General features: G+C 43.0%; 1 protein-coding gene and 1 long non-coding RNA gene across 2 annotated transcripts; one reads left to right on the top strand and one right to left on the bottom strand.

Annotated features, from left to right (window-relative positions):
• The first annotated feature begins 32,098 nt into the window (after positions 1 to 32,098).
• LOC110502553 (uncharacterized) lies at positions 32,099 to 44,600 on the top strand. The gene is made up of 3 exons (XR_002470346.3): positions 32,099 to 32,394; positions 39,986 to 40,085; positions 43,012 to 44,600. It is a non-coding gene; the product is annotated as an uncharacterized LOC110502553 (long non-coding RNA).
• Positions 44,601 to 47,348: 2,748 nt separating this feature from the next.
• LOC110502552 (tetraspanin-14) lies at positions 47,349 to 63,185 on the bottom strand. The gene is made up of 9 exons (XM_021580672.3): positions 62,908 to 63,185; positions 62,027 to 62,115; positions 56,912 to 56,962; positions 56,206 to 56,352; positions 53,465 to 53,635; positions 52,937 to 53,062; positions 52,695 to 52,745; positions 49,697 to 49,810; positions 47,349 to 49,599 (listed from the first exon to the last, which is right to left on the bottom strand). The coding sequence occupies exons 2-9, from the start codon at positions 62,105 to 62,107 to the stop codon at positions 49,534 to 49,536; spliced, it is 807 nt and encodes a 268-aa protein (XP_021436347.1). The 5' UTR covers positions 62,108 to 62,115; positions 62,908 to 63,185; the 3' UTR covers positions 47,349 to 49,533.
• Positions 63,186 to 72,089: the final 8,904 nt, after the last annotated feature.

Here is a 72,089-nt window from a genome sequence, read left to right as displayed (position 1 = left end):
CTCTTACCCCCAAGTGCCATCCTCCCTTGGACTCTCCCCTCTGCATCTTCTAGCTAGGGACGAAACTCAGCATGTGCGCTCTCCCTCCGGTCTCTTATGTCATATGGAGCAGGATGACAGATTGCCATTTGCCATCATCCTTCATGGCCCCTTTTGATTGTCTCTGTCTAATGTGCAAGCAAGTCAGTAGAACAGGATCACAAGTGCGCCTCCTCTGAACTACCACCAGGAGGGGCCATAACTCTAGGTCCGTGTTTCCCAACTCCAGCCCACTATAGCACACATTTTTTTCCGTTGCCCCTGACAAACTCACCTGACTCAACTCATTGATGGCTTGATAATTAGTTGACAAGTTGAATCAGTTGTGCTTGTCCAGGGCTACAACAAAAATGTGGGCAGTTCGGGATCCTCAAGGATTGGAGTTGGGAAACACTTATCTAGGTGAGAGAGGCAGGAAAAAGACCTGACACAATTCCCCGTTCATAAACGATAAACTGGGAAACAGCTTTTTTTGTAATCTCATGGCAACTCTGAAAACCTTTTCTATTGAGCTAGAGGACAGTCAGTACGATGTTTCTTTACTATTACTTTTTGGTCAGTTGAAGCCCCAGACAGCTATCTGGTACACGCAAGATTTGGATGATGATTTCTACTTCAACAAGTCATACTGCTCACCCCGGACCAGGCCCTAAACCCAGAGATTCTAAAGAGAAAAATGTGGCGTAAGAGAGGCCCACGCGCGGGCACCCTGACAACTACGTCGGTGAGTACATAAACCGCCTTTACCCTCTATTCTATTGGCAAATGTACAATCAGTGGAGAACAAACTGAATAAGCTCTGTTTGAGACTATCCTATCAACGGGACATGAAGGACTCTAATATTCTATGTTTCTTGGAGTCGTGGCAGAACAAGGACATGGATAATATACATCTAGCTGGTTTTTCTATGCGTCAGCAGGACAGAGCGACAGCATCGGGTAAGCTCAAAGGGGGAGGTGTGTGTCCCTTTCTTAACAACAGCTGGTGAGCGATATATAATATTAAGGAAGTCTTGAGGTTCTTTTCACCTGAGTTAGAATACCTCATGATAAGCTGTGTAGACCTTACTATTTAGCAATAGCTTTCATTTATGTTGTTCGTAGCTGTCTATTTACCACCATAAATCAATGTTCGCACTAAGACCTCATTCAACAAGCTGTATAGGGCCATAATTAAATAACAAAATGCTCATCCAGAAATGTCGCTTATAGTGGCCATTGGATTATAATGCAGGAAAGCTTAAATCAGTTTTATCTCATTTCAACAAGCATGTCACCTGTGCAACTAGAGACAAAAAAACTATAGATCAACTTTACTCAACACACAGAACCGCATACAAAGCTAACCTTCCCCTTTCATTTGGCAAATCTGACCATAACTCTATCCTCCTGATTCCTGCTTAAAAGCAAAATACCAGTGACGTGCTCAATACGGAAGTAGTCCGATGAAGCGGATGCTAAGCTACAGGACTGTTTCGCTCATACAGACTGAAATATGTTCCGGGATTCATCCGTTGGCATTAAGGAGCTTACTACATCAGTCACCAGCTTCAATAATAGGTGCATCAACAACATCGTCTCGAGAGTAACCATACGTATATATCCCAACCAGAAGCCATGGATTACAGGCAACATCCGCACTGATCAAAAGGTTAGAGCTATCACTTTCATGGAGCAGGAAACTAATTGGGATGCTTATAAGAAATCCCACTACGCCCTCTGATGAACCATCAAAGAGGCAAAAATCCTACTACAACGGCTCTGACACTCGTCGGATTACAAAGTTAAACTCAGCCAGCGGCTGCCCAGTGACACGCGCCTACCAGATTAACTAAATGCCTCCTATGCTCGTTTTGAGGCAAGCAACACTGAACCATGCATGAGAGCACCAGCTGTTCTGGATGACTGTGATCATGCTCTCTGTAGCTGATGTGAGTAAGACCTTTTAAACAGGTTAACATTCACAAGGCTGTAGGGCCAGACGGATTACCAGGGTATGTGTCGTGCTGGCAAGTGTCGTCACTGACATTTTCAACCTCTCCCTACCCCGTTTGTTACACCTACATGTTTTAAACAGACCGCCATAGGTTACCTTCGCATTCTTGGGCACAGGGACTATCGCCCTGTAGCACTCACATATGTAGCCATGAAATGCTTTGAAAGGCTGAGCATGGCTCACATCATTACCATCATCCCACATCCTGGACCCACCCCAATTCGCATACCGCCCCAACTGATCCACAGATCTCTATTGCACTCCACACTGCCCTTTCCCACCTGGACAAGAGGAACACTTACATGAGAATGCTGTTCATTGACTACAACTCAGCATTCAAAACTATAGTGCCCTCCAAGCTCATCACTAAGCTAAGGACCCTGTTACTGAACACTTCCCTCAGCACCTGGATTCTGGACTTCCTGGCGGGCCGTCCCCAGGTGATGAGGGTAGGCAACATCACATTCGCCACACTGACCCTCAAAACAGGGGCCCCTCAGAGGTGTGTGCTTAGTTCCCTCCTGCACTCTCTGTTCACCCACGACCGCGTGGCCACGCATGACTCCAACATCTTTAAGTTTGCCGACGACACAATGGTGGTAGGCCTGATCACCGACGATGATGAGACAGTCTATAGGGAGGATGTCATAGACATGTAAGTGTGGTACCAGGACAACAAACTCTCCCTCAACATCAACAAGACAAAGGAGCTGATCTTGGAATACATTCAAATGTACAGGGCTGTAGTGGAGTAGGTCAATAGCTTCAAGTTACTCTGTGTCCACATCACTAAGGATCTATCATGGCTCACACACACCAACACAGTCATGAAGAGAGACCAACAACACCTCTTTCCCTTGAGGAGGCTGAAAAGATTTGGCATGGGCCCTCAGATCCTCAAAAAGCTCTACAGCTGTACCATTGAGAGCATGTTGACTGGCAGCATTATCGCTTGGTATGGCGACTGGTTGGCATCCGACCGTAAGGCTCTACAGAGGGTAGCGTGTATCACTGGGGCAGAGTTCCCTGCCATCCAGGGCCTCTATACCAGGAAGTGTCAGAGTAAGTCCCTAAAAACTGTAAAAGACTCCAGTCACCCAAGTCATAAACTGCTCTCTCTGCTACTGCACTGCAAGCGGTACCGATGCACCAAGTTTGAAACCAACAGGACCCTGAACTGCTTCTACCCCCATTCCATAATACTGCTAAATAGTTAACCAAATAGCTACCTGGACTATCTGCATTGACCCTTTTGCACTAACTTCTTTTACTCATCATGTACTCTGCTGCTACTGTTTATTATCTGTCACTTCATTCCAAGTTACATGAACATATCTACCTCCAGTTACCTCGTACCCCTCCACTTCGACTAGGTACTGGTACTGTGTATATACTGTATAGCTAAGTTATCGTTACTCGTGTATTTATTATTATACGTTTTACTTTTCTATTATTTTTCTATTTTCTTTCTCTCTGCATTGTTGGGAAGTAAGCATTTCACTGTTAGTCCAAACCTGTTGTTTACGAAGCATGTGACAAATACTATTTTATTTTATTTGCTTCACAACCAGTCCTTGTAGCCATCGTTACACAGGGATCTTCTGACCCAAGTGTAGCAGGAGATTTTCCACCCTCACCCCGTAACAATGACCCTCTGAATGTGACAAGCCTATCACTCAAGATCATTGACAATCTAGAGTGCCAGTGAGCCTTCTACATGCTCACAGTTTGGAAAAAATAGGCATTTTTGAAAAGTGGTGTGACCTACACAGATAATTCCTTAAATGCTCTGTATCGGAGGTTGCTATGCTTCATTTCAGTACCTTTTGGACAGGGGGAAGATCTCCACTGCAGGGTCCATTTAGCCACTATTATTGACCATTACTCAGTAGGGTAACACCCTCTGTTATGGCATTGCTGAAGGGTGTGCGTCACTCCAAGCCTCGTCATTGGGACCTGTCTATTGTGCTTGAGGCTTCCTCGCAGCAGTCTCTTGAGCTGCTGGAAAGCTAAGGAGATATACTTCTCATTCTTTATCGCTTTACCATCTGCCCTTAAGCCTGCAAAGTGAGTGAGTGGGCTCCAAACAGTCAGTCCAATGTTTGTGCCTACAGTTTGCCCCAGGGTTGTCCTAGGTACCTTGTTAACCAAACCCTGCCTTTATGCCAATGCAACTGTGGTTGTTGCGCCCTTGTGGTTTCCACCCACCGCTCTTCCTGTTTACAGAAGAAGAGGCTCTCCGCCGATTGTGTCCAATATGCGTTTTTCAAATTTGCTTGGATGAATAGGCCTAAAGAGTATTAGGTTACAGACAAAAGTGAACTATTCGCTGCTCTCACTCTAGCACGCGATGATCATCACATGAAAAAAATCCTCCTACTGAAATATTTAGTTAACAGAAATAAGGGAAACATTTCTGAAAACCTCATAATGTTCTCCAACTAACGTATCTGGTCTACCTCGTATTTCATTTGGATTGGATATAGATTTTTTATTTTTATTAAAGGACCCTATCAGGGCCAGGTAGGAATTCAGATCTCAATTTTGGGATCTGATAAAACCTCTACCCAGTCTTAGGGATGATGTTGTTGTCACTACCTTGGCTTCGGAGAGCATGTCTGCGATACGGCAGTCAACTATTTGAAATATAACTTAGGGTTACTTTGGTAACTCCAGTTCAATGATAACATGACTGAGATGTCTCACCTTTTCTCCCTGCTCACAAGAGCTCAAGGAAAAGAGGCATGTTTGAGAATGACCAGGGCAAGTGGCACCTTATAATAAGGAGAAGGGCTCACCTCATTTGCCACTCGTCCTGTCTGTCTCCAACAGATGCTGTGTGATTTGGTTCTTCAAGTCCAGAGATCCGCCAAGAGAATCACAATGTGAGACATCTCACTCATATTATCATAGAACTGGGGTTACGCAAGTAGCCCTATATTTCCATTCACCCCTTGTTCTCCTTCTCAGATATGTCCATGCTAGGTATCTCTGTTCCCACAACAACAATACAATCAAAAGCAAATAGTTCAGATATTTGGAGTCAAATTCATATGATGAAACAAGTAAATGTGTTACAAAAATTTGAACACATCACATTACGTATACACGCAAATCTCACTTAGGGCCCCCAAAAGGCTAGAGGCGGCACTGCTCAGGCCTTACACAAGGGCTTCAGAGGTACCCTTACCCTCCTGTGTGGCCTTCATCATATCCACAGATCCTTATGGTTGTGGTGCTAGCTTTTAGCCATTAAATACAAGGAGGGCTGGAGGAGCAGAGAGGCAACAGAAGCAACCGAGCAGGGGATGTGTTTAGGAGAGTACCCCTCACTTCTTCCAAATGACTACAGGCTTTATGTTTGTATAGCTTCTTGCTTTCAGCTCTATCAAAGCAAGCACCCATTGTAATGCTGTGGTTTGGGAGGATTAATTAAGAAGTCGTAGTTGATACATTGGTTGTATGCTTGTCTTCTCTTCTCTTGGCTTTAGTCCTTTAGTACCAATGCAAATTGACTCTCATTGGATTATATTTGGCATAACCAGCAGACAAGTTTTTCAGGTCTGTAGGTGGTTGGCAGTGTAAGATCAGTAGCTTGCTGGTGTATAGATTTTTTTACAACAATGGTCCTTATGTGACATTTCCAAGGTCTCCCTCTCTAGTTATTTAAGATAATTCATGGCCACATGCATTGATGGAGAGCTATACAGAGGGTGAGAAGGAAGAGGAATAGAGAGAAGAGGAGAGGCAGAAGGAACACCGGCTTCCCAGTTCCTCAAAGTCTCAGCTGTTTTCTGCGTCTCTGTTCTTCCTTATTCTCCCAAGTGTTGAAAGATGTTCTTGCACACCGTTTTATTACACAACATTCAGCGCATTCGTGGTTCAGAGCCACAGTGATAGTTCTGTGTGAGCTTGATAAACAAGGGGTTTTCTGACTGCCCTGTTTTCTTGGTTAATTATTATGAGAGATCGAGATTTTTTCTTTTAAATTTAACAACAAATTCAAAATTATCAATAAAAAGCAAATCTACTACAAATCACCACTAGTTTCAAATCACAAACTTTTTACATTAAATCCAAACAGTTGCAATTCTCATTAAATTCATTCAACATTAAAGTCCTAAACTACCCTAGAGGCACTGGAAAGTCAAGATGTAAAGAGTTTTGTAGGCTACTCCAAAAATGTATTTACCTAGATCGGTACGTAGTACTGGAACCTCGTGCGTTAACCATCCCTATGAAAGGAAATGTTGTCTTGTAATTTTACATTTTAACAAAGACGTGAGGTAGGTCAGAAGCTTGTGTAATAGAGCTTTGTAAATAGGTAATGAAGTGATCTACGGAACTTTAATGAGGACCAGCAAACATTTTAATACGGGGGGGGGGGGGGGGGGGGGGGAATACCCACAATAGCAGAAAAAGAGTTCACCACAGTCTCTACAAACACTCCTTGAGCAGGGACTGACTGCAGAACCGACACTTATGGCCTTTAAAACAGCAGCTCCCAGCGGCCAACATGACTCACTGCAGCCACAGCCCATCTCCAGACTGAGATAACTTTATTCACTCAAAGCACAGCATTATTTAGATAAGGCTGCGATAGTCACAAACTAATCTGGGCAGGATTATGGCCAGTGGGTTTTAATTGAGCATTGTGAAGTCGTGTTTCCATGCAGCTTTTGGTTTTCCCCAGATGTGTGTAAAAGAGGGAAGGTTTAGTCCGGCTGAGTGTCTGTCTGACCACACAGAAACAACACAGCATCTACCCTACAATACAGAGCTAAGCTTGTTTGGGATGCAGCCACGATAACAGCCACACACTCCAGTGTGATGAACCAATTTGTTCCATGCCTATCTCAGGCCCTATTTTCCACTTCCAAAGCAGGAAACATAGAGGCCAGAAGAGTGTTTAGAGAACACAGCTGCAGGGTGGGAGACATGATGTTGGACAAGTCTGGATGATTTAGAGTCCTCTTCTGGAATCAAATCTTTCTAAGTACTCACCGTTGGTGTTACTACGGTATGCATGTCTTTGACATCTTTGACAATTCAACTGGATGAATAGTAACAACACCATGATGCATGAATTAATTAATTATTCACTATGGTAATTACATGATCATTCTTCTTCAGGTGTTCTCTGCATTATGCATCGCATAAAGAGTGAAAAAAATTGAAGGAAAAAATGAATACATAATAGTAAATAAGGTTGTCCAAAAATAATTATATCCATAGAGCAGTAAAATAATATACATGCATACATACACACTGTATATATTTACACATACACTACCGTTCAAAAGTTTGGGGTAGAAATGTCCTTGTTTTTGAAAGAAAAGCTCATTTTTGGTCTATTAAAATAACATGTTGTAAATGACTATTGTAGATGGAAACTGCTGATTTTTAATGGAATATCTACATACAGAAGCCCTGTCACGTACTGTCACGTTCTGACCTTTATTTCCTTTGTTTTGTCATTATTTGGTATGGTCAGGGCGTGAGTAAGGGTGGGCAGTCTGTTTGTTTTTCTATGATTTGGGGATTTCTATGTTTCGGCCTTGTATGGTTCTCAATCAGAGGCAGGTGTCATTAGTTGTCTCTGATTGAGAATCATACTTAGGTAGCCTGGGTTTCACTGTGTTTGTTTCCGTGTCTGTTTTTCACCACACGGTACTGTTTTGGGTTTCATTCATTCCACGTTTATTGTTTTTGTATTCAGTTGTTCATGTGTACTATTTCTTATTAAAAGAACCATGGACACTAACCATGCCGCATATTGGTCCTCCGATCCTTTTCGCCTCTCCTCTCCTGTTTCAGAGGCAATATCCCTGAATTTACCTGTGCACACAGTGATTTCTTGCGTTTTGGTAGGTTATACATAATATATCGCACACACAAATTCCCTCTTAATCAAACCAAAGGTTCTCAATTTGGGTTTATGATTAATCTCCTCCACCCATTTTTTTTTCATATTGCATTAAGTTGTTTTTAATCCTATCTACAGTATGTCCCACTTAATTAGGTTTTCCTACAGATGTTCACAGTCAGACTGTTGATAAAGATCAGACATTTTTGTTTCCCAGGCTCCCCCTATGGCTAGATATAATTTAAAACTTTACTAGCTATTCTGGCAGTTTACATATCCAACTGTCTATTCCAAAGTCTCACACTAAATGCCTTCCATCTCACCTCACAGGGTTCCCAGCCCATGTCCCCAGTTATTGCAAGTATAGGTGCAAACTTGTGGACACCTAAAAAGTAACGTACTGCTCTGTTATGGACATTTAAAATACCTCTTAGCACTCCACACTCCTGCTGAATAGTCCAGAACAGGACACACACGTCTGATACAGTTGGGAATACGCAGCATAACCAATATCTTTGAGTGTTTTTGTTTTTCCTATAACTCCCCCAACAGCCCTGCTTGCTGAGTCGGCCATGCATGTCGATTTGTTGAATGATAAAATGGCTGTCATTTGGAACCATCAAGAGACATGCTTCAATAACAGTAAAATATGCATTTCTGAACATCTCAAGGCCCCTCACATCACTTACCTCCATTGGTGAAATGTTTAACTTGTGTAATGATTTGGGAACACTTTTCCATCTAACGAGTCTAACATGTATAAGGTGATTTGGAGGCAATTTACAGTGCGAGGAGGAGAGGCCCTCACCTCTATACGCCCAGTGAACAGGAGCTCCGGGGTTCCTGTTTATGAAAATTATATGCATGGAGTAAGTGTTAAAAGGAGCATAGTAAGGTGCATTTGGGAGGGTTATTGTTACGGTAAATGAGGTAACAAATATGGTAAATTGATGTTCAATTATAGAGCAGTCTTCATAGAGGCCAACAGGTGGATGGTAGCTCCTTTAGCATACCCACCTTGTTGATGGTCAGCTATATAGTTTTGCAAGGAAATATTGTCTCATGACAAAATGTTCATTGCATAAATGCAATGAGTGCTGAACTTTTTCTCTATATCTACTGACACAAATAAGGGATTTCATTGTGTACAGGCTTTAGAAATCACATAGAGAACATGTGGCGTCAACATTATTCCTGAAGGGATTGACTGACGTGAGCCATCCCGGGGTTTCCAGTGGTGTTAAAACACTACCTTAGTGTTTGAGATGCCACTGCTACACTCATTCAGACAGTCTCCGCTAGCCTCAGAGAAATTATGGTAATTGAAGTTATACAGTAATTGCAACTGATATCCGTAAAAGGCACCCAAAACTGCAATTACCCAGGGATCCCTTTGTATGTCAGCCTCTCACAGCTATGTCCGAAGTCAACTAGGCGATATGCAGTGAATGAGAGCCTGTCACTGAGATGACAGAAATGAAATTCATGCTCCAGTCTTTTTGTAATGATGCAGTATGTCAAATAAACATAATGACGTGAGAAAGATATAAATTATTAAGTTACTGTAAGTGAATCATCTCAAATGGAAATAACAACAACAACAAGCCTTAAGGGAAGGCTGAGGAAGAAATCACAATATTGTGAAAGAGACGGACACTCTCAATCTATCTATATAAATTACCCAATGGGCTTACAGAAAGATGAAGTGTGCAGATAAGCTGGAAAAAGGCTCTGAACCTAAACCAAACACTATAATTCTCATGACGGCTCATTATACTTGTATACCTGTACTTCCCAGAATTGCATTGGATGCCCTAAGAGGGATAGATGAGGCCAGTCGGAGTGAGAAGAAAGTATATTTTCATGCTACAGCTGCACTTAATGTGCTATTATATTTTAAGGGTGTACTCCAACAAATGTGTCCCGGCATTTCCTTTCAGCCAACATTGACTATCTAGGGATGGGAAATTCTCAGGAGATGTCATATTTTTATTTTTTATTTTTATTTCACCTTTATTTAACCAGGTAAGCTAGTTGAGAACAAGTTCTCATTTACAACTGCGACCTGGCCTAGATAAAGCATAGCAGTGTGAACAGACTACAACACAGAGTTACACATGGAGTAAACAATAAACAAGTCAATAACACAGTAGAAAAAAATGAGTCTATATACATTGTGTGCAAAAGGCATGAGGAGGCAGGCGAATAATTACAATTTTGCAGATTAACACTGGAGTGATAAATGATCAGATGGTCATGTGCAGGTAGAGATACTGGTGTGCAAATGAGCAGAAAAGTAAATAAATAAAAACAGTATGGGGATGAGGTAGGTAAATTGGGTGGGCTATTTACCGATGGACTATGTACAGCTGCAGCGATCGGTTAGCTGCTCAGATAGCAGATGTTTAAAGTTGGTGAGGGAGATAAAAGTCTCCAACTTAAGCGATTTTTGCAATTAGTTCCAGTCACAAGCAGCAGAGAACTGGAAGGAAAGGCGGCCAAATTAGGTGTTGGCTTTAGGGATGATCAGTGCTGGAGCGCGTGCTACGGGTGGGTGTTGCCATCGTGACCAGTGAACTGAGGTAAGGCGGAGCTTTACCTAGCATGGACTTGTAGATGACCTGGAGCCAGTGGGTCTGGCGACGAATATGTAGCGAGGGCCAGCCGACTGGAGCATACAGGTCGCATTGGTGGGTGGTATAAGATGCTTTAGTAACAAAACGGATGGCACTGTGATAAACTGCATCCAGTTTGCTGAGTAGAGTATTGGAATCTATTTTGTAGATGACATCGCCGAAGTCGGGGATCGGTAGGATAGTCAGTTTTACTAGGGTAAGTTTGGCGGCGTGAGTGAAGGAGGCTTTGTTGCGGAATAAAAAGCTGACTCTAGATTTCATTTTAGATTGGAGATGTTTGATATGAGTCTGGAAGGAGAGTTTACAGTCTAGCCAGACACCTAGGTACTTATAGATGTCCACATATTCTAGGTCGGAACCATCCAGGGTGGTGATGCTAGTCGGGCGTGAGGGTACAGGCAACGAACAAAGTACCCTGCTGAAAAGCATGCATTTGCTTTTACTAGCGTTTAAGAGCAGTTGGAGGCCACGGAAGGAGTGTTGTATGGCATTGAAGCTCATTTGGAGGTTAAATAGCACAGTGTCCAAGGAAGGGCTAGAAGTATACAGAATGGTGTCGTCTGCGTAGAGGTGGATCAGGGAATCGCCCGCAGCAAGATCAACATCATTGATATATACAGAGAAAAGAGTCGGCCCGAGAATTGAACCCTGTGGCACCCCCATAGAGACTGCCAGAGGACCGGACAACATGCCCTCCGATTTGACACACTGGTGAACCAGGCAAGGCAGTTTTTAGAAAAACCGAGGCTACTGAGTCTGCCGATAAGAATATGGTGATTGACAGAGTCGAAAGCCTTGGCCAGGTCGATGAAGACTGCTGCACAGTACTGTCTTTTATCGATGGTGGTTATGATATCGTTTAGTACCTTGAGCGTGGCTGAGGTGCACCCGTGACCGGCTCGGAAACCAGATTGCACAGCGGAGAAGGTACGATAGGATTCGAGATGGTCAGTGATCTGTTTGTTGACTTGGCTTTTGAAGACCTTAGATAGGCAGGGCAGGATGGATATAGGTCTGTAACAGTGTGGGTCCAGGGTGTCTCCCCCTTAGCCTGTCTACGATACTGGTTCCCAATTGGGAATCACCCCTCCCACGTGCAGCTGAAACGGTGGCGCATGGAACGCAAAAATATTCTTAAAAATATTTAACCTCCACACATTAACAAGTCCAATAGCTCAAATGAAAGATAAACATCTTGTTCATTTAGCCAGCAAGTCAGATTTCTAAAATGTTTTACGGCGAAAACATAGCACATATATATGTAAAACCACCACCAGACACAGCTCATTTCAATAGCCAAAACATGCAATCAACAAACGCAGGATTAAAAAATAAATCGCTCACTAACCTTTTGAAAATCTTCATCAGATGACAGTAATATGACATATTACACAGTACATATTTTTTTTTTTCAATAATATGCCATTTATATCCATAAATGTCCATTTACAGTGAGTTCACCTTCAGAAATTACTCAAAAACGCCCGCAGGAAATCTATGTAGCGCGGCAAGATAACGTAAAATAGACATCATAAACTTTGACTAAATATACATGTTCTACATATAGTTAGAAAGATACACTGCTTCTTTATGCAACCGCTGTGTTAGATTTATTTTTAACGTTACAGAAATCGCACACTATTCCATATTGTGAGACAGCGCTCAGTTCCAAGCTACATTTCCACGTAATGTTGGAGTCAACAGAAACACAGATTTAAGCATAAATATTCCCTTACCTTCGATGGTCTTCGTTCAGAATGTTCTGGAAGGCTTCATACTTACCCAATACATCGTTTGGTTTCAAGTCTTGCGTCTTTGTATTAGCTACTGCTAATAACATCAGCTGAAATGCACCCAAAACGTCCTCTGGTCCGGATAAGTTGCGCATCAAAACTTCAAAATTACACATTATATGTCGACTAAACAGGTCAAACTAAGTGCAGAAGCAAGCTTTATGATGTTTTAGACGTGCAAAACAAACTTCAATTCAATCGCCCATCGTCTGCCCTTCTCTTCAGTGCTGGAAACAAAGGAATGACTGTGACCAATTCGCGCCCATACGCACAGCCTATTCTCTCGTGGCACGCACTAATTTCACTCCCATAGGGTCAATTCTCGCGCGATTTGAACGGTTTGAAGCTCTAATGAAAGAGGACATCTAGCGGAAGAGATAGAAAGTGTCCGCAGAATCATAGCTGGTTGGGAAGGGTGGGGGCCATGACGTCAAAGTTGCTCCAACTTTCATGGCCACAAAAACTAGTTTGGAAGAATGCCTGCCCTGTGAGTTCTGCTATACTTACAGACATAATTCCAACGGTTTTAGAATCTTTAGAGTGTTTTCTATCCAATAATAATTTTTATTTGCATATATTAACAATTTTTGACAGATTTTTTTTCCAGTTTACTAGGGGTACCCAATCTCTCCAAAGGGGGCGTATGTCTGCCATATCCTCAACAGGTTAGAAGAGGGGGATGACTGCGGCAGCTTTCCAATCCTTGGGGATCTCAGACGATATGAAAGAGAGGTTGAACAGGCTGGTAATAGGGGTTGCGACAATGGCGGCAGATAGTTTCAGAAATAGAGGGTCCAGATTGTCAAGCCCAGCTGATTTGTACGGGTCCAGGTTTTGCAGCTCTTTCAGAACATCTGCTATCTGGATTTGGGTAAAGGAGAAGCTGGGGAGCTGTTGGCCGAGGTTGGAGTAGCCAGGAGGAAGGCATGGCCAGCCATTGAGAAATGCTTGCTGAAGTTTTGATTATTATGGATTTATCGGTGGTGACCATGTTACCTAGCCTCAGTGCAGTGGGCAGCTGGGAGGAGGTGCTCTTGTTCTCCATGGACTTTACAGTGTCCAAGAACTTTTTGGAGTTAGAGCTACAAGATGCAAATTTCTGCTTGAAAAAGCTGGCCTTTGCTTTCCTGACTGACTGTGTGTATTGGTTCCTGACTTCCCTGAACAGTTGCATATCGCAGGGACTATTCAATGCTATTGCAGTCCGCCACAGGATGTTTTTGTGCTGGTCGAGGGCAGTCAGGTCTGGAGTGAACCACGGGCTATATCTGTTCTTAGTTATGCATTTTTTGAACGAAGCATGCTTATCTAAGATGATGAGGAAGTTACTTTTAAAGAATGACCTGTGAAGATCAGAAGTAGTGGTCCAGGGATTACGGCAGGAATCCGGCGTTGTTGTGTAGAGACAGTCCGATACTAGTAGACTGGCGAGTATTATCCAGGCTAAGAACAGGGCTGGTATCTGTGTATAAGGTAAAAGCCGCTAGCAGTGGCTAACAATGACTGAATAGCTAATTAGCTGGTTAGCTTCTGGAGGTTCTTGAATGCATTCTAAAATTAAAAATAATAGCGATACCGTATCACATTGGGTGAGGCAGGTTACCGAAGGTATAATCAAATAAAAAATCGAAAAGAGATTGAAAATAACATTGAAATATATTTACAAAAAATACAAAAAATACAAAAGTACACGAGACACAAACAAAACAGGTCTGAGCACTAAAACTTCTAAACTATTGCATGTCCTCCCCTAAATCTCTAAGCCATTAGTCTAACACATTCATAAATGGCAAAACAGTCAAAAAGTAAATCATAAGGAATACGTTTTTGAAGTGTCTGTCCTATATCTAGGAGATATAAGAATGCTCAGGAATATATATATCCATACTTCCATTAATTTTAACCAGTACAAGGTTACCATTAGACAAGGCCCGTGAGACTTGTGGGGGTCCTAGAACAAAACTGAGAACACCATCGTGCTTATGAGAGGCTCTCCTTTCTATGGTGGGTTAGTTTGTAGCCCAAATGGTTCGGACACTATTGGCAGAAGTTGGCACATCATTGGTACTGACTTTAGATGAGGCTTGTGGGGGTCGTAGAACAAAACGGAGAGCACCATATGTTCATGAAAGACTCCTCTTTCTATAGAGTAGTCCATAAAGTAGTCAGACGCTGCAGATCATTTCATGAGAAGACTCATTTTTGGTCTCCTGGTCTGACAAACAGCACTGTAGCTCTGCCGCTTTCCAGCGCATCGATGGATTGAGCCCATGCAAAAAAATGATATATCTAGCTTAAACAGACAGAATATTTTTTATATTATGTTAATTAGATTGATGAAAGGGTGCGTCAATCAACTCTAGTGGGTTAAAACTTCTATTGCATGTACACTTAATCACTGACCAAGCTATGATAGATATTTAATTAACCTTAACAAGCAGTGATATAATTGATATTTTGTGTGTGTGTGTGTGTGTGTTGTGTAAGCATGTGTAAGTGCATGCATGTGTGCTGGGGGTGAGAGAGGTTGAGATGTAGGATGGAGGCCCCCACAAGATACAGACACAGCTGGTAGTGTCGGCCATAATCTTAATTGAAATCTCCTAGTCACACTCTCCCTCTGTGTGTGTCGGTGTGCGTGTGTGTAGATAAAACATTTACTTCACTAAGCTCACAACAGATGTGTGTGTGTTTTTCACCTCAGTGTGTTTGTGTGTGCGCGCATACCTTCATGCGTTTAAAAATACATAAGGTTCTTCCATCACTATGTTGAAACAAAAATATATAGGCCTACATTTAAAAAACTAACAAAGATAAACAGAATCAAGTGTGACTTACAGTACGTCTTAGTAATGTGGACACCGAGGAACTTGAAGCTCTCGACCCGCTCTACTACAGTCCTGTCGATGTGAGAGGGGCGTTTTTGGCCCTCCGTTTTCGGTAGTCCACGATAAGCTCCGTTATCTTGCCCATGTTGAGGGACAGATTTTTGTCATGGCATCACACTGCCAGGTCTCTGACATCCTCCTCTTTGTATTTTTCATGATATCCAATTGTGATCTTGTCTCATTTCTGCAACTCCCCAACAGGCTCGGGAGTCATGCATCCTCCGAAAAACATGACCCGCAAAACCACGCTTCTTAACACCCGCCCACTTAACCCAGAAGACAGCCACAACAATGTGTCTTAGGAAACACTGTCGGCCAAAGTCAGCCTGCAGGCGCTCGGCCCGCAACAAGGAGTTGCTAGAGCGATGAGCCAAGTAAAGTCCCCACGGCCAAACTCTCCTCTTACCCGGACGACACTGGGCCAATTTTGCGCGACCCTATGGGACTCCCGGTAACAGCCGGTTGTGACACAGCCAGGGATTGAACCCGAGTCTGTAGTGACGCCTTAGACCGCTGCGACACTCACCTAACCAGGGCGACACTGGGCCAATTGTGCGCTGCCCTATGGGACTCCCAGCACGGCTGGTTGTGACAAAGCCAGGGATCAAACCCGGGTCTGTAGTGATGCCTCATGCACTGCGATGCAGTCCCTTTGACCACTCGGGAGGCCTGTCGATGCACTTATCAGTCATCACAGGATTCCTTAATGTGGTAAACTCCTCATATTCCAGTCTGTGCTAGCGAAACAGTCCTGTACCTTAGCATCCGCTTCATCTGACCACTTCCGTTTTGAGTGTCACTGGTACTTCCTATTTGAGTTTTTACTTGTAAGAAAGAATCAGGAGGACAGAGTTATGGTCCGCTTTTGCCAAATGGATGGCGGGGGAGAACTTGGTATACATTTCTGTGTGTGGAGTAAAGCTGATCTAGAGTTGTTATCCCTCTAGGTGCACAGGTGACACTTCTGGTAGAAATGAGGTAAAATGGATTCCAGTTTTCCTGCATTAAAATCACCGGCCACTAGAAGCGCCACCTCTGGATGAACATTTTCTAGTTTGTTTATTGCCCTATACAGCTAGTTGAGTGTGGTCTTAGTGTCAGCCTCAGTTTGTGGTGGTAAATAGACAGCTACAAAAAATACAGTTGAAAACTGTTAAATAGTATGGTCTACACTTTATCATGAGGTGTTCTAACTCAGGTGAGCAAAACCTCAAGACTTCCTTAATATTAAAGACACACCACCACCCCTAATCTTACCGAACTCTGCCGTTCTGTCCTGCCGATGCATAGAAAAACCAGTGAGATGTATATTATCCATTTCCATGTTCAGCCATGACTCCGAGAAGCAAAGTACAGTGCATTCGGAAAGTATTCAGACCCCTTGATTTTTTCTGAATTTTGTTACAGCCTTATTCTAAAATTGATTAAATAACATTTTACACACACTACCCCATAATGACGATACGAAAACAGATATTTACAAATCTATTCAAAATGAAAAAACATATTTACTCAGACGCTTTGCTATGAGACTCGATATTGAGCTCAGGTGCATACTGTTTCCATTGATCATCCTTGAGACGTTTATACAACTTCATTGGAGTCCACCAGTGGTAAATTCAATTGATCGGACATGATTTAGAAAGGCACATACTTGTCTATATACTGTAAGGTCCCACAGTTGACAGTGCATGTCAAAGCAAAAACCAAGCCATGACGTCAAAGGAATTCTCCGTGGAGCTCTTGGACAGGATTGTGTCGATGCACAGATCTGGGAAACGGTACCAAAAAATGTCTGCAGCATTGAAGGTCCCCAACAACACAGTGGCCTCCATCATTCTTAAATGGAAGTAGTTTGGAACCACCAAGACTCTTCCTAGAGCTGGCCGCCCGGCCAAACTGAGAAATCGGGGGGGAAAGGTCCTTGGCCAGGAAGGTGACCAAGAACCCAATGGTCACTCTGACAGAGCTCCAGAGTTCCTATATGGAGATGGGAGAACTTATCAGAAGGACAATCATCTCTGCAGCACTCCACTAATCAGGCCTTTATGGTAGAGTTGACAGATGGAAGCCACTACTCAGGAAAAGGCACATGACAACCTGCTTGGAGTTTGCAAAAAGGCACCTAAAGTGACTCTCAGACCATGAGAAACAAGATTCTCTGGTCTGATGAAACCAAGATGCCAAGCGTCACATCTGGAGGAAACATGGCACCATCCCTATGGTGAAGCATGTTGATGGCAGCATCATGCTGTGGGGATGTTTTTCAGAGGCAGGGACTGGGTGACTGGTCAGGATCAAGGGAAAGATGAACGGAAGAAAGTACAGAGAGATGCTTGATGAAAACCTGCTCCAGAGCGCTCAGGACATCAGACAGGGGTGAAGGTTCACCTTCCAACAGGACAATAACCCTAAGCACACAGCCAAGACAATGCAGCAGTGGCTTCGGGACAAATCTCTGAATGTCCTTGAGTGGCCGAGCCAGAGACGGGACTTGAACCCGATCAGACATCTCTGGAAAGACCTGAAAATAGCTGTGCAGCAACACTCCCCATCTGGCCTGATGGAGCTTGAGAGGATCTGCAAAGAAGAATGGGAGAAACTCCCCAAATACAGGTGTGCCAATATTGTAGCAACATACCCAAGAAAATTAGAGGATGTAATCCCTGCCAAAGGGGCTTCAACAAAGTACTGGTTTGTAAATTGTAAATAGTAAATGTTTTGAATATTTATGTAAATGTAATATTTCAGTTTTTTTTTAAATAAATTCATCAAAAGAAATCTAAAAACTTGTTTTTTATTTGTCATTATGAGGTATTTGTGTGTAGATTGACAAAAGGGGGAAATATATTTTAGAATAAGCCTGTAACGTAACAAAATACTTTCAAAATGCACTGTATATTACAGCTCTTAATTCTTTAGTCTAAGACCGATTTTCGGGATGTCTCATAGTCTGACTAACACTGCTCTAGCTCTGCCATCTGTCACTGCAGATGCAGAAGTGTGACACTGGCGGATGCGGCGGACTGAGATGCATCTGATGCGTCGATTCTAGCAGAGCCAGTCCTGGCCGTTATGCCGCCCTGGGTGAGACAAAAAATGGACACGCTACATGAATAGTCCCAGTAAACAAAATTACCTTGAAAAGATGTCTAAAATAGGTATTTTTCCAGACGTTGGTGATAGGTTCAATTTAGATTCTGAATGAAAAGTGAAAAGATGTATCTTCCGGACGTTGAAATGAGGTTGCTTTTCGGTTCTGAATGAAAGTTGAAAATAGGTGTTTTCCACAGTTGAAAATACGTATTTCACGAATGTTAAAATCAGGTTCATTTTCAGTTCTGAATGAAAGTGCTTACTGAGGAATGGCCTACAGCAGGGATGGGCAACTCCAGTCCTCGGGGCCGGAGTGGTATCATACCTTTTCCCCATTCCTAGTCAACACAGCTGATGAAACTAATTACATTCTAAACTGAAGATCATGATTAGTTGATTATTGGTGTCATGTGATAGCTGGGGCCCAGGGGATAAAAGTGTGACACCGATCAGGCCCCAGAGGACTGGAGTTGCCCATCTATGGCATACAGTGTCACCTGAAATGTAATAATAGGAATGCCAATCTATGTTTCCTGATTCCTGTGACTCATCAATTTGGCTATCTAAGCTCTGAATATCATCTACCCAACTTTAATAGGAGGTGTTATCCTGAGCCTATTTGCAATGTGTTTACAAAGCGGTAAATACAGAACTATGATCAGCTCGTGGAAAAATGACGGGTATAAACTTGAAACCACTGATCATGACAATTTAGACCATGGGATGAAACTTCTTGACAGCAGTTGTGAGTAGCCTGATTGTGCATTCCATATTGTCCATTTTACTTCGACCTGTCATGTTTTTAGGATATGTTGTTTGATAACATGTCAGCTCCTTTTTTATTAAACAAGCTAGCAGTTAGCAGGCCGAATTTGCAAGCAAGGAGATAGCAAGGGCTAGAGAGTTAGCCTTTGGGGACGTCGCGATGGGGGGAGTCTGTTTATTCCTCTTCATGCGGTGACATCGATGGACCGGTCGTGGGTCTGGATATTGTAGCCCAGGAGCTCAAAATGTTCCGTTTGCGATGGGAATCCGGGGATGAAAAATAAAAATAAAATAATAAATAGGTCCGTTATGCTCTGGTTAGAGTCGCGTTGTTCGAACTGGCGAGAGCTTTCCGAGCTAAAGGTTAGCTGATGACCGGTTAGCTGAAGACCGCTAGCAATGTTTTGCTGAAGCTGGTAGTTAGTTGGCTAGTTGGCTAGCTTCAGTTGAGGGGTTCCAGATCCGAAGTAAATATAAATACTTTAGGAAAAATAGCTACGTTGGGTGAGGCGGGTTGCAGGAGAGTATTTAGAAGAAGTTGAGGTTCAGCAAAAGGTTTTAAAGATATGTGAAGAAAAAAAAAACGAAAACAAACGATATATACAAGGGACACGACACGACAACACGTCCTACTGCTACGCCATCTTGGATTAGTTAAATAAAGTCCACCTGTGTGTAATCCAAGTGTCACATAATCTGTCACATGTGTATATATATACACCTGTCCTGAAAGGCCCCAGAGTCTGCAACACCACTAAGCAAGGGGCACCACCAGGCAAGTGATACTATGAAGACCAAGGAGCTCTCCAAACAGGTCAGGGACAAAGTTGTGGAGAAGTACAGATTGTGTTGGTTTATAAAAAAATATCAGAAACTTTGAACTTCTCACGGAGCACCATTACATCCATTATAAAAAAATGGAAAGAATAATAAACCTGACAAGAGAGGGCCGCCCACCAAAGCTCACGGACCAATAGTTATGCACTCTCAAGTTCTGTTTTTTTGTCTTATTTGTTGTTTGTTTCACAACAAATTTTTTTTTGCATTTTCAAAGTGGTTGTGTAAATCAAATTATACACACCCACAAAACATCCATTTTAATTCCAGGTTGTTAGGCAACAAAATAGGAAAAATACTTTCGCAAGCCAGTGTTTGTTGTGCCACTGGCCTGAGACAACTGAAGTTCAATATGTTTTATATGCTTTTAGGCTGACATTAACTAGCTAGCTAGCTAGCTAACTTAGCTGGTTCATTGTTGCCCATGCAAGGAAGTTAGACTAGGAAGCGTTTTAGCTAGGTAAAATCGTACTTACTGTATGACGGAGCCATAGACCGTTTTGCCAACATGAAAGCGAGAAGGATGGCATTGATGTTCAACTGGTCTACAAGTAGGGTTTGTCAACATTTTTTTTATTTAATTGCGCGCATGCACACACACAAATCGGTACCATGGACACCCACATGATATTTAGCAACGTTGATTGGACTAAATTGTTTTTGGTATCTTTAAGTTTGTTTTCAGTGTATTAAACCAAGTATATATAGTCATGTTGATTTGACGATGATTAAATGTTTAATTTTAAATAATGCTGGAATAGCGGAGGCAATGCTCCTGTTGTCTTTGTGCAGACTTGCGATAATTCTGTGGTTCTAAATCTGTAGTTGTTTAGTAAACTATCAAAAACAATAACTTTCTTGACCATGCTGCAGGTGGCGTATGGACCATGCTGCAGGTGTTTTGTGTAGTTGAATTTATTCCTCCACTGTGTGACTGTCTTTTTGTTGTCACGGTGGCGTATGAACGAATGGGTTATAGAGCAAACAACGTAATTATCACAACAGGTTGTAATATGGCTTTTTTACTGGCTTGGCTTGGCTTGGCTTCCTCAGTGATTTTACCCACACACCGCTACTGGCTGGGAATGGACAAGATAAATATTTTGCTTCCCTGCCTTCGACAAAGTGGCCACTACTTATCATAAGGCGGCATCAGCACTCACCTAAAAAGCCCATATGCCACTGGATGAGAGAAATCGTCACTGTTGTTGGGCAGAATTATGTGAGGTTTTATGTATTGTTGGAGGTGCGTCTTGGTCAGTGTAGCTTAGAAAATGCCGCCCTTGTCAGCCACCTAATTCTGCCGAACTCTTAGGGGTTAATGTCCCCTTGATATGATAGTCTCGAATGGAGCTTGTCCAGTTTATGAGAGAAACTTCTATGCCCGCTTCGAGGCAAGCAACACTGAGGCATGCATGAGCGTGTCAGCTGTTCCGGACGACTGTGTGATCACGCTCTCCGTAGCCGACGTGAGTAAGACCTTTAAACAAGTCAACATACACAATGCTGTAGGGCCAGACGGATTACCAGGACGTGTGCTCCGGGCATGTGCTGACCAACTGGCAGGTGTCTTCACTGGCATTTTCAACATGTCCCTGTTTGAGTCTATAATAAACATGTTTCAAGCAGACCACCATAGTCCCTGTGCCCAAGAACACAAAGGCAACCTGCCTTAATGACTACAGACCAGTAGCACTCACGTCCGTAGCCATCAACTGCTTGAAAGGTTTGTAATGGCTCACATCAACACAATTATCCAAGAAAACCTAGACCCACTCCAATTTGCATACCTCCCAAACAGATCCACAGATGATGCAATCTCTATTGCACTCCACACTGCCCTTTCCCACCTGGACAAAAGGAATGCTTACGTGAGAATGCTATTCATTGACTACAGCTCAGCGTTCAACACCATAGTACCCTCAAAGCTCATCACTAAGCTAAGGATCCTGGGACTAAACACCTCCCTCTGCAACTGGATCCTGGACTTCCTGACAGGCCGCCCCAGGTGGTGAGGGTAGGTAGCAACACATCTGCCACGCTGATCCTCAACATTGGAGCTCCACAGGGGTGTGTGTGCTCAGTCCCCTCCTGTACTCCCTGTTCACCCATGACTGCATGGCCAGGCACAACTCCAACATCATCATTAAGTGTCCACATCAACAACAAACTAGAATGGTCCAAACATACCAAGACAGTCGTGAAGAGGGCACGACAAAGCCTATTCCCCCTCAGGAAACTAAAAAGATTTGGCATGGGTCCTGAGATCCTCAAAAGGTTCTACAGCTGCAAATACACACCAGGCGGTGTCAGAGGCAGACCCTAAAAATTGTCAAAGACCCCAGCCACCCCAGTCATAGACTGTTCACTCTACTACCGCATGGCAAGCGGTACTGGAGTGCCAAGTTTAGGACAAAAAGGTTTCTCAAAAGTTGTTACTCTCAAGCCATAATACTCCTGAACAGGTAATCAAATGGCTACCTGGACTATTTGCATTGTGTGCCCCCTCCCAACCCCTCTTTTACGCTGCTGCTACTCTCTGTTTATCATATATGCATAGTCACTTTAACTATACATTCATGTACATACTGCCTCAATTGGGCCGACCAACCAGTTCTCCTGCACATTGGCTAACCGGGCTATCTGCATTGTGTCACGCCACCCACCACCCGCCAACCCCTCTTTTACGCTACTGCTACTCTCTGTTCATTATATATGCATAGTCACATTAACCATATCTACATGTAAATACTACCTCAATCAGCCTGACTAACCGGTGTCTGTATGTAGCCTCGCTACTTTTATAGCCTCGCTAACTTTTACTGTTGATTTATTTCTTTACTTACCTATTGTTCACCTAACACCTTTTTTTGCACTATTGGTTAGAGACTGTAAGTAAGCATTTCACTGTAAGGTGAAATGTAAGGTGAGGTGAATAATGTTATATTCTGCGCATGTGACAAATAAACTCTGATTTGATTTGATTATTCTCCAGAGATTACACATTCGCCAATAGAACAGAGGGCACCGTCTTCGCCTTTTATGAGTGTCTGGGATTAGGGCCTGGTCCAAGATAATCAATAGGTCTTTTGCCTCCGACTCATTGAAGTATAATTCCTCGTCCAAATCAATGTCCGTGATAGCTGTTTTCATGTTTTGTTCATAGGAAACGATGGCGGAAACATTATGTACAAAAAAAGTTATGATCAACGCAAAAAAATACACAAAATAGCACAATTGGCCAGGAACCCGTAAAACGTCCACCATTCCTTCCGACGCCATTCTCGTATTCAGCCAGGGTGTGTGGTAGCACACCAAAGGATCTTTTAAATCTGGCCCAGAGAAAGACAGAGGTCCTCTCACTAAATGAAAGTCTCTCTCCTGCTATCTGTTCCCTCCTTTCACTCGTTCAGCCGTAGAGCTCTCTCTCTATCTCGTATTCCATAAATCCCTTTTCATCTCTGCCACCTTGCCACTCCATTTCACAATTTTTCCTCATCCTTTGATCTTGTATTCCTTCCTTTGTGTTTTTGTTTCTTTCCTCTAGCCAGCAGTTCCATCTCTCTCTCTTTCTCCCCCTCTTTCTGCATACTCTTCTTGGTTTTCTCTATCACCTTAGTTCTCTCTGTTCTCTCTCCCTCTTTGTTTCTCTCTTCAACGGCACAATTTGTTTCCTCGGTATATCAGGCTCTTGAGGCTTATAACCATGTATCTTCCTAATTCTGGGTTGGCAGGGTGGTGTCATCTGCCAGATTCATCTCTCTCCTCAGCATTAGGAGTTGTTTAGTGAGGACTTCCCAGGGGACAAAATGTGGCACCGTCATAGGACGCCACCGTTCCAACATTTCAATTCAGCAAATTTGCTAGAACTGCCCCAGTCAACTGTAAGTGCTGTTACTGTGAATGGGAAACATCTAGGATCAACAATGTCTCAGCCGCAAGTGGGGTCAAAAAGCCAGGTCCATACAGAAATGGTTTATCAAGATTGGTGTGGACGAACTTGACTGGCCTGCACAGAGCCCTGACCTCAACTCCATCGAACACCTTTGGGATGAATTGGAACAGGCCTAATCCCAACATCAGTGCCCAACCACATTAATGCTCTTCTCGCTGAATGGACGCAAGTCCCTGCACTAATGTTCCAACATCTAGTGTAAAGCCTTGCCAGAAGAATGGAGGCTGTTATAGAAGCAAAGGGGGGACCAACTCCATATTAATGCCCATGAGATGTTTGACGAGCAGGTGTCCACATCCATAGTGTATAAAAGAAAATCAACCGTCTTTATTAATCAGGTTTACACAGAGAGCAGCTTTGATGTTCCCCCATAGAATAGACCAGCAAAATATTATATTGTGGCCCACGGCAGTTACAGTACTGTAGTTCAAGATGAAAGTATACTTACATCAGCCTGCCGTGACAGTTGCAGTGCATGATGTAACAGTGGAGACGTAGCCTATGATAGTCTTTTGCATGTAGCGTGCACACTGTTTCATTGTGTAGTGTAACATAATTGCAGTGTAACATAATCATATGTGATGCACTGTCACAAGTACACACGTATGTGATATGCTGTACATGGTATGCAAAATAGACTCATCCATGAAAGAAGAGTTTTGATGGTTGCCACTAAAACGAGGAGGACCCCAGCTGCTACTGTATTTAATTCTCAGCTGTTCATTTGAAGCACATGCTCTGCTATTGAACCGGAGTAGCCAACATGATTGAAAAACGCACCAGCGGGAAAGTGACCTCCATTCGCTATTCGAGTGCATATGGATGATGTCTTTTTTTCCCTTGCCCCGACCTAAACAAATGTTTACATATTACTAAAGATAAGCTTAAATTGAGAATAGTCTGACGGGTGAAAATATGGTCAAGTGATGAGAGAACAGCTGTGCAGCCAGGGGCCACGAATAGAGCACAAGCTTTTTATACTACTTTCTCAAATCAACAATAGCTATAGTCACATCAAACATTTTAAGTTTTATCATTCACAACTAAAGTTGCCAAATAGCTGTAAATCTAGTGTATATGACCTGTTTCAAATCATCACTAAAATGCTTAACATAGCCACTTTATATGCTCAGGAATTGGAAAATATCCTTTCTATTTCAGTTTGCTAAGTTCAATTATATTCTTCTTACTATAAAATCATATAAAATAATGGCACGGGACTTATAAACATTACTTGTCTACTAAATGAACAAGACTACAGCCTATGGCATGGCGCATAGCGAGATAACATACATTAGGCCAACTCATATTCTGTCTTCTGAAATACATTTTCTTCATTTCATAATGTTTCTTTAGACCTGCCTAAAATAAATAATGGCTTTATTGTGATGGTGTATATTAAATTGATTTTATTAGACTTGTTTAAATGTCGATGTGTAAAATGCACGCATCTGCGACTTGTTTGTGTGGAGGCCTGGAGATGCTAAACATGTTTATGTTAATTAGGTCAGTTACCATGAGACCGGCGGTCTTTTGCATGACAATAACCAGCTGAGAACATTTCCTGATCACCAATTCCCTTACTAAAGAGTAAATACACAGACTCTTCAGTTATCACAACCACTCAAGTTCAATGTGTTCCTAACACAGGAGCTGAAACCACAAGGCCTATAGTCTATGCTGGTATTGTTTGCATGCTTTACATTGTTTAAAATGTGTGCAATCACACAAAGGATGCTTTTCCATTCAGATTGAAAACCACTCTGCAGATACAGGTAACAACAGCAAGCAAAGCTTTATGGAAACAAAGGGTTAGGAAGGTTTATCGTCTGCCTGTGAATTGTTTTTGAGTGAAAACATTTTACAATAAATTGTGTGTGTGCGTGCATATGTGTGCATGCTTTACTACCCATGATGTATACCGTGTGTATGCTTGGATGAACCATGTTGTAAGTGTTTTTCTCCTTCTCTTTGTCTGAGGAGGAGAAGCGAGAAGGATCGGAGGACCAATGCTTAGCGTGGTAAGTGTCCATGGTTGTTTATTTAAAAAACATAAACTGAACACTATGAATACAAAAACAATAAACGTGAACAAACCGAAACAGTACCGTGTGGTGAAAAACACAGACACGGAAACAATCACCCACAAAACAACAGTGAAACCCAGGATACCTAAGTATGATTCTCAATCAGAGACAACTAACGACACCTGCCTCTGATTGAGAACCATACTAGGCCGAACACAGAAAACCAACCTAGAAACACAAAACATAGAATGCCCACCCAACTCAGGTCCTGACCAACTAAAACAAACAAATAACACAAGAACTAGGGTCAGAACATGACAGTACCCCCCCCCCCACCCCCCCAAGGTGCGGACTCCGGCCGCAAAACCTGAACCTATAGGGGAGGGTCTGGGTGGGCATCTGTCCGCGATGGCGGCTCTGGCGCTGGACGTGGACCCCACTTCACCATAGTCTTAGTCCGCCTCTGTGGCCTCCTAGGAACGGCGACCCTTGCCGCCGACCCTGACTTGGGAACCCTAATAAATAGGCCCACAGGACTGAGGGGCAGCTCAGGACTGAGGGGCAGCTCAGGACTGAGGGGTAGCTCAGGACTGAGAGGTAGCTCAGGCTGGTTGACGGCTCTGGCGGCTCCATGCTGGCTGGCAGGCTCTGGCGGCTCATGACAGACTGGGAGACTCTGGACAGACTGGGAGACTCTGGACAGACTGGGAGACTCTGGCGGCTCTGGACAGACTGGGAGACTCTGGACAGATTGGGAGACTCTGGCGGGTCTGGACAGACTGGGCGGCTCTGGACAGACTGGGAGGCTCTGGACAGACTGGGAGGCTCTGGCGGCTCTGGACAGACTGGGAGACTCTGGCGGCTCTGGACAGACTGGGAGACTCTGGCGGCTCTGGACAGACTGGGAGACTCTGGCGGCTCTGGACAGACTGGGAGACTCTGGCGGCTCTGGACAGACTGGGAGACTCTGGCGGCTCTGGACAGACTGGGAGACTCTGGCGGCTCTGGACAGACTGGGAGACTCTGGCGGCTCTGGACAGACTGGGAGACTCTGGCGGCTCTGGACAGACTGGGAGACTCTGGCGGCTCTGGACAGACTGGGAGACTCTGGCGGCTCTGGACAGACTGGGAGACTCTGGCGGCTCTGGACAGACTGGGAGACTCTGGCGGCTCTGGACAGACTGGGAGACTCTGGCGGCTCTGGACAGACTGGGAGACTCTGGCGGCTCTGGACAGACTGGGAGACTCTGGCGGCTCTGGACAGACTGGGAGACTCTGGCGGCTCTGGACAGACTGGGAGACTCTGGCGGCTCTGGACAGACTGGGAGACTCTGGCGGCTCTGGACAGGCGGGAGACTCTGGCGGCTCTGGACAGGCGGGAGACTCTGGCGGCTCTGGACAGGCGGGAGACTCTGGCGGCTCTGGACAGGCGGGAGACTCTGGCGGCTCTGGACAGGCGGGAGCACCTGTAGACAAAGGAGGGAGAGACAGCCTGGTGCCGGGGGCTGCCACCGGAGGGCTGGTGTGTGGAGGTGGCACTGGATGGACCGGACCGTGAAGGCGTACTGGAGATCTTGAAAGCAGGTATGGCACCATCCGCCCTGGCTGGATCTTCACTCTAGGCTGGCAGATGTGGGGAGCTGGGATGTAGCGCACCGGGCTAAGCACGCGTACTGGGGACACCGTGCGTTCCACCGCATAACACAGTGCCTGACCAATACAACGGCCGCCACGGTTAGCACCGCTAGGAGCACTGTAGCGCTGAGATGGCACAGGACGTGCAGGGCTGGGAAGGTGCACAGGAGGCCTGGTGCGTGGGGCTGGCACAGTCTTCACCAGACGACTAGCACGCACCTCAGGACGAGTGCCGTGCATACTGCGCCAAACCAACAGCTCTCTCCTCACTCTCCTCCAATTTCACCAACAACTCCTCGAATGTCTCATAATCTCCTCTCCGTTCACTCTCCTCCAATCTGTCCAACAACTCCTCGACAATCTCAGACTCACCCCTCAACTTCGCCGACTGCTCCATTACCGCCCTGACTGGCTCTGGTTTCCTCCTTGGCTTCTTACGGAAAACAGGGGGAGTTGGCTCAGGTCTGACTCCTGACTCTGCCACACTCTCCCTGTGCCACCCCCCCAAGACATTTTTGGTGCTGCCTCTCGGGCTTCCAGCCGCGCCAGCTCCTCATAGTGCCTCGATATTCCCCTGGCTCTGCCCAGGGTCCTTTTCCGTCCAACTCGTCCTCCCATGTCCATTCCTCCTTCTTGCGCTGCTCCTGCTGCCACTGCCTGTTACCACGACGCTTGGTCCTTGGTTGGTGGGTGATTCTGTAAGGGTTTTCCTCCTCCTCTTCGTCTGAGGAGGAGAAGCGAGAAGGATCGGCGGACCAATGCTTAGCGTGGTAAGTGTCCATGGTTGTTTATTTAAAAAACATAAGCTGAACACTATGAATACAAAAACAATAAACGTGAACAAACCGAAACAGTACCGTGTGGTGAAAAACACAGACACGGAAACAATCACCCACCAAACAACAGTGAAACCCAGGCTACCTAAGTATGATTCTCAATCAGAGACAACTAACAACACCTGCCTCTGATTGAGAACCATACTAGGCCGAACACAGAAAACCAACCTAGAAACACAAAACATAGAATGCCCACCCAACTCACGTCCTGACCAACTAAAACAAACAAATAACACAAGAACTAGGGTCAGAACATGACACATGTACTGTATATCTCAGTGTGTCTTTACACTTTCAAGTGTTTATGGATGCACACCAGCAGTGTCTTTCTCCACTAAAATGGCAGGTGAAATCCCAAGTTTGATTCACTATACAGCTGTGGAATTATGCTTCAGATGCTTGCCACTTGGGGAGGTGGCTCCGTATTCACAGCCCCCGATGCCTTCATAAATCAAGCTGCCTAATGTTCTGTGTGTTCGGGAGAGATCGAGAGAAAGAGAAATGCGCCTCATAGCAGTTTGTGGGTGGCAGTCCCCAGCAGAGCATATTATGTTGCGCTGTATGTTTTCTGAATACTAAGACCCTGACGCACACACACACACGCACACAGCTGACAGCCATGGCCACCTGGTGTTTGCTGCAGTATCCATTTTCATTGTTGGCCTATGAAGACAATACCGCCCTGTCCACCCCTGAACAGGGTCCCTATCCGCTTTGTGTGTGAGTGTTGTCTGAAATGACTAGGAGCAGGCAGGCAGACTAACAGCACAGGGAATGGTAGAGGAAGTCATTCTCATAATTACATCCCTATGAAACAGAGCAGAACTAGGGGAGCGGTAAACTTTATGTCTGCCCTATTTACAGTACTGTGGATGGTTTATTTAGCTGGTGGGAGGAGATGTTGTTGCTAAATCAAATCAAAGGAATTGTTATAAATCCAAGGCAGATTACAGTACACATGGATGGTATAATGACTTTCATGAATAAGGCATTTGACTGGCGTTAGGCTGTTTATATAATTCAATTATAATATTGAATAACCTGTTTTCTAGCTCTGAACATAAATAAAACATGCATACAGAAACTTAATTACAAGATATCAGGAAGGATGGAAAGAAAACAGCACTAATCTGATACTAAAAGCATGTGTTAAAATGTCCATTGGTTGTACATGGAAGATGGGCATGAGTTTCATTCTTTCCCTCTCCTGCAGTAAAGACTTATCATGTTACACATCAGGTAAAGGGATCTGTGTGCCCCCCCCCCCCCCCCCTCCCTCCCACCAGAGATCTGGTTAAAACCCCTCACTTCAAAGCACATAGAGCAGAGGGGAGGAAGATGGCACCTGTGTTTTTGTTCCGGTGCTGGATCCAGTATGATGGTGATAGAAGAGGAACAAGGATCTGAACTCTACAGCCCAGCAGGGTCTCTGAGGACTGTATGAACACAGTGACAGGAGTATCGGCGGAGTGAATGACAGAAGGGGGAGGCTGAAGAGCTGACTGTCAGACTCACTCAGATACCAATGTGCAATTCTGGATCACTCTGACACTCATCTGATATTAGGTGACGGGACAAAATAGAAGGAGAGAGGAAGATGAGAACTACATCTCCCAAACATGTAGTGAACTGATAAAAGGGGTTCATGGCCCCAAAACACTAACCTCAGGTTTACCCTGAGATATGTTGGGTGTTTGGAAGCTGTGTGTTGGCAAGATGATGCAGCAGATTTTGAGGGACATGTACATCGATCTGGAATTGCTAGCAGAGCTCAACGAGGAGGAGAAGCAGATCATGTTCTATAAGGAGCAGGAAAGGCACTGGGATGAGAGGGAGAACCAGAACCAGGACCAGGCCAAGTAGGGTGAGTCTGGGTGTACTGTACTGAAATCGAACAATGTAGATTTAGACATGATTTTAGCTGTGTCTAAATCATGATTTCACAGGGATGTTTGATATTGGTACTGGTAAGTATGGTTTAAAACAATATTCCCAAAAGAAACTGGAGAGGTTGTGTTTGCTGTGTTTTTTGGTTGTGATTTGGAAATGATTATTATTATTTGACCATGCTGGTGTCATGACGTTGGCCTGGGGGTAAGTTTATGACAGTCATAAATACCTCTTCCCCCCCTTTTCCTCTCTCTACCCTACTGATGTTACATTTGCAAAACCCTTGGTTAACATAGAGACTCTGGGAACATCAGAAGGTGGGGGGAAATTAACTATATTCTGGTAATCCGACAAATTGAACATATGCGGTGGTACTTAATGAATATGATGTCAGTTCGGTTGTCATCTGAGACATTCTCATCAATGATAAGATGACATAAGCTCTGCAGTGTAAAGTCTACACATCAGAGTTATCGGATTCACATGGAATTGTTGTTCAATTTAAATGTTTGAATATGACATTATTCGTGATGGGATGAAATGTGATTTTAGCTTCTAAAATGTGAGATTTGAGTTTTCATAAGTTAGGGCTCTGCTCAATCAGTGGCCCGCCCCTGTGAAGGGACATGGGCTATAAAACTTTTCAAACACACCACCCTCCTCTCCCTTCCTATATAAAGCCTTGACGACAATATAACCTCCTGTTCCGAGGATGTGAGGACGACGGTCCGATGTCAGAATGTTCAGATAATAACTACAGAATGAAGCCAACATCAGCGTGAGCTTTGGTTCCGAATGGTATGAACTTTGAACTCGTATTCACTACAGAAGTGATACCTCCTAGCCGTTGAGTTAGCAACAGCAGATGCAAACGAGAGTTAGGAAGGAACAGAGAGAGTATCCCGTCTATCACACAACGACGTTACTACAACGTATCCAATTGACCACCAGAGACATTCTTCAAAGGACAAAGGACTCAGTTTGGCAACACGGCCTTCCATCTACCACCAACCTACCGAAGCGCAGCTCAGAGAAAATATTTATTGCATTTTCCTTTTCCAAATGGGCGGTAATTTAGAAAGCATAAGATACTGTATTTACGATAGCACAGCTTTGCCCTTTGTTCCTCAGTCTTCCCGCTCTTTCACTCAAACCCAGCCCTTTTCTTTTGTGTAACAAGCTGTCATATCTTGTTCCGCCAGATAGGGATGTTTTCCTTTATGGCGTACTTTGTAATCAAGTTGATTAGTTATGTGTATATGTAATTCTGTGTGATTAGTTAGGTATTTAGTAAATAAATAATTAAACCCAATTTTGTATTGCTGATTCAACTTGTTAGCCAGGGTTCGTGCAGATAACCAAGAATTTACAACTTTCAGATGAGACTGAATTGAGGTGACGATTAATATTGACTGCTATTGATGTAAAATATTACTAGGTCTTTAAGAGTTTATTCGGAAGATAACAGCTCTATAAATATTATTTATAATTACATTTACATGATTAGCTCAATCAGGTGATATTAATTACAGAAAAAATATTTTATAGAATAGCATGTCATATCACTTAATCCGGCATAGCCAAAGACACGACACTGGTCATTTATGAACATTTGAACATCTTGGCCATGTTCTGTTATAATCTCCACCCGGCACAGCAAGAGGAGGACTGGCCACCCCTCATAGCCTGGTTCCTCTCTAGGTTTCTTCCTAGGTTTTGGCCTTTCTAGGGAGTTTTTCCTAGCCACCGTGCTTCTACACCTGCATTGCTTGCTGGGGTTTTAGGCTGGGTTTCTGTACAGCACTTTGAGATATCAGCTGATGTAAGAAGGGCTATATAAATACATTTGATTTGATTTTGTTGTTGTCATAGACCGTCAAAGGTGCTGCTGACATGCTTACCTCACTGTACCCACTCAGGCAGCAGGAGAAGTATCCAGTAGCTGCAGGGCAGTGATGGGGATGTGTGTGGGTGATGGGCGACTCCCCTGGAGATGAGCCTTATGATGACATCATTAAGGAGCTGATGGGGGGAGAAAGCCAGACGGCAGGCTCAGCAGGAGGCCAAGGAGCTCTGGTGACTGGGGAGGAGAAAAGATGCCCAGATAACCCAGTGCAGGGATTTGAATGCCAAAGGTAAACGATTGTGTTAAATGTTATGGAAGGGAAAATGTGCCAGTGAGAGATTATATTGTAAGAGGGATGAGAGGGGCAGATAAGGAGATGTCTGTTGTGTGTTATAGAGCCATAACTAGACAGAAACTCTCCAAACTTGTCTTATACATAACAGCATGCACCTTGATGCAAAAAGACCCATGTCAATTTGGGCTTTGGGTAGGTTTTTCACCCATTCCGTTCACGACAAAAGTATATTTCAACAACCCTCCTGCTCAGACAAATCAAAGAGGCTGAGATTGAGAAGAAGTTCTGGGATGATATGCCGAAGGAAAAGGCCCATTTTGTTGCAGGGAAGTGGAAGGAAAAAACAGGGGACAGGCGGGCTGCCAAGCAGGAAGTGGAACGCATCCAGGAGGAGCTCAAGGTTGGGCAAAGACAGTGTGTGTTTCTGTGGGAGGGATCTGTGGGGCAGGGGCAAAGTGATGGGGATCTTTGGTTGTGATTTGGAAATGTGAGTCAGATTACTTTCCCCATACAATCCAAGTGGTCAATGTCTTCTACAGAGATTGTGTTGATGCCCACCTTGAGGGCAAAGCATTTATTTGCTGGACTTGCTTGCCAGATCAGTCCCATTAAATATGTAAGTATTTAAGCTGCACGGTGCAACGCCACACTACTGTTAGAGAGGACGTCCCCTCAGTCTGCATCCCAGCTCCCCTGCTCTACAGGAGGGAGAAATTTGAGCGCAGGATTGGACAATCAATACTAAATCTGGGAAGCACACTAGCAGAGAGAATCATCCTTATTAGAGGGATCTGAGGGACAGGGGCAAAGTATTTGCCAGGGAGCGCACTGCACAGACCAACACTGTGTGTGTGTGTTTGTGCGTGGGTGTAGAGATGGCATATATGTATATGAGGATGGATCATGGAAAAGGATTTGTTCTCCATGAAAGGTAATAATCTTATACCTTCAAAGTAGAATGGGGGGATCTGAGGGGAGCTGGATGGGAATCTCTGGGGGGTGAGATCACTGTTGTACCATAGAGCCCTGTTGGAGCATCGAAAGTCCTGGATGATGTAGAACCCGGACGAATGAGACCTACTTAAGAAACTCAGCAGAGCTCGTTTATCATTGCCCTCCTCTGTTGAGCTCGCCTGAAGGAAAAGGGCTGAGTCATTAAACGTTTCCCCGTCTGAAACTCTGGAAAAAGGAAGACACAGACAAAAACTGAGACAAAAATATGAAAAATTAAAGAGGCCAAAGTTGCATCACTAGACTATCTGTATCAAAATTAGGTCATTACTCTTCCACCAATTCAGTTTTCAATACAGTCAATTCACAACCCTGGCTTCTACAACAAAATCTTAAAAGACAATTTAACTGTGTCACGTCCTGATATGTTTCACCTGTCCTTGTCTCCACCCCCCTCCAGTTGACACCCATCTTCCCCATTATCCCCTTGGTACTTACACCTGTGTTTTCCTGTCTGTCTGTGCGAGTTCGTTTTGTTCCTCAAACCTACCAGCGGGTTTCCCCTTGCTCCTGCCTTGGTTATTTTCTAGTTTTCCCAGTTTTGTCCTTTCTGCCTGCCGTCCACTACCTTTGCCCCACAACTCTAGATTACCGACCTCTGCTTGACCTGACCCTGAGCATGCCTGCCGCCCTGTACCTTTGCCTGCCCTTGTACAGCTGCAGACGGATGACTGCCCGCTGGCCCCTGGTCGTCTTCCACAACATCCTCGACGTGTCCTCCTACAATGCCTTTGTCATATGGCGAGAGATCAAGCCTGACTGGATGCCTGGCAAGCGGAACAAGCGCAGGGTGTTCCTCGAGCAGCTGGGAAAGGCACTCCTGAAGCCGCTGATCCAAAGGCAGCAACATCTGCCCCGCACCGAAACGGCGTCAGCGCTTGTCAAAGTCCTACAGAGTGCTACGGCGGCTGCGGCGCCTCGTGATCAACAGCGCGAGGGCCCCGCCGCTGGCACGGCCGCTGCCCCGCTCGTTGCCCCGGCCACCGGGGCAAGTAAGAGGAAGAGGTGTCAGCTCTGCCCACCCAAGAAGGACTCCAAGACACACAGGGTGTGCTGCAGGTGTAAGAAATACATCTGCAAAGGCTGTTCACACGCCTACTGTCACACTTGCGCACATTGGGCCTTTAGCCAGGACGGGACAGGGTGACCCGGAGGACACAGGGACTAGACACAATACCAGGACAACGGGAGGGTTAACATGATTTTTATGTTTAACATGATTTGACTCACTACCTCATCTCTGTACCCCAAACATACAATTATTTGTAAGGTCCCTCAGCCGAGCAATGATTTTCTTTCTTTTTTTTTATTTTACCCCCTTTTTTCTCCTGAATTTCGTGGTATCCAATTGTTAGTAGCTACTATCTTGTCTCATCGCTACAACTCCCTTATGGGCTCGGGAGAGACGAAGGTTGAAAGTCATGCGTCCTCCGATACACAACCCAACCAAGCCGCACTGCTTCTTAACACAGCGCGCATCCAATCCGGAAGCCAGCCGCACCAATGTGTTGGAGGAAACACTGTGCACCTGGCAACCTTGGTTGGCGTGCACTGCGCCCAGCCCGCACAGGAGTCGCTGGTGCGCGATGAGACAAGGATATCCCTACCGGCCAATCCCTCCCTAACCCGGACGACGCTATGCCAATTGTGCGTCGCCCCACGGACCTCCCGGTCGCGGCCGGTTACGACAGAGCCTGGGCGCGAACCCAGAGTCTCTGGTGGCCTTAACCACTGCGCCACCCGGGAGGCCGAGCAATGAATTTCAAACACAGATTCAACCACAAAGACCAGGGAGGTTTTTGTAAGGTTGGTGGCAGGGAAGTCAGGTGCAGGAGAACGAACTTGGTATAAACTGAGTCATTTAATAAGAACTCACAAACTGCAAAAACCAAAATATACAAAAAATAATCAAATGGGTACAAAACCCATCGCGCACCAACACATAAGAGCACTAACATACAATCAAACAATCTCCAACAAGGACATGAGGGGAAACAGAGGGTTAAAAACACATGTAATTGATGGGATTGGAACCAGGTGTGAAGGAAGACAAGACAAAACCAATAGAAAATGAATCAGTGATGGCTAGAAGATCGGTGACGAACACCGCCCGAACAAGGAGAGGGACCGACTTCAGCAGAAGTCGTGACAGTTTTCCAATGCTTCGAGCACCTATTGCTAGATGGGTAAAAATGAATTAAAAACAGACATTGTGTCAAGTTCGTCGTAAGAATTATCGGACCAAGGTGCAGCGTGATATGGTTTCCACATGTTTATTAACTGAAACGCACAAAAAACAATAAAGAATGAATGAAACATGAAGACAATGGAGTTCTCACTGGCAACTACACATAAACAAGATCCCACAAACAAAGGTGGGGAATATAACTACTTAAATATGATCCCCAATTACAGACAACGATTAACAGCTGCCTTTAATTGGGAATCCTACAAAAAAACAACATAGAAAAATAAGCTAGAACACAACATAGACATAGATATACTAGATCACCCCCTAGTCACACCCTGACCTACTACACCATAGAGAAACAATGGCTCTCTATGGTCAGGGCGTGACACATTGAATATCCGTTTAAGCATGGTGAAGTTATGAATTACCCTTTGGGTGGTGTATCAATACACCCAGTCACTACAAAGATACAGGAGCCTTCCTAACCAGTTGGGAGAGGAAGGAAACCTCTCTGGGATTTCACCATGAGGTCAATGGTGATTTTAAAACAGTTAAAGAGTTTTATGGTTGTGATTGGAGAAAACTGAGGATGGATCAACAACATTGCAGTTACTCCACAATGCTAACCTAAATGACAGAGTGAAAATAAGGAAGCCTGTAATTAATACAAATTTTCCAAAACATGCATCCTGTTTGCAATAAGGCACTAAAGTAAAACTGCAAAACAAATGTCAAAGAAATGAACTGTATGTCCTGAATACAAAGCATTATGTTTGGGGCAAATCCAACACAACACTGAGTTGGAGGTGCCTGCATCATGTTATAGGTGTGTTTGTCATTGGCAAGGATTATGGTGTTTTTTTGGGGATAAAAATAAATGCAATAGAGCTAGAGTAAAACCTGGTTCAGTCTGCTTTCCAACAGACACTGGGAGACAAATTCACCTTTAATTCACCTTTCAGCAGGATAATAACCAAAAACACAAGGTCTAATATACACTGGAGTTGCTTACCAAGACAACGTTGAATGTTCCTCAGTGGCCTAGTTACAGTTTTGACTTAAATCAGCTTGAAAATCTGTCAAGACTTGAAAATAGCTGTCTAGCAATGATCAACAACCAACTTGACAGAGCTTGAAAAATTGTTTTAAGAACAATGTGCAAATATTGTACAATCCAGGTGTGCAAGTCTCTTAGACTTACCCAGAAAGACTTATGCAAATGTCATATTTCTGTATTTAATTTTCAATAAATTAGCAACCTTTTCTAAAACATGTTTTAACTTTGTCATTATGAGGTATTATGTGTAGATGGGTGAGAAAAAATCCATTTTGAATTCAGGCTGTAACACAACAAAGTGTGGAATAAGACAAAGGGTATGAATATTTTCGGAAGGCACTGTAGCTTGTTTTTGGTCGCAGGTGCAGGTATGGCTTAAAGATCACACAATTTACTTTAATTTGAAAAGGCATAGTCAATCAATCAATATTATAATAATACTCTTAGTAAATATTTTCAGATCTAATTTGCAATCTGTAGAAACTATGACAATACAAAGGTTCAGAACTTTCGTGAAACATCACAGCAAAATTGAAAAATATATGGCAAGTAGAAAACTGGATGGTTTTCAAAACTGGATGGCTTTCAGAGATAGATGGGAGGGTTAAAGGGTAGCAAACAAACTAAAAACTTAAAAAGATAAACATAAAATATACCGTGTCCGTGTACAATGTCCATAAAATGTACAGTGCCTTGCGAAAGTATTCGGCCCCCTTGAACTTTGCGACCTTTTGCCACATTTCAGGCTTCAAACATAAAGATATAAAACTGTATTTTTTTGTGAAGAATCAACAACACAACGACAACGACACAATCATGAAGTGGAATGACATTTATTGGATATTTCAAACTTTTTGAACAAATCAAAAACTGAAAAATTGGGCGTGCAAAATTATTCAGCCCCCTTAAGTTAATACTTTGTAGTGCCACCTTTTGCTGCGATTACAGCTGTAAGTCGCTTGGGGTATGTCTCTATCAGTTTTGCACATCGAGAGACTGAAATTTTTTCCCATTCCTCCTTGCAAAACAGCTCGAGCTCAGTGAGGTTGGATGGAGAGCATTTGTGAACAGCAGTTTTCAGTTCTTTCCACAGATTCTCGATTGGATTCAGGTCTGGACTTTGACTTGACCATTCTAACACCTGGATATGTTTATTATTGAACCATTCCATTGTAGATTTTGCTTTATGTTTTGGATAATTGTCTTGTTGGAAGACAAATCTCCGTCCTAGTCTCAGGTCTTTTGCAGACTCCATCAGGTTCTTCCAGAATGGTCCTGTATTTGGCTCCATCCATCTTCCCATCAATTTTAACCATCTTCCCTGTCCCTGCTGAAGAAAAGCAGGCCCAAACCATGATGCTGCCACCACCATGTTTGACAGTGGGGATGGTGTGTTCAGGGTGATGAGCTGTGTTGCTTTTACGCCAAACATGACGTTTTGCATTGTTGCCAAAAAGTTCAATTTTGGTTTCATCTGACCAGAGCACCTTCTTCCACATGTTTGGTGTGTCTCCTAGGTGCGTTGTGGCAAACTTTAAACAACACTTTTTATGAATATCTTTAAGAAATGTCTTTCTTCTTGCCACTCTTCCATAAAGGCCAGATTTGTGCAATACACTACTGATTGTTGTCCTATGGACAGAGTCTCCCACCTCAGCTGTAGATCTCTGCAGTTCATCCAGAGTGATCATGGGCCTCTTGGCTGCATCTCTGATCAGTCTTCTCCTTGTATGAGCTGAACGTTTAGAGGGACGGCCAGGTCTTGGTAGATTTGCAGTGGTCTGATACTCCTTCCATTTCAATATTATCGCTTGCACAGTGCTCCTTGGGATGTTTAAAGCTTGGGAAATCTTTTTGTATCCAAATCCGGCTTTAAACTTCTTCACAACAGCATCTTGGACCTGCCTGGTGTGTTCCTTGTTCTTCATGATGCTCTCTGCGCTTTTAACGGACCTCTGAGACTATCACAGTGCAGGTGCATTTATACGGAGACTTGATTACACACAGGTGGATTGTATTTATCATCATTAGTCATTTAGGTCAACATTGGATCATTCAGAGATCCTCACTGAACTTCTGGAGAGAGTTTGCTGCACTGAAAGTAAAGGGGCTGAATAATTTTGCACGCCCAATTTTTCAGTTTTTGATTTGTTAAAAAAGTTTGAAATATCCAATAAATGTCGTTCCACTTCATGATTGTGTCCCACTTGTTGTTGATTCTTCACAAAAAAATACTGTTTTATATCTTTATGTTTGAAGCCTGAAATGTGGCAAAAGGTCGCAAAGTTCAAGGGGGCCGAATACTTTCGCAAGGCACTGTATATAATATGTAAAAGCTGGGAATAAAAGCCTAAGTGTTGTTGTCCGTTGGTTTACTCCAATTAGGGGAGGGGTGTAAGGGTTGGGGGAAAATAATAAAGAAGGAAAATATGTATTTTTAAATGAGAAAAAAAAAATATGGGGGATTGGAAATGATGCAGACAAATACATTGATAGAGCCCACAATTTATATTCAATATTAAAACTGATTTACCCCACACCCAATAAAAAATGTATTATCATAAAAAAAGTAGTTATAATAATAATAACAATAATATGATGGGTTACATTCCCTATTGGTTACATTCACAGAAGAGTAGCCTTTGACCTAGAGAAACCCAATTGCTGTGCCCATGTGGTGAATGCTTGCTTTGCAAAAAAGAACCCTGTGTGGTCTGAAACTCCGAATATGTTCACTGAGGTTTTATACACTGTATGTTCTTTCCACAGCATCAAACAACAACAATTATCTTGCTGTCACTCACCAGTCTCCAGCAGGGGGAAAAAGCATTTTAGCTACAAGAAAACATAACAGCTAACAATTGTCCCGGTCAAAAGCTGCCTGTTTTCACTCTACAACTAAATGGTAATTACCTCCATGCAATGAATTACAAGGCCAATTTATTTCCCCGGAAATAAATTATTCAGTAAATTATTTCCACTTCAGTACAGATGATGAGCTAAATGCATGTGTTCATCACAAGCAGTGTGTATGGAATATCATACTGGAGAATGAGGTCATTAATGTAGTCAATTAGAAGGTAGCCAAGTTGGACTAAGGAAGGGAAAGGGAGCAAACCCTAAATATTATAATAGGCCTACATTTCTCAGCAGGCCAAGGTACATTAGAAGATGCAGCAATCATGACAGTCAGGGACATATAGGTCCTGTATTTACTGCCGACAGTCCTGTACAATTATTTTTGTGTTTTGTTACGAAATGATATGCAAATGTGTACGCCCACCTGTCTTTTGTTCACAACTCCGCACATATTTCTCCTCTGACAGAAACGCGAGGAGGAGAGACATCAAGGTGAGGAGGAGATAAAACGTGCAGAGGAGAAGAGAGCGAGGGAGCTGTACATCTCCCTAGAGCAGGAACAAAGGAGTGAGAAGGTCTTCCCTGCCTTTTCTCTCTACACCTGTTTTCCTTTCCATTGATCACCTCCTTCTCCATCCCTCATTTTTACATGAACCTCTTTTATTAATTTCTGTCCCTCCCTAAATACCAACTCCAAAACTTTTGTTGTTAATCCACAAACTTTCCTACACCTGAAAACATTAAATGACCCCGGAAATCGATAGAACATCACTCATGGATAATATAGAATATTCAAAATTGGTGAATCCAGTCTCCTTTTTACCTCATTTAACACCTGATTTACATAACAAAAGTCACATCTCAATAGGTGGTTCAGATAAGTCAAAATCAAATCAAATGTATTTATATAGCCCTTCGTACATCAGCTGATATCTCAAAGTGCTGTACAGAAACCCAGCCTAAAACCCCAAACAGCAAGCAATGCAGGTGTAGAAGCACAGTGGCTAGGAAAAACTCCCTATAAGTTTTTTTTAAGTCATGACATACCACAAGTGTAGGGCTGGTTCTTTCCTTGTTTGTTCCTTATTGTTTCTCAAGCAAGGGGGAAGGCCGATGACATTACAACTTCCCATCCAACCAACTATTTGAAAGCCCTACTCCTTGAAGTATGCAGTTTAAAAACCACAATCCTGCTTTATTTGAAGTACATCTTATGAAGGCTTCATATATGTTTTATAACCACTACATAAATGGCTCACAAATCATCTACAACCTTTTTTCATGCTCTATAAAGGATCAAGACATGTGAACAAATACATTAGATGGTTATGTCACACAGTTATGCCACATTATGAATCATTCTAGAGCATGAAATACGGTTACAGATGATTTATGACCCATGTATCTAGTGCTTATAAAGCCTTCATAAGTTGTAGGCACGTGTCGAGTACAACCCTGCAGTCCCTGTGGGCAATAGAGAAGGGCCGTGTGGCGGTGCCTCCCTCAGGAGACACAGCACTGTGCTAGTCATCCTCCTCGACCACCCACAGCACAGAGCGTACCCACTGCCCCAGTCTCCAGCCTGCTGCTCCTCCACTGTACCGCCGCGGACAGTGCCCGAAGACACAGCCTCACTGTTTCACAGCCACTGATGTACAGGACAGATACAGAATTGGCCTACTATTCATGAATATGTACATGGATAGACATAGCATAATTACTATGCGGCACCCAATCCATATACAGATAAGATGCACAGAATGGTGATGTAAAAAAAAGTATATAATATATATTGAGAGATACACAGAAGCAGACCCGATAGACCCGCAAGGCTTTTTTTGTGCCTGGAACTCATCTAAAGCATGATGCACCTTTATCACGTCACCATTAAAAGGCTTTGGGCAATCTTATACAGTGCCTTGCGAAAGTATTCGGCCCCCATTGAACTTTGCGACCTTTTGCCACATTTCAGGGCTTCAAACATAAAGATATAAAACTGTATTTTTTTGTTAAGAATCAACAACAAGTGGGACACAATCATGAAGTGGAACGACATTTATTGGATATTTCAAACTTTTTTAACAAATCAAAAACTGAAAAATTGGGCATGCAAAATTATTCAGCCCCTTTACTTTCAGTGCAGCAAACTCTCTCCAGAAGTTCAGTGAGGATCTCTGAATGATCCAATGTTGACCTAAATGACTAATGATGATAAATACAATCCACCTGTGTGTAATCAAGTCTCCGTATAAATGCACCTGCACTGTGATAGTCTCAGAGGTCCGTTAAAAGCGCAGAGAGCATCATGAAGAACAAGGAACACACCAGGCAGGTCCGAGATACTGTTGTGAAGAAGTTTAAAGCCGGATTTGGATACAAAAAGATTTCCCAAGCTTTAAACATCCCAAGGAGCACTGTGCAAGCGATAATATTGAAATGGAAGGAGTATCAGACCACTGCAAATCTACCAAGACCTGGCCGTCCCTCTAAACTTTCAGCTCATACAAGGAGAAGACTGATCAGAGATGCAGCCAAGAGGCCCATGATCACTCTGGATGAACTGCAGAGATCTACAGCTGAGGTGGGAGACTCTGTCCATAGGACAACAATCAGTCGTGTATTGCACAAATCTGGCCTTTATGGAAGAGTGGCAAGAAGAAAGCCATTTCTTAAAGATATCCATAAAAAGTGTCGGTTAAAGTTTGCCACAAGCCACCTGGGAGACACACCAAACATGTGGAAGAAGGTGCTCTGGTCAGATGAAACCAAAATTGAACTTTTTGGCAACAATGCAAAACGTTATGTTTGGCGTAAAAGCAACACACCATCCCCACTGTCAAACATACCACATGCAAACTATCTAACTCAAAAGTATTCCTCAGGAAAGGAGCATTGAAAAAAAAGTGAGTCTGTTCGTGCATGTTAGTGTGTGTGGCTGGAGTGTGTGTGGCTGGATTTTCAGTACATCAGTGATCTTTTCATATCACAACTGATGTAGCAACAAATCACATACACGGCTGACCTGCGTTATCTTCAATAATACTGCTGTAACCATGGAAACATGATATGCGGAGGCTGACAGAACTGAATGTTTGAACTGTGTGTGAATGTGTGACATTAGTTATATGCTAATTTGAAAAGGAGGATCTTGGTCTTGGAGAAGGATCTTGCATCTTGGTTTGCAAGAATTCACATGTCTCTTTTACATTACACATACAGTATAACATTGTGTACAAATACAGATAAAAAGCATCTGGAGACTGCCGGGGGGAGGATGCTGATAAACAGTGTGAACATAATTCACCACAGATCACCACATTGAATCTGGAAAATCGTAACATAAAACCATCCAATTACTGTAGAACTACATAACATGCATGCAGCCTACAACAACAGACAAAACAACAGCTGTTGATAAGAATGTATAGCACAAGCATATCTAAGACCAGGCAGCTGTAGGCTATGTACTGATGACCTGTCTGTCTTTCTTTAGGAAGAGATGATCACCACATCAGGAGAGCTTCTGCAGGAGGCATGCAAACGGACAGACTCAGCCACGGACTATGGGAAATCTTCCAATGACCCCCTCAACACCTTGTCAGTTCACTGTGAACCCCTTTGTGCTCCCTGAGATGTCACTTTGACCTCACCCCCTTGGATTCACACAGAGGGAGCTCAAGAGCTCTTCAGACTCCAACCGGACCACAGGACTGTCCATAGACATCCATTCCCCCAGTAGCATCTCACATGTCTCACCCCCATCTGTATAACAGGACTGTATAACACAAAAGATGAGTGAGCCATTGAGATATATATCGTTTCTGCTTAGGGAGTTACACAAATGATTAGCAACAGTGCGATTCAGGACAAGATCCAGCTTTTAGGGAAAGAGCAGACTTGTGTACACAGGTAAGCAGACAGACACCCAGACACCGGAGGCAACAGGCAACCGAGGTGGATTGATAAAAGTGTCTAGCATCTGTCAAATACTCCAACTGACACAAATTATTTTTGAATGCTAAGATTATCACTTTGTTCCTTAAGCAAATTAATGGTAAGATGCTAAATACAATTAGACAAAACAAAGGTCTCAGGGAGTACTTCAGCTTTAACGTAGAGTCATAGAGAACATTGAACTTGTTTTTGTGCACTCAACCCTATAGGGAATCTGTTGTCATCCTGACAGGGCTTTGTTCCTGGGCCAGACTGCAGTTGAAAGAGAGCATTTGCAAAGAAATCAAACTACGTATATCGAATGAATGCACATCCTCCTCCCATAGGTTAAAGCTACTATGAGAAGGAATTAATCATAATGCAAACAGTGCAATTATTCACTGAGATCCACCTTGAATGAATCTCTTGAATGAATGGTGCAAGTGCCCTCCTGTTCAGGATATAAGACTATTGCTGCAGTAGCACTGACAGCTTTTTCCATGCAAGTGATAGCCTCACTGGTCCCGAGTGTGTAACCAGAGCTCCTCTTTTCCAACAGCCAGTATCATTCAGCAGTTAAGACAGCCAATAGTTTTGTTAACATCATCAGCACACACCCCCACACACCCCAAAAACACACACAGACACATATTCAATCATAAGCTCAGGTTTCCACAACACTGTAAAGAATGCATTCCTGGCTAGTAGAGATGTGCTGCTGTAGTAAGCAGCATGATGGATTGTTGTGTGGCAGGCAGCTCGATTTGTCCAGCTTTAGGTATCATTTACTGGCAGTAGACCCAGCATGAGTCAGTTAGCCAGGCAGTCAGTCTGTTTAGAGCAGCCAGTAGTCAGCCACAGCCACACAGCCATTAAGTTACATTAAAGTATCACTCTGAACATCAACCTCATCAAAAACACCTCTCGCCCAGTCATAAATTGTATGCAGCAGAGGACATTTTTTTTACCCTTTAGTATTGGTGATTGGAATGTAGCTTTGTTACAGAGACATTTGCTGCCCAAAAACGCTTTAGTCCAAAAGTGAACACTGGAACAATATTCCTAACATCCGAATGTGGGGAATGATGAGAGATGGTCTATGTAAAACAAATGTATATTTTGTGATGTCATTAAAAATTATAATGAAAATATTGTAACTTGAACAGTATACACATTGCATATATCAGGTTGTCATCCTTTACGTTGTGTAGGAAATATCAAAGATAATGAGAGTATTTTTGTTAAGAGAGGAATGTGATTTTAGTTTTCTAGCGAGATCATAGTTTTGATGATACTTTGCCCCAGTAAGTAGCCAGGCCCGAGGGAGCTCAGAGTGTGTCAGCATGATGGAAAAGCCCCCTTTTTACCAGAGTGTATAAAGGATGAGTTGAGACTCAAGCTGCAGCTTAGGTCTCCATTGTTTACAACCCTGAAAATAAACTTTCTATCAAAAAAAAAGAATCCTAATGAGTTAATTGTTATAGTGATTAATTTAATTGAGTAACAATTAAACCTAGTTAGTTGATTCGATACATAAATCATCAGATTAACGCTTAGTTCAAGTCACGAGAACTGTATATACAAAAGCATGTGGACACCCCTTCGAATTAGTGGATCTGGCTATTTCAGCCACACCCGTTGCTGACAGGTGAATAAAATCAAGCACACAGCCATGCAATCTCCAAAGAATGGCCTTTCAACATGGCACCGTCATAGGATGCCACCTCTCCAACAAGTCATTTCGTCAAATGTATGCCCTGCTAGAGCTACTCCAGTCAACTGTAAGTGCTGTTATTGTGAAGTGGAAATGTCTAGGAGCAACAATGGCTCAGCCGCAAAGTGGTAGGTCGCAGAAGCTCACAAAACAAGACCGCCAAGTGCTGAAGTGTGTAAAAATAGTCTGCCCTTGGTTGCAACACTCACTCCCGAGATCCAAACTGCCTCTGGAAGCAACGTCAGCACAGGAATTGTTAGTCTGGAGCTTCATGAAATGTCTTTCCATGGCCGAGAAGCCGCACAAAAGCCTAAGATCACCATGCGTAATGCCAAGTGTCGGTTGGAGTGGTGTACTGTCCGTTGGACTCTGCAGCAGTAGAAATGTGTTCTCAGGAGTGATGAATTACGCTTCACCACCTGTCAGTCCGATGGATGAGTCTGGGTTTGGCGAAGGCCAGGAGAACGCTACCTGCCCCAATGCATTGTGCTGACTGTAAAGTTTGGTGGAGGATGAATAATAGTCTGGGGCTGTTTTTCATTGTTTGGGCTAGGCCCCTTTGTTCCAGTGAAGGCAATTCTCAATGCTACAGCAGACAATGACATTCTAGAAATTATTTCAAAATTTGTGGCAACAGTTTGGGGAAGGCCCATTTCTTTTTCAGCATGACAATATCCCAGTGTACAAAACAAGGTCCATACAAATGTTTTGTCGAGATCGGTGTAGAATAACGTGACTGGCCTGGACAGAGCCCTGAACTCAACCCCATTGAACACCGTTGGGAAGAATTGGAAAGCTGACTGCGAGCCAGGCCTAATTTCCCAACAATCGGTGTCCAACCTCAGTAATGCTCCGTGGCTGAATGAAAGTAAGTCCCCGCAGCAATGTTTCAACATCTAGTGGAAAGCCTTCCCAGAAGAGTGGAGGCTGTTATAGCAGCAAAGGGGGGAACAACTCCATATTAATGCACATGATTTTGGAATGAGATGTTCGACGAGCAGGTGTCCACATACTTTTGGTCATGTAGTCTACCTTATAATACTATAAATCCTCCAAGATGTATAAGTCTTTCTCTGAGATCAGGTTGCTTGCTGCTCGTAACAACAAAGGAGAATTATATGGAGAGTTTATGTTTGTGGTTAGATGAACTAAGGACAAAGGTTAGGATTGCTTTGGATTGCTAGACGGTGGCGGATTACTCCAACCCATCCTCCCTGACCAACCTCTATACTTTCGTTTTTCTGGGGGGGGACTCAGTCGGGGTGTCAACTTACTGTTGAAAGTTAGAATAAGGTGCAATTTCGAAATGTGGTTTGCATCAGCAGTTTTACTGTTATGTCAGTCACTGACAGTCACTCAATTAGCCCATGTCAGCTACAATTTTTTAATTGGTAAGTTAGTCTTGTGGCCAGATATCTAAATGTATAATAATCATAGTTGAATTACCAACCGGGGGGCCCCCCCCATTAATCATCAGAAATCATATTAAAAACTGCAAACATTTGTCTCCACCCGATGGCAAAATGTGTGGAATTGCAGGAAAATTCCCGTAAAACTGCACATTTTTCTCACTGCCCCATGGCAAAATGTTCACAATTGCAGCAAACTTGCTTTAAAACTGCTGAACGTTCTCTACATCCCATGGAATGTGTAGAATTGCAGGAAATGTACTTTAAAATGTTCTACGCTGTCATGAGGGGCCGCTAAAATGTTTTGCTCACAAGGTCGCACCCTTGTGAGCTGTTGCTGTGGTTTTAAGATTTTTGTGGCCCCAACCCCCATAAACGTTGCACATCCCTGGTCTAATGTAACTAGACCTTTAGTATGTATCATGTCTTGGAGGTGCTCAGGAATATGTAAAGTTTGTTTATGGCTCTGTGGCCAGGCTGAAAAAATACAATGCTGTCAAAGTTGCAAGACTCTCTCAATGTGGCAATAGACCTATTCCTAGTTATTTTAAAACAGTCAGCCATGAAGGTTGTTCAGGGTTTCTATTAACTTCCCATAATTAACACAAGAGGGCTCTAAAACACAGCTAAATCAGTACTGTTTAGAGTGTCAAATCCTTCGACCAAGGAGGCACAAAAGCATGTAGTAGCCTTTGCACTTTTCAGAATATCCAACGACCACCTTGTAAGTGTATGCCTGGGGAAGGTAATTTGACTAAATTATATTGTCATCTGTGATGTTTAACAAAATGGACAAACATACTTTATTGTTTATAAAAACCTATCCAGAATTAATTAAAATTCACATTTACAAAATGTCATTACATAAAACAGAACATCCCTTTTGTTAAAAACACTCATGATTACATGGAAACAATCAGTAACACACAAAAAACAAAGAAAATTGTCCAACTACATGACAGACATTCACCAGCAGATCTGCAGTTGAAGGCCTGAATGACCGTCAACTCCATTGCTTTCAATTGCGTCTTTTTATCTTGTAACTTATATAGCGCAACTCTAGCATTCATGCGATATAAAACCCCATAAAATATATCCTCAATCAACATTCCATAACCCGCCATAGATGCCTCTGTAAAGCTCCCCTTTCTATTACGAGGACAGCAGAGTATCTTTGGACAGGATGGCAGTAAAGCAAGCTCAATGTATGGAGGGACTGGCAGTTAACTAGCATGAGGCAAATACCTCTGCCAAATATGCATTCAGAACGCTTTGAATAATGTTAGGCCAGTGGTCACTTGGATGATTGCTGGGTGCCTTGAGGTATATAGTCTGGACTGAGGAGAGATGTTGATGGGTTGGGCATCAAGTACAGTTGTAATTGTATATCTCTATAAAGTTCAATCGGGCAGCCGCATCAACACAACAGCAAAATAATTAAACTCTGCTACTCTGATGGCTAACTACTAACTAATACTTCACTTACAGGTCATCTAACACTGATCAAAATAAAACATGTCAACTATCTACATATGCATTGCATCCACAATTCACTTTCCCTTAAGGAAAGTAGTATGTATCGCAATGATCAAAACTCAACTTCTGCTCAGAAGCATTTTATGCACGTTGTGGACTGACAAGTTATGAGACATGACTTATAGAAAAGACATGGCTTGACTGACAAGTCAGAGGTTCAGCAGTGCACATGTGGGTTTGAACAGCTGCAGACTGATTCAAATGGTTAAGAGCTAGCAGAATTTTCCCAATGTTTAGCTGAGAGCTAAGGGACAATGGTGGTTTCAGTTCAAAGCCTGTCCTAACCTCGTCCCCAGGGTCAAATTGCTGTTGCATAGAGCCTAGTAACACTGAGCAACAAAGTGGGATTTGAAAGGGGTGTGGATAAAATCGAGGTGGGAGACAGCGAGCCTGATACAGCGGTATTAGATGAGACTGAAATATGGCAAAAATAGCCAATCAATATAAATGTTCTATCACATAGCCATATTTTTGAGCTCAATTGATTTCAGAGTTTGGGATTTAAAGTTTATATCTGAAAAAATATTTCTCGAAGTGTACTTTCAGATTTTCTGAACTCACTTGTTTAAATCACCTGTGCTGCTCGAGCTTTAAAGTGCTCAATGTAGGGGGAGGTTCTAAGGGTTATGCTAGATGGTGATAGATTAGCCAATTAAAACAAATGGTTGTTTCGTCCGTTCCTGCCATAGACGTTCAGTCGAGTCAAGTTCTGAGGCGCTGTGAAACCAGACGGTTTGACAGAGAGAGAGCCGGCTTGTGGACGATAATAGCCATCACACAATGCGGTGCTGAGATCGTGTTGATTCAGAAAGAGCTCTAGGGCAAAGTCTCATATTGGAGCAATTATATCTTCACTGATGTGGTAGACAACTCTTACTGCTCACACAGTCTGATATTCTACAATTCTCGTCATGAAAAGCTGCAGGCCAGAGAGCACACCGTTTAAACAATTGCGACGACTTCATTGTTGTTTTTTGATCATTGTTGAGGTATGATGAATTCACCCAGGATTCTACCTGGGTGTATTGGTTAAGACACTGTTCCCGGGAAAGATGTTCAGAGTGTCTTAGGAAAACAATACAAGAATGTACCAAAAACATATTTAAAGGGAAACCCAGAGGCTATTTTTAAGTGGTTCGTTGAAGTCTGACTGCAATCCTGTGAGAGAAGGCACATACGAGTCTAGTTGAATAAGGCAGCTTCATGTCCACTGTGCAGGCTCTGCAGAGGTATTAGTCTCCAGAGACTGACAGAATAGTCCAAAGATAATGAGCCATAGGTATGGAAGAAGTATTTTTGTCCTCTTCTCTCATCCCTTGCCGGGCCTCAGAAAGGGAGATCAGAAAAAGGGCGGAATGGATGGTGGACAGTTTCTCTCTCAGTACAGTGCCCCGTAGGCCTATGCATTCCACCACACCCCTCACTAGTAGTTAAACCTGACCTTCTCAATGTCGACAATCAGTGTCCGAGCCAAGAAGATGCCCATCATCTGAAAAGGCGGAAGAATTCACAGCATTAGCCAACAATAGATATGAATCCCATCAGCATATAAACATGTACTCTCATTTCAATATAGATATATTTACCTGAAGCAGAGATATAATGATGAATACTCCAGCTACTATGTAGAGATTCCGTGGAAGCCATTCCTCTAAGGCTGGGATGCAGCCCTTGATGTAAATATAGTTGATCCAGTCCCCCTGAAACAGGAAATGAGAGCTATATGGAATGCTCTCCCATAACTTTGTATATACCGGCTTACTCAAATCACCTTACACTAAGTACAAGTCTTGGTGCACTTAATGTATCTTGTAGGATAGATCAAACTTGATTGTTTTTTCAAATACCAAAGAAGATTTGACACCAAGTGTTTGTTGCCAAGAAGTTTCCCGACTTAGAATATATATATTTTTTAAGTCAAAAGGATGCATTTTGCTATTGTGTAGCTATTATCTATGACAGCCTATGGCAATATCTCAGTGAAATTAATATTGACCATCACAAGGGGCAGAGGAAAGGTCAAAATTAGCAAATAGATAGTTCTTCTGCAATTAATGGGCGGCAGTAACAGAAAGGTCGCTGGTTTGAATACCCGAGCCAACAAGGCAAAACATATATTTGTGCCCTGGAGCAAGGCACTTAACCCTAATTTGCCCCAGGGGCGCCATACTACTATGGCTGACCCTGTAAAACATATTTCACTGCACCTATCCGGTGTATGTGACAAACGAAAAAAATATGAAGAATTGATGAGTCATCTATGATGAATAGTGAAACTCAGCTCTTCCATTTCAACATAAAAACTCCCATTTATCTAGAAGCATCTGCTCTGTCTAAGACATTTTTCCTGGTAAACAAAGAAGACAAATCAGTTTGCCTCATAACTTTGAATAACAATGAAGATGAATAGTTCCTTCTGAGCCAGGGGACCAGAACCGATGTAAAACAGGGTGGATTTGCAGAAAAACAAATTTAAGCCCCAGATTTGAGAGCGACCACTGGAACGCTAGGCCAAAAAATAGATAAAGAATAATTTATTTTCAGCCTGCCGTTCTTCGTAGTGACAAGAGATTAACAGGGACAGGAGGGAGCCTACCTTTCGTTCAGCAGTGATAACACGAAATCTGTGTTTCTCCCATTTGGGTAATGGGAAGAAAAGGCACTGTCGATACAGCTTAAATGACCTGACACTAAAGCCTGTATTATCTACCCTTAAGAAGAAATGGAAGTTTACTTTCTGCACTGAAATGTAATCTATTACTTTACAATGTTTACCTTTCACAAAAACAGTCTTACTACAGCTAGTAGAGGTGGATTGTTGCAAACAATAGACTTGGATGCATATATAGGCCATATAAACATACAGTTAAGACATGCAGTAGGCTATCATAAATACAAATAGCGATTCCTGCAGATTATGTGTGGTTATCAAAAGTCGCTTTGGATAAAAGGGTCTGTTAAATAGCATATATTATTATATGTATACATACAGTTGAAGTCGGAAGTTTACATACACTTCGGTTGGAGTCATTAAAAAACGTTTAAACACTCCAAAACATCTACTTTGTGCATGACAAGCAATTTTTCCAACAATTGTTAACAGACAGATTATTTCACTATCACAATTCTAGGGGGTCAAGAAGTTTACATACACTAAGTTAACTGTGCCTTTAAACAGCTTGGAAAATTCCAGAAAACGATGTCATGGCTTTAGAAGCTTCTGAGAGGCTAATTGACATCAATTGAGTCAATTGGAGGTGTGTGTACCTGTGGATATATTTTAAGGCCTACCTTCAAACTCACTGCCTCTTCGCTTGACATCAAAAGAAATCAGCCAAGACCTCAGAAAAAAAATTGTAGAACTCCACAAGTCTGATTCATCATTGGGAACAATTTCCAAACGCCTGAAGGTACCACATTCATCTGTACAAACAGTATGCAAGTATAAACACCATGGGACCACACAGCCACCATAACGCTCAGGAAGGAGAACTGTTCTGTCTCCTAGAGATGAACATACTTTGGTGCGAAAAGTGCAAATCAATCCCAGGTACAGCAGCAAAGGACCTTGTGAAGATGCTGGAGGAAACAGGTACAAAAGTATCTATATCCAAAGTAAACCGAGTCCTATTTTGACATAACCTGAATGGTCGCTCAGTAAGGAAGGAGCCCCTACTCCAAAACAACCATTAAAAAAGCCAGACTACAGTTTGCAACTGCACATGGGGACAAAGAACGTAGTTTTTGGAGAAATGTCCTCTGGTCTGATGAAACAAAAATAGAACTGTTTGGCCATAATGACCATCATTATGTTTGGAGGAAAAGGGGGAGGCTTGCAAGCTTAAGGACACCATCCTAACCGTGAAGCACAGGGGTGGCAGCATCATCTTGTGGGGGTGCATTGTTGCAGGAGGGACTGATGCACTTCACAAAATAGATGGCATCATGAGGGAGGAAAATTATGTGGATATATTGAAGCAACATCTCAAGACATCAGTCAGGAAGTTGAAGCTTGGTCACAAATGGGTCTTCAAAAATGGTCATTGAACCCAAGCATACTTCCGAAGTTCTGGCAAAATGGCTTAAGGACAACAAAGTCAAGGTATTGGCGTGGCCATCACAAAGCCCTGACCTCAATCCCATAGAAAGTTTGTGGGCAGAACTGAAAAGGCGTGTGCGAGCAAGGAGGCCTACAAACCTGACTCAGTTACACCAGCTCTGTCAGGAGGAATGGGCCAAAATTCACCCAACTTATTGTGGGAAGCTTGTGGAAGGCTACCCGAAATGTTTGACTTAAGTTTAAATTGTTTAAGGTAATCCTACCAAATACTAATTGAGTGTATGTAAACTTCTCAGCCACTGGGAATGTGATGAAAGAAAAAAGCTGAAATAAATCTCTACTGTTGTTCTGACATTTCACATTCTTAAAATAAAGTGGTGATTATAACTGACCTAAGACAGGGATTTTTTTACTAGGATTAAATGTCAGGAATTGTGAAAAACTGAGTTTAAATGTATTTGGCTAAGGTATGTAACTTCCAACATCAACAGTATATGTGATGTGTGCACTGGATAGAGTCATACCTTTAGATGTTTACGGACATCATAGCCACACTGGGTGTTTAAAACGGAGTCCTGCAGAGAGAGAGAAAGAAACATCTCAAATTAGTCCGGTCAGTGTCAAGGACTAACAAGAGGCATACCTAAAAATGAGCATGCCAGTGGCAGTTATAACAACTAGTACAGAGTAACTTATTCAGAGATGGATAGTGAAGGAGCAACGACACCAAGAGAGACATGGAGATAAGGGTAAGCAGATTACTCACTGCAGGGTCACTAAGGCAGCAGGAGAAGGGCACTCCGCACCTCTCTCTGCTGGGGTTGTTGTTGGTGCAGTTGAAGTAGACGTTCAGGTTCCAGTCATCAGGCTCCTTGGCTCCGCAGCAGTGGTTCTAGGACAGACAAGAGGGAAGTTTGAGTCAGATGGTTCTAATGAACCCGAACACACCAACTCCTGAGGTGTTGCCATACCATACATCTGCCAGTGTAGGACTGAGCACACATTACACAGCCACTTAGAGGACAGTGGTTCAAGTATCATCAGGTCCGTAGAGACCAACGGGCCATCGTAGCAAGGCTTGTGAAAGCAAGCACACAATTATACACCAACACTAGGATGTATGAACCATCTCGGGAAGGGGTTAGGAGGAAAGGAAGGAAACAATGTGACAGAACCGATGTGAGGGACAGCAGGTTATTAAGTAACTTCGTGTCTCACATTCTCCCTGCCTCTATATCCCATTACCCACCCCCCACAGCAACACTCTGCATAGCTCTCGCTCTCTGCCTCTCACCAGCTTTTGCAGGGAGTCAATCAGGTTTTGCAGGTCGATGTCCTCTCTGTAGGCCTTGACGTTGGCCAGGAAGAAGTCGTTGATCCACTCTCTGACGTTGTCCTGGAAGACGAACGCCAGCACGGCCGCAGTCAGTTCCAGGAAGAAGATCAACCCGATCACCCCTGAGAACTAGAAGAGAAAAACAAGTTAACTATATGTGGTGGGAGACTGATAAGAGAAGCATCAGTAGTGCTCTGCATGGGTAGAAAAAAAACAGCTTAAAGATAAAACTATTGCATACCCTAATTAATGAAGGATGTGGTGAATGAAAAAAAACTCTCATGAGGACCGCCACAGGAAAGGAAGAACCTGAGTTACCTCTGCTGCAGAGGACAAGTTCATTAGAGCTAACTGCACCTCAGATTGCAGCCCAAATAAATGCGTCAGAGTTCACCTCAACATCAACTATTCAGAAGAGACTGTAAAATCAGGCCTTCATAATGGAATTGCTGCAAAGAAACCACTACTGAAGGACACAGATAAGAAGAAGAGACTTGCTTGGGCCAAGAAACAAGCAATGGACATTAGAATGGTGGAAATCTATCCTTTGGTCTGATGAGTCCAAATTGGAGATTTTTGGTTCCAACCGGCATGTCTTTGTGAGACGCAGAGTAGTTGAACGGGCGATCTCTGCGTGTGTGGTTCCCACCGTGAAGCATGGTGGGTGTGATGGTGCTTTGCTGGTGACACTGTCTGTGATTATTTTGAATTCAAGGCACACTTAACCAGCATGGCTACCACAGCATTCTGCAGAGAAACACCATCCCATCTAGTTCACGCTTAGTCAGACTACCATTTATTTTTCAACAGAACAATGTCCCAAACACACCTCCAGGCTGTGTAAAGGCTATTTGACAAAGGAGAGTTATGGAGTGCTGCATTAGATGAACTGGCCTCCACAATCACCCGACCTCAACCCAATTGAGCTGGTTTGGGATGAGTTGGACAGCAGAGTGAAGGAAAAGCAGCCAACAAGTGCTCACTCAGCATGTGGTAACTCCTTCAAGACTGCTGGAAAAGCATTCCTCATGAAGCTGGTTGAGAGAATGCCAAGAGTGTGCAAAGCTGTCATCAAGGCAAAGGGTGGCTACTTTGAAAAATATAATATATGCTTTGCATGGGAAATACACATGCGGATATCATCACGGTAGATAGAACCAAAAATCTCAAATTTGGACTCCAGACAAAATTTCCACCAGTCTAATGTCCACTGCTCGTGTTTCTTGGCTCCAAGCAAGTCTCTTCTTAGTATTGGTGTCCTTTAGTAGTGGTTTCCTTGCAGCAATTCGAGCATGAAGGCTTGATTCACACAATCTCCTCAGATGATGTTGAGATGTGTGTGTTAGTTGAACTCTGAAGCATTTATTTGGGTTGCAATTTCTGATGCTGGTAACTAATGAACTTATCCTCTGCAGCAGAGGTAATTCTGGGTCTTCCTTTCCTGTGGCGGTCCTCATGAGAGCCAGTTTCATCATAGCGCTTGGTGGTTTTTGTGACTGCACTTGAAGAAACTTTCAACGTTCTTGAAATGTTCCGTACTGACTGACCTTCATGTCTTACAAAGTAATGGACTGTCGTTTCTCTTTGCTTCTTTGAGCTGTTCTTGCTAATATATATGGTATTTTACCAAATAGGGCTGTCTTCTGTATACCCCCCCTACCTTGTCACAATGCAACTGATTGGCTCAAACGCATTGAGGAAAGAAATTCCACACAGTAACTTAAGGCACACCTGTTAATTAATGCTTTCCAGGTGCCTGCCTCATGAGAGAATACCAAGAGTGCAAAGCTGTCATTGAGGCAAAGGGTGGCTATTTGAAGAACCTCAAATAACATATTTAGATTTATTTAACACTTTTTTGGTTACTACATGATTCCGTGTGTAATTTCATAGTTAATGTCTTCACTATTATTCTACAATGTAGAAAATAGTAAAAAATAAAGAAAAACCCTTGAATGAGCAGGTGTGTCCAAACTTTTGACTGATACGATATATATATATATATATATATATTTCTGAAACAAACAGCTGACTGAAGAGTCAGTTTGAGCCAGTTTCTGTGGTAACATAGACTCTTAACATGAAACTTTGTTGCTTCTTGCTGAAACAAGCAAGGCGTTGCCTAGGTAATGCCCCCCTCCCTGCACCAGCAGCACAGAAAAATAGAATGAATAAAAAGTGCTTGGAACTTCTAACCCTGGCAATTTGACCGGTAATTTCATGAACTCAAACATTGTTGCCTGGTATATTCATGCAATAACTTCCATGGTAAAGTAGAATGTATGATGTTAACTTATATGGCTCATACAATGGAATACATTTTTTGCAAAAAGTCACTTGAGTTTAAATCAACAAACCACAACACATATTGATGGGTATACTTCATGCCTTGCTACTATGGGTAAACTTGCAATGGCCACCAGTCCACCCCATATACCATCACGCTTGAATGGGTATGCCCCTTCTATTCATGATATTTCTACGACAGCACATGCAGTCAAGAGGAGAATGATTACTTTTTTTCTACTCAAACGGTTATTACAGTTACCTCAGTCATTTGGCTGACCAATGACCATCACAGCCCCACTTGTAAGAGCAGCTAAAATGTGTACCAGTATTCTAATGGTATGCTATGAGACCCCCAAGAGAGAGATCGAGCAAGAGCAATAGGAGGAGTATTGTGGTGGTGCAGTACTCACAAACTTGAGGAGGCATATGTTCTCCCTGAGTGCTCCTACACATCCTGCAAAGCCCAGGATGAAGGTGATCGCTCCCACCAGCAGCACCAGCCACACGGGGTCAAAGCCATGCAGCCGTGTCACCTGTGTCAGGTCCAACAGTACTCCCTACAGGAGTGAGAACAGTTGAGTTAGCTCAATGGTTAACAGATCCCCAGGGTATTGGCATATGGCGACACAGGAATTACATAAAATACTGTATGACCTTTCAGACATTGATGAGAAGCTGATACCATTTCAAGCAAAGCATCAACATGCAAGTAGACAGTCATTCCGAGAATAATGAATGCCACATTATAAAGAATTAAATTATTTAATATATTGAATAAATTACATGGGATATCTGATTAAAAGCTGGCGTGTTATCCTGTAACAATATCTCCAATACGCATTTCAATAACCTCTAATGTAGCGGTTCAACCCTACAGAACAGACGATTAAAATGTGTTATCAGCTTCAAGCTGTGTGTAACAATAGGGGAAATTAACTGTGAATTTGATGGTTGTGAATGTTTTAAAAGATGTGATGGCAGTGATGACAAGTGACAAGTCTGTGGGCTGAAGGTCTGGCACAAACACAATTACACAAATAGAGTCAATTAATAGAAATAAGCTGTCTGTACAGTGGTGAAACATTTACAGGACAATGGGAGAAGCTGCTCCCTCACCTTCTCACTCCAGGCCCAGAACCCAATGGCGATGAATGCTGCTCCAGCCAGCTGAGGAAGGAAGCAGACCGACTTTTTTTCAGATGTGTTCACATTTTTTACTTGGTGTGTTCAGTTGTTTACTTTTATTTTTTACATTTTCACATAGGCATTAGGGAAAACTCTGCCACTAAATAATATTAAAGCATAACTAGGTATAGAAGAGGGAGCCTGCTAATAACGAAAACACTGACAATGTCTTTAATTTAAAAAGGGCACCAAAATTCAAGAAATTGCAAAAAAAAAAAACAGGAAGAGATGGGTCATAAGTGGTTATTGCGCATCTTTGAACTCAGAATACAGCTGCCCTATCAAGAGATGAATTAACGAGCTTAGCCAAAATCCAAAACAGAAGCGTTTCTACATTTCCTGTTGACACAAACAAAGAGAGGAAGCTAGCAAATATCTTAGTGAGTCTCCTGTTCCCTAGCTAAAACAGGAAGTAGGGGCTCTGAAGGTTATTTCTCAACTCTGGATTTTGGAAGGGCATTAGAGATATAGGCTAAAGAAATGAAAGAAAAGCTCACACCCTTCTTTAATTGAGAAATAAACAGAAAGAGGCAGTTACCAGTGGAGGATGTTATAGAGGGAATGGCTATTGAAAATGTGCTCTGTGTGGAAAGATTGTGGCAGGGGGCACCAGGTCAGCCAGCAGGGGCTGCCATCTGCCCTCAGAGGTGAAAAATGGTTTTAGTAAATCAATGTGTTCTCTACATGGGCTTCCCAGACATTCTTGTCTTAAAAGAACACCATTTTACTCCCTCCAGGATTTTGGGATATTTGCAGGCAAAAATGTGCAGTGATTGGTTGAAATTGAGCCCAATTTTGTACCACAGTAATGGGTCAGTTGTATGCAATAATATTGTGATGATTTGACTGACAGAAATAGTGCAGTGATTGGTCAAATCTGCAAGCCCTCGCATAATATGCAGGAAATTGTTGATTTTGCTAAATATGTTGCGATTACAAAATCCTGGAGGGACTGCTATATGCTCCATCTCATGCCGGGCGTAAACTACACGACTTTCAAAATCCTAACATCGCTGAGCCTCACATTAAACAAACGTCTTTGTTGTATTTTTTTTGTTGTTGTCTTGCCAAAGTAGTGGTGTGCACACTAAACGATGTGGCACAGACTGGGGGTCACACACTACAATATTCTTCACTTTGTCGTGAGGATTCTCCATACCACGCTGTCTCCTGAAAACAACGAGTGATTAGAAAACGTAGCTGGAACAAGCGGTGGCTAAAAACAGCCACAAACACATTCAATCAGAAATTCACACTTGCCATACAGAGTTGAATCACCCAGCCTACACATTTTGAATTGAGTAAAATTGCTTGTGAACTTCAGAGCTGTAGTGGTTTGACACTGGCTTAGGTTAAAGACAAGTACAAACACATACTAGTAGTAATCACTCTGGCTCGACAGTGGACACATTCTGGGTGTTGCGATACATCATCATCTCACTGGCTTTTTCTCTGGCAAGCTCTCATTGCTGATCAGCGTTCTCAAAACATGCCGTTGCACATCTCACTACAAGAGCACTGCAGATTTGTGCTGATAAAATGTGTTTGAAAAAATGGGAACACCTGGGATGGCCCAAAGACGGGATCGATAGCCCTCAGATTGCGTCGGTGACAGCCACGCACCTCGCGTAGGCAACAACATGGTGATTTTGTCTCCAATCTCAAAAAGATGTAGTGTATGCCTGGCTTTAAAGTTGCAGTATTCTTGAGTATCTGATTTACTGCTCATGGCTGACTCTAGCAAACCACGGTGAAGGAAGTTTATGATTTACTTCACCAACAGAGTGGAGCAGAGACCAGGCTTTTTGGAATCTAGCTCAGACAATATCAATTCACTCACGGGCAATACTTCAAAAAATGTTTTATCATGAAATGCCTACCGTGTACCTATGTTTGTCCTCTGTAGTTGCGGGCCTTGTTTGCGGAAATCCATACTTTTTCAATAAATGTTACTAAAATACAACCACTGACGTTTTGCTCATGTCTGTTTCTCAAAGATGGCAATTTAGCGTGAATGTGCAAGTGTCAATTGATTATCTGATGACGTAAGCCCAGTGCTCCAAATACTCATTGTCCAATCAAATCACAGCTGCTGTGCCGACCAATCAAATCTCGCAGATCATTACAGGTGCCAGTAAACCCAAAATTTGGCACATTACTTTATTGACTTGCAGCATTTTTCGGTCCAGAGATGAGGGAAAAAACGAGAGAAATCATAAAAACACACTTTTATTTGACATATTACAATAATTTTATAGCAGGGGTCTACAACAGGTCGATCGCGAGCTACTAGGAGCTTGCAGCCCACCTATGAGTAGCTCATCAAACAATTCTGAAAGTACATTACATTTTCAAGTGTCCACTGCAATCTAATCTAAGTATCAGATACTGTAAGCTCCCCGCTACTGTCTAATCAACGCAATATTATAAACTGGGTGGTTCAAACCCTGAATGCTGACTGGCTGACAGATGTGCTATATCATAGGTACGACAAAACATTTATTTTTACTGCTCTAATTACATTGGTAACCAGCTTATAATAGCAATAAGGCACCTTGGGGGTGTGTGGTATATGGCCAACATACCACACCTCAGGCCTTATTGCTTAATTATCCCAACCCTGGTTAGCAACTATTGGCTTAAAAAGCCAAACCTAACAATATCTCCCAATTAATTTCCATAAACATTGCCCGTCTGTCTGAGTGGTGCGCACGTTTGTCTATCACTGTGTTTAGCCAGTTGACGTGATAACGGTCTTGTGGGTTGACAGAAATACTTCCCCAAAACCGTCTCAATTAAATGTTACCTGCAAAGTAGGTGTACATGGCAGAAGTATATTATGAGTAATTATAAACTGAGTTGTTCGAACACTGAATGATGATTGGTTGAAAGCCGTGGTATATCAGACCGTATATCATGGGTATTGACAAAATATTTATTTTTATTGCTCTAATTATGCTGGTAACCAGTTTATAATAGAATAAGGCACCTTGGGGGTTGTGCCGTACTTAAGAACAGCCCTTAGCCGTGGTGTGTGTGTGATACCCCACCAGGCCGTATTGCTTAATTATGACATTTGAATCTATTATTTGCTTACTTTGACATGAAATGAGCAGCAACAGTACAGAACCATGGCTGCACATTAGATGCCACATTCCTCACCTCGCTAGATGTGCAAGTAAAGGATCAGGTGCAATAGAAGGGGAATTACAAGTTTTTTTAAATATTTGTTCATTTTCTTCCATACACACCCCCCCCCCATAAAAAATGGTCTTCACATAAACAATATGTTGTTTATCTATGAACAAGTGTACATTTTAGAGTAAAAAAAACAAAACAAGTAGTGTCCTACTTTTTCTTGTACACTAAGGAACCAGGGAAGAATTGCAGGCGAGATGAGACAAATGAGTAGCTCACAAGATGTTTAATTTATTATAAGTAGCTCTCATGCTAGAAATGGTTGGCAACCCCTGTTTAATAGGGGTGCTATTAAACGCTAGTAAAACCAAATGCATGCTTTTCAACCGTTCGCTGCCTGCACCCGCACGCCTGACCAGCATCACCACCCTGGATGGTTCCGACCTTGAATATGTGGACATCTATAAGTACCTAGGTGTCTGGCTAGACTCTAAACTCTCCTTCCAGACCCATATCAAACATCTCCAATCGAAAATCAAATCAAGAGTCGGCTTTCTATTCCGCAACAAAGCCTCCTTCACTCACGCCGCCAAACTTACCCTAGTAAAACTGACTATCCTACCGATCCTTGACTTCGGCGACGTCATCTACAAAATTGCTTCCAACACTCTACTCAGCAAACTGGATGCAGTTTATCACAGTGCCATCCGTTTTGTCACTAAAGCACCTTATACCACCCACCACTGCGACTTGTATGCTCTAGTCGGCTGGCCCTCGCTACATATTCGTCGCCAGACCCACTGGCTCCAGGTCATCTACAAGTCCATGCTAGGTAAAGCTCCGCCTTATCTCAGTTCACTGGTTACGATGGCAACACCCATCCGTAGCACGCGCTCCAGCAGGTGTATCTCACTGATCATCCCTAAAGCCAACACCTCATTTGGCCGCCTTTCGTTCCAGTTCTCTGCTGCCTGTGACTGGAACGAATTGCAAAAATCGCTGAAGTTGGAGACTTTTATCTCCCTCACCAACTTCAAACATCTGCTATCTGAGCAGCTAACCGATCGCTGCAGCTGTACATAGTCTATTGGTAAATAGCCCACCCATTTTCACCTACCTCATCCCCATACTGTTTTTATTTATTTATTTTTATTTTTCTGCTCTTTTGCACACCAATATCTCTACCTGTACATAACCATCTGATCATTTATCACTCCAGTGTTAATCTGCATAATTGTAATTATTTGCCTACCTCATGCCTTTTGCACACAATGTATATATAGACTCCCCTTTTTTTCTACTGTGTTATTGACTTGTTAATTGTTTACTCCATGTGTAACTCTGTGTTGTCTGTTCACACTGCTATGCCTTATCTTGGCCAGGTCGCAGTTGCAAATGAGAACTTGTTCTCAACTAGCCTACCTGGTTAAATAAAGGTGAAATAAAAAAATTAAAAAAAATAGCCTAGATTTAATTTACAAATGTCAGAGATTCAATTAATGGAAGTTGCCATCTTCGAGAAACAGAAACGAGCAAAGTTGGTGGCTGTATTTGATTGTTTATTGAAAAGGTATGAATTTCAGCAATAAAAGAAAGGCACGCAACTAGAGGTCAAACATTGGTACAATGTAGGCATTTCAGGATTTACCTTTTTTTAAGTATTGGGCAAATCGATGTAGTCTGCGCTAGATTCCACAAAGTCTGGTCTCTGCTCCACTCTCTTGGTAAAGTTCATCATAAACTTCCTTCACCATCGAGTGGAGTTTAGTCCGCCAGGCAAACTCAGGCCAACTATACAGCATATGCATAACTACATTCATAGCATAGCACCAAATGAGACAACGGGGTGCCACAGCATGTCTGCATTACTCATTGTTTACAGGGTTACCTACTGCTTTTGCTACTTACCCAAAATATGATGTTGTAGCTGAACATGAGGTACTTGTAACAGAAGCTGACTTCTGCATTTTCATAACGATAGTAGTGCATATTTTCCCCTGTGTTGAGAGACAGGAGCGACACAATGACAGTTAGCACACAGATGGAACAAGATGTTAAAGGTTGACCTACTAGCTAGTTAATTATCTAACGTTATTTGTTTATCCAGCTACATGTTCATAAGGCTATCACTTAGCTAGCAACATAGTTCGCTCACTAGCTAACGTTAGCTAGCTCATCACTGAATCAAAGACTGAAATAGTAGCCAGAAAAATCCAGATAGCTAACTAACGGCAGTTTGGCCAGTTAACAGCTAGCTAGCTAACCATCATTCGATTTGCTGCACACTGTCAGAACACCAACAGCTAGATAACAATAGTTGCTAGCAGAGTTAACGCTACTGTAGCTAGCTAACGTTAGACAGCTTTCTAACGGATTCGTTACCTGGCTAACGTTAGTTGGTCAACACAATTCATGTATACGGTGGCTAGATAGTATCTAGTGATAACCAGCTAGCTATGATACAGATGGAAACACAGCTAATTTCACTATGGCTAGTACTTAGTTGCTATCCGGAAAATAAATATATGCTTGTAAACATAAGTCATTTACTAGTTAGCGAAAATAGCTAACGTTAGTCAAAGATTAGGACTCAGTGTTAGCTTCGTTGCTAGCTAGCGTAGCGATTAAGACAGTGTTCGTTTAACTAGCTAGCTATCTTGCTCAAAAACAACAAATTCGTCAAACTTCACATTTTCAATATAGATAAAGTAGCTACGTTAAAAAAAACAAGTTTTTATATTTATTTTATTCGTTGCGACCTATCAACTTTCCAATTATCAACAACTCACCGCGGCTTTGTTTAGCGCTGCACTGCCTGTTGGCAAAATATATATCTTGATTGAGTTTCGAAAACTCTTTGGAGACTTTTTTTTTTTACTCCACTTCCTGTAAGGGCAGCAGGCCACGCCCAATTTTCTTCTATGTTTTTGTTTTCGTGTTACCAAAAGGTTACGCGTTTGAACTTTCATTGATATTTGATTGGGTAATAATATAACGTTATTTGTTTATCCAGCTACATGTTCGTAATGCTATCCCGTAGTTAGCAACATAGCTATGCAAACTCAACAAATCAACTTTAGCTAGCACTTAGCTATGCAAACTCAACAATTCAACTTTATGGAAATCCAAAAAAACACTCAAAGATGGACACATCACGAATTAATATGGTCAATAAATGACACTAATACATCAAATAGTTTATTTGTCATTTTCACAGTTAAGCAGATGTTATAGCGGGTGCAGCGTAATGGTTATGTTACTAGCGCCTAACAATGCTGTAAAATGTCAAACAAGTAGAAAAATAATTTTAAAAAATATTTAAAAAATAACACTGAAATCAAGATGTTGTAATGACCTGACTAGATCATAAAGGAACAATTGTCCAGACAGAGGTTTGAGTTTACAAATTGACGGTTTATTAAACCAACTTTACACAGGCTACTGTTTGGCCTAGCCCACGCCAAATAAATGAAAGATAACCCACAAGCCAATTATGACCTCTTGTGACCTCCAGACATAAGAGAGAGAACAAAGGCTAAACCTCGTCTTAACTTCCAATGCTCCATCCCCCTGCCCAACCCCCCTCCACGCCACTCCGCCAACCACCAGGATCTTCGGCATCAGAACATTCCAGGCATTTCCGTGATTGGCAGATAGCAGGTTGATTGGCATGACGGACCCTGCGAACACTGGGTACTGGTAAGTACAACACAACCACCTACTAGCCTAACACATAACACACAGCTGTCTGTGCGGGTCGCTACACAGCCCCCCCACCACAAAGTCCCTCGTCGCAGAGGGAACAAACAAAGTCTCTGAAGCGACCCAGAGGTCTCCTTTACCTGCGTGGCCGTGATGGTCGCAGAGTGCCCCTCTGGGAACCAGGGGATGAAGGCAGGGATATGGGGGACAAGGAAGCGGGAACGGGTAATACAGTCCGTGGCTCTGGGGAACCACGCGGTGACACAGGTGGGGAGACAGGGGGAGTGGGCTGTCTGCGGCACCTGGGGGTGGGTGCCTGGGGAATGTCATTGCCAGAGAGGGGAATTGTGGGGGTTCCTGGGGTTTGGGGAGAAGAGGCCCCTCTGTATGGGGTTAACCTGTCCCGGTGCAGTGTCACCTTTCTCCCCCTGGGAGGAAGCTGCACCCGGTAAACAACCTCCCCTAACCTCTCCAGGACACTGCAGGGTCCCACCCAGTGACTGTCCAACTTGGGGCATCTGCCTTTTTTTCTTAGGGGGCTGTAGACCCAGACCAGCTCCCCAGCCACAAAGTGCCTTCCCCGGGTGTGCACGTCATAGTTCCTCTTCTGCCTCACACCTGCATTCACCAGCTGCTCTCTGGTGAAGGTGTGGGCTGTCTCCAGGCGGTCCTGGAGTCTCCGGGCATACTCCGGCCCCGGGGAAACATGAGGGCTATCCAGGGGCCGACCAAACGCCATCTCTGCAGGGGTGCGTATCTCTCTCCCCAGCATGAGGAGGGCAGGAGTGCAGGAGTGCAGGAGGTGGAGTCTTGGACAGTGGAGCGGAATGCCATGAGGACCATAGGCAGGTGTCCCAATCACGCTGGTGTTTGGAAGAGACGATGGCCAGCTGCTGTCCAAGCGTTTTGTTGAAGCGCTCCACAAGGCCATCACTTTGAGGATGGAGAGGGGTAGTGCAGGTCTTGTGCATACCCAGCCTCTCACACATGGTGGCGAACACGCGGGACTCAAAGTTTCTGCCTTGGTCACTGTGGATGGACTCTGCAGCTCCAAACCTGCTGAACATCCCCGCTGTCAGGGAGTCGACGATAGTCTCTGCCTCCTGGTCAGGCAGAGCATAGGCCTTGGGCCATTTTGTGAAATAGTCCATAGCACCCAGCGGTTTCCATTGTCTGTGGTGGGGAACGGCCCAACTACATCCACTCCCACCCTCTCCATGGGAGCCCCCACTGGGAACTGTTGGAGCTGGGCATGAGAGCGGCCTGGGAGGCCCTTTCTCGCTGTGCAGTTGCCACAGCGGCGACAAAAGTCCTCCACATCCCTCTTGTGCTGCCCCCAGTAAAAGCCCTGGCGGAGGCGGCGGAGTGTTTTTCTGACCCCAAAGTGTCCAGTCCCCACCCCCCCCCCATGAGTACTCTGGAGCACAGCCTCCCGCAATGCTTTTGGGACCACCACCTGCCACCTCTCCTCTCCCGCAGCTGAGAGGAGAGGAGAGGTGCGCTATCGACAGTGCCGCAAAAGCATGCTCGAACGGCAGAGTCGATTTCCGCGCTTATAAACCCAGGGTCGTTACAATATGTTCAACAAATCCATTTAACAAGCCAAATAGCACAGCAATCCAAATGCAATATATACAGTTGAAGTCGGAATTTTACATACACTTAGGTTGGAGTCATTAAAACTCGTTTTTCAACCACTCCACAAATTTCTTGTTAACAAACTATAGTTTTGACAAGTCGGTTAGGATATCAACGTTGTACATGACACAAGTCATTTTTCCAAAAATTGTTTACAGACAGATTATTTCACTTATAATATCACAATTCCAGTGGGTCAGAAGTTTACTTACACTAAGTTGACTCTGCCTTTAAACAGCTTTGAATATTTCAGAAAATGATGTCCTGGCTATAGAAGCTTCTGATAGGCTTATTGACATCAATTGAGTAAATTGGAGGTGTACCTGTGGATGTATTTTAAGGCCTACCTTCAAACTCATTGACTCTTTGCTTGACATCATGGGAAAATCAAAAGAAATCAGCCAAGACCTCAGAAAAAAATTGTAGATTCATCCTTGAGAGCAATTTCCAAATTCCTGAAGGTACAACGTTCATCTGTACAAACAATAGTACGCAAGTATAAACACCATGGGACCACGCAGCCGTCATACCGCTCAGGAAGGAGACGCATTCTGTCTCATAGAGATGAACGTACTTTGGTGCGAAAAGTGCAAATCAATCCCAGAACAACAGAAAAGGACCGTGTGAAGATGCTGGAGGAAACCGGTACAAAAGTATCTATATCCACAGTAAAACGAGTCCTATATCGACATAACCTGAAAGGCTGCTCAGCAAGTGTAACAGTATAGCTTCCGTCCCTCTCCTCGCCCCTACCTGGGCTCGAACCAGGGACCCTCTGTACACATCGACAACTGCCTCCCACGAAGCATCGTTACCCATCGCTCCACAAAAGCAGCGGCCCTTGCAGAGCAAGGGGAACAACTACTTCAAGGTCTCAAATGCTATTAGCGCGCTAACCCCGCTAACTAGCTAACCATTTCACATCGGTTACACAAGGAAGCAGCCACTGCTCCAAAACCGAAATAAAAAAGCCAGACTACGATTTGCAACTGCACATGGGGACAAAGATCATACTTTTTGGAGAAATGTCCTCTGGTCTGATGAAACAAAAGTAGAACTTTTTGGCCATCATTATGTTTGGATGAAAAAGGGGATGCTTGCAAGCCAAAGAACACCATCAAAACTGTGAAGCACGGGGGTGGCAGCATCATGTTGTGGGGGTGCTTTGCTGCAGGCGGGACTGGTGCACTTCAAAATAGATGTCATCATGAGGTAGGGAAATTATGTGAATTATTGAAGCAACATCTCAAGACATCAATCAGGAAGTTAAAGTTTGGTTGCAAATGGGTCTTCCAAATAGACAATGTTCTCAAGCATACTTCCAAAGTTGTGGCAAAATGGCTTAAGGACAACAAAGTCAAGGTATTGGAGTGGCCATCACAAAGCCCTGACCTCAATCCCATAGAAAATGTGTGGGCAGAACTGAAAAAGCGTGTGCGAGCAAGGAGGCCTACAAACTTGACTCAGTTACACCAGCTCTGTCAGGAGGAATTGGCCAAAATTCAACCAACTTATTGTGGGAAGCTTGTGGAAGGCTACCCGAAACGTTTGACCCAAGTTAAACAATTTAAACGCAATGCTACCGAATACTAATTGAGTGTATGTAAACTGTGATGAAAGGAATAAAAGCTGAAATAAATAATTCTCTCTACTATTAATTCTGACATTTCACATTCTTAAAATAAAGTGGTGATCCTAACTGTCAGGAATTTTGAAAAACTGAGTATAAATGTATCCGGCTAAGATGTATGTAACCTTCAGACTTTAACTGTATGTATATAGCCTACACCAGATGAGAATAATTAATGATATGAACAGCAGTAGATATGTGAGCTATGTCCAGTATATAAATACATAGTACTTTATAAAACCCCATGACAAAATGGATAGAATTGCAGTAAATTAGCTTCCTGAGTCCTGACCAGAGTCCTGATTATAAATATATATGTATGAGAATAGTGTGTATAGACAGTATGGACAGTATGTGAATAGAAAAGGTATGTACAGCAGTATTTACAGTACATTCAGAAAGTATTCAGACCCCTTCATTTTTTCATATTTTGTTACGTTACAGCCTTATTGTACAATCAATTAAATCGTTTTTTTCTCCCTCATCAATCTACACCCAATAACCCATAATGACAAAGCAATAAAAGGTTTTTAGACATTTTTGCTAAATATCACATTTACAAAAGTATTCTGACCTTTTACTCAGTACTTTGTTAAAGCACCTTTGCCAGCGATAACAGCCTCGAGTCTTCTTGGGTATGATGCTACACACTTGGTACACCTGTATTTGGGGAGATTCTCCCATTATTCTCTGAAGATCCTCTCAAGCTCTGTCAGGTTGGATGGGGAGTGTCGCTCATAGCTATTTCAGGTCTCTCCAGAGATGTTTGATTGGGTTCAAGTCCAGGCTCTGGCTGGGCCACTCAAGGGCATTCAAAGTCTTGTCCCAAAGCCACTCCTGCGTTGTCTTGGCTGTGTGCTTAGGGTTGCTGTCCCGTTGGATGGTGAACTTTCTCCCCAGTCTGAAGTCCTGAGCGCTCTGGAGCAGGTTTTCATCAAGGATCTCTGTATACTTTGCTCCGTTCATCTTTCCCTCGGTCCTGAATAGTCTCCCAGTCCAAGCCACCGAAAAACAGCCCCCCATGCTTCCCCACAGGGATGGTGCCAGGTCTACTCCAGATGTGACGCTTGGCATTCAGGCTAAAGATTTCAATCTTGGTTTCATCAGGCCAGAGAATCTTGTTTCTCATGGTCTGAGAGTCCTATAGGTGTCTGTTGGCAAACTCCAAGTGAGCTGTCATCTGCCTTTTACTGAGGAGTGGCTTCTGTCTGGCCACTCTACCATAAAGGCCTGATTGGTTGAGTGCTCCAGAGATGGTTGTCCTTCTGGAAGGCTCTCCCATCTCCACAGAGAAACTCTGAACCTCTGTCAGATTGACCATCGGGTTCATGGTCACCTCCCTGACCAAGGCCTTTCTCCCCCGATTGTTCAGTTTGTCCAGGCAGCCAGCTCTAGGAAGAGACTTGGTGGTTCCAAACGTCTTCCATTTAAGAATGATGGAGGCCACAGTGTGTTCTTGGGGACCTTCAATGATGCAGACATGTTTTGGTCCTTTCGCCAGATCTGTGCCTCAACACAATCCTGTCTCGGAGCTCTACGGACAATTCCTTCGATCTCATGGCTTGGTTTTTGCTCTGACATGCACTGTAAACTGTGGAACCTTCTATAGACAGGTGTGTTTCTTTCCAAATCATGTTCAATCAATTACATTTACCACAGGTGGACTCCAATCAAGTTGTAGAAATATCTCAAGGATGTTAAATGGAAACAGGATGCACCTGAGCTCCATTTTGAGTTTCATAGCAAAGGGTCTGAATACATATGTAAATAAGGTGTTTTAATTTTTAATACATTTTCAAACATTTCATAAACCTGTTTTCACTTTGTCATTATGGGGTATTGTGTGTAGATTGATGAGGTTATTTAATTAAATCCATTTTAGAATAAGGCTGTAACGCAACAAAATGTAGATGAAGTCAAGGGGTCTGAATACTCTCGGAATGCACTGTATATATGATGAGCCATGACTAAAATACAATATATACATATAAAGTGGGTAAAGCAGTATGTTAACATTATTCAAGTGACCAGTGTTCAGTGACTCTGTGTACATAGGGCAGTCTCTAAGGTGCAGGATAGAGTACCGGGTGGTTGCCAGATAGTGACAGTGTCTAAGGTTTAGGGCAGGGTACTGGGCGAAGGCCGGCTAGTGATGACTGTTTAACAGTCTCATGGCCTTGAGATGGAAGATGTTTATCAGTCTCTCTGTCCCAGCTTTGATTCACCCGTACCGTCTCTGCCTTCTAGATGGTAGTGGGGTGAATAGGCCGTGGCTCAGGTTGTTGAGCTCCTTAATGATCTTCTTTGCCTGCCTGTGACACTGGGTGCTGTAGATGTCCTGCTGTAGACACACTGCAAGGGTCTACACACACACACACACACACACACACACACACACACACACACACACACACACACACACACACACACACACACACACACACACACACACACACACACACACACACACACACACACACACACACACACACACACACTCTCTCTCTCTCTCTCTCTCTGCAAGGGTATAGTGCAACAAAAAAAGACAGGTCAGTTCCCTTAAGCTTTCTCACAGCCAGACATATTGGCTATTTGCACATATATAATGTATACAATACATATTGCAATATATCTAGTAGTTTAGGCTACACTATCAGCCGATAATGGAATGATGACTTCTCATCATATCTGGAGCTTGCCGCCATCTGCTGGCATTGTACTATCCACACATCATTCTGCACTATTATGCACTCACTAACTATTTGAAGGGTTGAGTGCAATATGTGGAATCTCTAATTGTAACTAAAGTGTAAGATTCTTGACAGTTAAGTAAGATTGGCCAAAATGATCTGCTGACCACTATAATTATCTTCCACTGAACTCATGAGGATACAAAACAGTATGTATGTATGTTGAATAAAATTCCAATGTGAGTTTAGGGTCATGAGAGAATATGCTCTTGTGTTGATCTCCTGACGTGCCCTTGCAATTCCATGGAAAAGTCATGACCTTGAAAAGAGTTATGACCCTCCATTGAATAATATTCTTGTCTCCAACACCATTGTGAGCATGACCTTTGTGTGACTGGGGTTACAAATGTGTCCAGGATATGCTTATTGATGAATTGCACTTCTGCTACAATGAATGGGCTGATGGGAATTCAGAAATAAATCACTATTAGCGATTTGCCTCAACCATGTGGTGGTTTCTATAGTGTGAGATATATTGCATAAAAAATACATTAGAAATGTGTTGCATTAGAAATGTCTTGCTGTTGAATCACACTCTTTATGAATCACATTCAACATTTTGGAAAGTGCCTTGAGACTAGAGTCTGCATAAGCCTACAGTATATTAGTAATATCTGCAATAATTCAGCAGGTGTAGCTGTTTTCCCAAAAAATGTATTTACTGAGGACAATGTATAACATAATGGAACTTGACTGAGTCGGGTTCAGGATCTGTAGTCGTCCAAGTAGATGTGATCTAATAAATGCTGGCATTCATGAGAAAACTTTGCCGCCGTCTCATTCTCATGGATTACTTTTTGAGGTTTAGCTGGAGAACAGACAAGATCGGTCTGACATGAGTCTATCTACAGATGCTTGTTGACCTGGAATCACAAGCGTTGTTGACCATAGTGACTCACAAAGGAATGAAGAGGTACCACAGGTTCTCTTCTGGGCTCAGCTCTGTCTCTTTCTAAGACCCATGGACTAGATTTGCATGGGGCAAGTCTGAGTAAGCATGACTCTCCTACAGAAAGAACAGGTAATACGGGGCAATAAATGACCTCCCGTCTTTATTCTATTGTAGACTCTTTTATTGTTTCCCCCAGAAATGTCACTAAAATGATCTAGGTTAATTAGAATACTTCTCAGTCTCTGTTTCTATATTTGCATAATTAAAAGCAACCCTTCATGACTTATTCTTGACCAACAAGCTTCTGTTGGCTGTGAGAATAAAAAGCAGCACGTCCCAATACGTAATAAATTCCTTCAGAAATATTCTTGATTTATTTCACATATTCTTGTGTAACAGCTTGAAATCAAGATGGATTAAATAAAATGTCTCACCCATCTACACACAATGCCCCATAATGAGAAAGTCAAAACATGTTTTTGGAAATATTTGCAAACGTATTGACAACGAAATACAGAAATATCTCCTTTACATAAGTATTTTACACTCCTGAGTCAAAACAAAAATAAACAAATGTTCTAGCTCAGTCAAATTGGCTGTTTACACGGCCGGCCTGGTTATTAGGCAGTTTTTTTAATTAATTAATAACTTCACCATGCTCAAAATGATTTTAATTGTCTGCTATTGTTTGTGTTTTTTTTTTTTACAATCTACCAATAGGTGCCCTTCTTTGCGAGTCATTGGTGTTTGTGGGTGAATCCTTGTTTGAAATTCACTGCTCGACTATGGCGGCAGATTGACGAGGGCGGAATTTTCTGAGCTAAACTGACCAAGACGCACCGCCAACAAAAACACAAAAAAATCTCACATAATTCTGCCCAAAAACAATTTCTCTCAACCATTGGCATATGTGCTTCTTAGGTGAGCGTTGATGTCGCCCTTTGGTCAGCAATGCCCACTTTGTCAAAGGCAGGGGTACAAAATATTTTTCTTGTCCATTCCCAGCTTACCTCTCCAGGGTGTAGCGCTGTAGCGCTCCACCAATATTCTGTCACCCCCCCAAAAACATACAAATCATGTAGCAGATATAGCATATGGTAGAAAGAGTATGTGCCCTTTTCTGTAGCCTACAGGATTTTCAAGCTGATTTAAGTCAAAACTGTAACTAGGCCACTCAGGAACATTCACTGTGATCTTGGTAGGCAACTCCAGTTGGTTATTGTCCTGCTGAAAGGTGAATTTGTCTCCCACTGTTTGTTGGAAAGCAGAGAACCAGGTTTTCCTCTAGGATGTTGCCTACGCTTAGCTCTATTCCATTTATTTTTATCCCCAAAAACATACCCATAACATGATGCAGCC

This window comes from Oncorhynchus mykiss, chromosome 23 (genome assembly GCF_057628025.1).
Source record: "Oncorhynchus mykiss isolate SJ-2025 chromosome 23, ASM5762802v1, whole genome shotgun sequence".
NCBI lineage: Eukaryota > Metazoa > Chordata > Actinopteri > Salmoniformes > Salmonidae > Oncorhynchus > Oncorhynchus mykiss.
Note: the sequence above shows the minus strand (reverse complement) of the source record. Positions and strands in the feature narration are given on the sequence as shown.

Excerpts from the sequence above, each read along its gene's own strand:
- LOC110502552 (XM_021580672.3), bottom strand. The coding sequence starts at position 62,107 with ATGCACTACTATCGTTATGAAAATGCAGAAGTCAGCTTCTGTTACAAG. Across the intron at positions 52,746-52,936 it reads GCTGCCTTAGTGACCCTGCA|GACTCCGTTTTAAACACCCA; the intron begins GTGAGTAATCTG and ends CTCTCTCTGCAG. Across the intron at positions 49,600-49,696 it reads TCATTATATCTCTGCTTCAG|ATGATGGGCATCTTCTTGGC; the intron begins GTAAATATATCT and ends CCGCCTTTTCAG.